This window comes from Pleurodeles waltl, unplaced genomic scaffold (genome assembly GCF_031143425.1).
Source record: "Pleurodeles waltl isolate 20211129_DDA unplaced genomic scaffold, aPleWal1.hap1.20221129 scaffold_37, whole genome shotgun sequence".
NCBI lineage: Eukaryota > Metazoa > Chordata > Amphibia > Caudata > Salamandridae > Pleurodeles > Pleurodeles waltl.
In genome coordinates this window covers 2,590,443-2,654,658 of record NW_027150076.1, presented here as the reverse complement: position 1 = coordinate 2,654,658, position 64,216 = coordinate 2,590,443, and the positions used below count along the sequence as shown (strand labels likewise).

Here is a 64,216-nt window from a genome sequence, read left to right as displayed (position 1 = left end):
GGAGCTTCTAGTGCAGAGAGGAGGCAGACTACCCCCACAGCATGCACCACCAGGAAAACAGTCGAGAAGGCGGCAGGATCAGCGTTACAGAGTTGCAGTAGTCGTCTTTGCTACTTTGTTGCAGTTTTGCAGGCTTCCAGCGCGGTCAGCAGTCGATTCCTTGGCAGAAGGTGAAGAGAGAGATGCAGAGGAACTCTGATGAGCTCTTGCATTCGTTATCTAAAGTTTCCCCAGAGACAGAGACTCTAAATAGCCAGAAAAGAGGGTTTGGCTACCTAGGAGAGAGGATAGGCTAGAAACACCTGAAGGAGCCTATCAGAAGGAGTCTCTGACGTCACCTGGTGGCACTGGCCACTCAGAGCAGTCCAGTGTGACAGCAGCACCTCTGTTTCCAAGATGGCAGAGGTCTGGAGCACACTGGAGGAGCTCTGGACACCTCCCAGGGGAGGTGCAGGTCCGGGGGAGTGGTTACTCCCCTTTCCTTTGTCCATTTTTGTGCCAGAGCAGGGCTAAGGGGTCCCTGAACCGGTATAGACTGGCTTATGCAGAAATGGGCACCAAATGTGCCCATGAAAGCATTTCCAGAGGCTGGGGGAGGCTACTCCTCCCCTGCCTTCACACCATTTTCCAAAGGGAGAGGGTGTAACACCCTCTCTCAGAGGAAGTCCTTTGTTCTGCCATCCTGGGACAAGCCTGGCTTGACCCCAGGGGGGCAGAAACCTGTCTGAGGGGTTGGCAGCAGCAGCAGCTGCAGTGAAACCCCAGGAAAGGCAGTTTGGCAGTACCAGGGTCTGTGCTACAGACCACTGGGATCATGGGATTGTGCCAACTATGCCAGGATGGCATAGAGGGGGCAATTCCATGATCATAGACATGTTACATGGCCATATTCGGAGTTACCATTGTGAAGCTACATATATGTAGTGCACGCGTGTAATGGTGTCCCCGCACTCACAAAGTCCGGGGAATTGGCCCTGAACAATGTGGGGGCACCTTGGCTAGTGCCAGGGTGCCCTCACACTAAGTAAGTTTGCACCTAACCTTTACTAGGTAAAGGTTAGACATATAGGTGACTTATAAGCTACTTAAGTGCAGTGTAAAATGGCTGTGAAATAACGTGGACGTTATTTCACTCAGGCTGCAGTGGCAGGCCTGTGTAAGAATTGTCAGAGCTCCCTATGGGTGGGAAAATAAATGCTGCAGCCCATAGGGATCTCCTGGAACCCCAATACCCTGGGTACCTCAGTACCATATACTAGGGAATTATAAGGGTGTTCCAGTAAGCCAATGTAAATTGGTAAAATTGGTCACTAGCCTGTTAGTGACAATTTGGAAGAAATGAGAGAGCATAACCACTGAGGTTCTGTTTAGCAGAGCGTCAGTGAGACAGTTAGGCATCACACAGGGAACACATACTTATAGGTCACAAACTTATGAGCACTGGGGTCCTGACTAGCAGGGTCCCAGTGACACATAACAAACATACTGAAAACATAGGGTTTTCACTATGAGCACTGGGCCCTGGCTGGCAGGATCCCAGTGAGACAGCGAAAACACCCTGACATACACTCACAAACAGGCCTAAAGTGGGGGTAACAAGGCTAGAAAGAGGCTACTTTCTCACACAGGTGCAGTACATCGGGACACAAGTACTGGTGGCACTTACCTGAGCAGCAGGTGCAGTGCACAGGGAAACAAGTACTGGTGATAGATGAACAGCATGTGCAGTACACCGGGACACAAGTACTTGTGATACTTACATGAGCAGTAGGTGCAGTGCACAGAGACACAAGTACTGGTGATACTAAGACGAGCAGCAGGTGCAGCGCACCGAAACCAAGTACTGATGATACTTGAGCGGCAGGTGCCGTAAACCGGGGCACAAGTACTGGTGCTACTTACATGAGGAGCAGGTGCAGTATACCGAGACACAAATAACGTGATACTTCCATGAGCAGCAGGTGCACTGTGCACCGGGACACAAGTACTGGTGATACTTACATGAGCATCAGGTGTAGTGCACCAGGACACAAGTACTGGCGATGCTAACACTAGCAGTAGGTACAGTGCACCAGCACACAAGTACTGGTGATACATGAGCAGCATGTGCAATGCACTGAGACACAAGTACTGGTGATACTTACATGAGCAGCAGGTGCAGTGCACCTGGACACAAGTACTGACAATGTTAACATGAGCAGCAGGTGCAGTGCATCGGGACACATGTGCTGGTGATAATTACATGAGCAGCAGGTGCAGTGCACCGGGACACAATACTGGTGATACATGAGCAGCAGGCGCAGTGCATCGGGACACATGTGCTGGTGATAATTACACAAGCAGCAGTGCACTGGGACACAAGTACTGGTGATACTTACATGAGCATCAGGTGTAGTGCACCAGGACACAAGTACTGGCGATGCTAACACTAGCAGTAGGTACAGTGCACCAGCACACAAGTACTGGTGATACATGAGCAGCAGGTGCAGTGCACCTGGACACAAGTACTGACAATGTTAACATGAGCAGCAGGTGCAGTGCACTGAGACACAAGTACTGGTGATACTTACATGAGCAGCAGGTGCAGTGCACCTGGACACAAGTACTGACAATGTTAACATGAGCAGCAGGTGCAGTGCATCGGGACACATGTGCTGGTGATAATTACATGAGCAGCAGGTGTAGTGCACCGGGACACAATACTGGTGATACATGAGCAGCAGGTGCAGTGCACTGAGACACAAGTACTGATGATACTTACATGAGCAGCAGGTGCAGTGCACTGAGACACAAGTACTGGTGATACTTACATGAGCAGCAGGTGCAGTGCACCTGGACACAAGTACTGACAATGTTAACATGAGCAGCAGGTGCAGTGCATCGGGACACAAGTACTGGTGATACTTACATGAGCAGCAGGCGCAGTACACCGGGACATAAGTACTGGTGATACTTACATGAGCAGCAGGTGCAGTGCACCGGGACACAAGTACTGATGATGTTAACATGAGCAGCAGGTGCAGTGCACCGGGACACAAGTACTGGTGATACATGAGCAGCAGGTGCAGTGTACCGGGACACAAGTACTGACAGCTACTGCGCATGCGCGGGAGAGAAGTGCCGTGTGCTACTGTGCGAGCCCGGGATAGCTCCTTCGTGCCTTACTGCACATGCCCGGGAGGAAGGTGTCCTGTCTTACCACGCATGTCAAGAAGTGTTGTGTCTTAACCGCGCACCCTCATGAGCTAAGTGCGCCGTGTCTATAGTACGCATGCCCATTAGATAAGTGTCGTCTCTTTTCTGCGTAGGCCCATGATATTTGTGTCTTTGCAGCGCATGCGCGAGAGATAAGTGTACCTGCTGGTAAGATCTTGTGTGCCAGGAGAACGCCGTCGCGGATCCGAAGGTTCTCATAGACAAAACATAAACCTCACCGGAAGTGTCTGGACACCACTGTTTGGCACATGCGCAGACTGCCCACAGGCATCCGACGTAACCAGGAACTACTTTCGCACATGCGCAGACTGCCCCTGTTACCGAGTGTAGACAGTACTCTCCCGCACATGCGCAGACTGCCCGAGTGGCCGAGGACGAAAAGGAGCCTTTGTTTGGGCCTCGTCGGAAACTGAAAAGGTAACAAGGAGCCCGGAATTCTGTTATTTCACCTGCGTTTCGTGTCAGAGACACAAATACCAGCCCCAGCCCCTTACACAGCTTCAGGCCGAGACACACTGGACTGAAGGGAGCTCTGGGGGTGATGCAGCCGGGGCCCCCCAAAAGAGGCAGAAACTCATTAAAAGAGAAAGAAGCAACAACCTACACAAAACAATCTGCACTGCCTCTCACTCACTCCCCTCCTGCTCTGTCACTCAGTCCCTACACTCCCTCTCACTCACTCCCCTCCTGCACTGTCATTCACTCCCTGCACTCACTCTCACTCACTCCCCTCCTGCACTGTCACTCACTCCCTGCACTCCCTCTCACTCACTCCCCTCCTGCACTGTCATTCACTCCCTGCACTCCCTCTCACTCACTCCCCTCCTGCACTGTCACTCACTCCCTGCACTCCCTCTCACTCACTCCCCTCCTGCACTGTCATTCACTCCCTGCACTCACTCTCACTCACTCCCCTCCCGCACTGTCACTCACTCCCCTCCTGCACTGTCACTCAATCCCTACACTCCTTCTCACTCACTCCCCTCCTGCACTGTCACTCCCTTCCTGCACTGCCTCTCACTCACTCCCCTCCGGCGCTGTCACTCACTCCCTGCACTGCCTTTCACTCACTCCCTGCACCCCCTCTCACTCACTCCCCTCCCGCACTGTCACTCACTCCCTGCACTTACTCTCACTCACTTCCCTCCTGCACCTCCACTCACTCCCTCCACTACCTCTCACTCACTCCCCTCCTGCACTGTCACTCACTCCCTGCACTCCCTCTCACTCACTCCCTTCCTGCATTGTCACTCCCTCTTACTCACTGTTTGCACTGCCTCTCGCTCCCTTCCTGTACTGTCAATCACTCACTGCACTGCCTCTCACTCACTGCACCTCCATTCAATCCTTGCACTGCCTCTCACTCACTCCCCTCCTGCACTGCCACTCACTCCCTGCACTCCCTCTCACTCACTATTCCATTGCCCCTCACCCACTCCCTGCACCTCCACTCACCCTCTGCACTGCCTCACACTCACTGTTTGCACTTCCTCTCACTCCCTCCCTCTCACTCATTATTTCCATTGCGTCTCACTCCCTTCCTGCACTGTCATTCCCTCCCTCTCACTCACTGTTTGCACTGCCTCTCACTCACTTCCTTACTGCACCGTCACTCACTCCCTGCACTGCCTCTCACTCATTGTTTGCACTGTCTCTCACTCACTCCCTGCACTGCCTTTGACTCACTCACTCCTGCACCTCCACTCACTCCCTTCACTGCCTCACACTCACTCCCCTCCTGCACTGTCCTTCACTCCCTGCACTGCCTGTCGCTCACTTCCTGCACTGTCACTGACTCCCTGCACTGCCTCTCACTCATTGTTTACACTGCCTCTCACTCACTTCCTGCACTGCCTTACTCATTGTTTGCACTGCCTCTCACTCACTCCCTTCCTGCACTGTCACTCACTCCCCACCTCTTAACCTTTTCCTGCAGTGCCACTGAAACCTCTTCCTTAGAGGAAGAATTTCTATTCTGTCCCCCATGATCTCCATGGATGCTTGTAGTGCTTTGTTTATCCCACTATGTTACTCATTTATGTACACAGTTTGATGTGCTCCCAAATTGATCTTCCCGTGTCGTTATCTTAGGTCTCCCTAGAGACAACTTGCTGTTCTTGTGAACTTTAGGTATAAGGTAAAACAGACAGTTTTGGTTAATATGTCTTCAGGAATCTGAGTTCATCATAGCTAATGTGTCCTTGATCTCTTCATTCCACTAAATCATTAGGGAAATCTTGTTTTTCCTTCAGATAATATGCCTTCGCATCTTTTTTATAGCACTCAGTATTTGAAAGTTGACTATATGATTCCTGCATATACAGCTCAGTTGGCTGTAGCACTGCATTGCCACCTTTGTCATGCACCTATGACACAATGTTTGTTATCTCTCAATTTAGTGCTGGTCTGTTTATGATTACCCACGGCACTGTTGAGATGTGGCCAATCTCTTCCTGGTTGTTTTTATTTGCAAACTGCAAAGTTCTCTAATCACTGTTTCTTAAAACACATCTATGCTATCGGGTGAAATAATGAGTACGAAGAGTGGTCCAGTGTTTTGCTTTTCACTAATAGTAACCAGTAGTTGAAGAGGCAAACGAGTCCGATAGACCATCGTTGTTGTTGGCAAAGTACCCAGAGGCAGTTAGTGCAAAAGGTGTCGCCGTATTCAATGGAGGAGTTGGTGTTTCTCGCGGGGGTACACTGTAGATAGCACCATCCTCCACGTCAGTAATCATTGTGACTCGATCAAATGTTTCTAAGTTATTTGTTGTCAGTGCAACTAATGCAAGATCATCATCCACCCTCCCCAAGATCAGAGAGGCAACAGTGTTGGTATAGATAACTTGAAGCGGAACATCTTCCCCAGTAGTGAGAGGGATTCGGGAACTACTGGACGTTCCTGTTGGTCTGCTGTGCAGAATCGGCCACATGTTGTAACTTGACATTGTCAATAGAGACAAAGCGATTTTCTTTGGCACCTGGCAACGGTGGTAAAATAACAGTTCTCGTTCCGTGTATCCCCAACACAGGGACTGGTGCTCGATAAGAAGGGCCAACTTCTTTTTTCACTGCGACCTTTTCACGCACAAGAGCCCCAACTTTGGGAATCCAGCCAGTAGGTGTTACTGGCACATCCTTAATTCCTGTGGAGGCAGCACTTTTAGAAGAGTTATCTTCACAGAACTGTTGTAATTCCTGCAAAACAGTGACACGATCATTTATGTCAAAAGGCGTTTCCGCTGCCTCCACACCAGGACTATCAAGATCCGGAACAAACATTTGTGTTCCGAACAGGCACTCATATGAAGTACGACCCCCCAGGGACCTTCTAGGCAGGTTATTCATTGCTCTCTGAACTCCATACAGGTGGGTTAGCCAACTACGATCTTACCTAAGACTCTGGCTGTTAAGGAGTGCTTTAAATCGCGGTTTAATCGCTCCACAACAGAATTTCCCTCAGGATGAAATGGAGACGAGAACTGGAGCTGGACCCCAACGAAGCCATGGTGGGCCTGAATGCCCTTGAGGCAAAAACAGGGCCCTGGTCCGAATGGAATGCTGCAACTGTATATGTACCGACAAAGACACACAAATCTTTAATAACAGTTCGAGCGTCAGCCGAGCGATGTGGCCACACCCACCCAAATCTGGAGCAAGAATCAACAGCGACTAGTATATATTTGTATGCACTATCCGGTGTAAGTGGACCGCAATGATCCAAGTACACACATTGTAATGGTCTGTTGGATATTAAGAGGGGTGTCTGCGGCGGGCGCTTAGCTGTTGAAACTTTAATTTGTTGACAGATGTCACAACAAAGGACATACTGCTTAGTCTCTTTATAGAGACCAGGCCACCAGTAACGGGCCTGTAATAGTGAAATTGTGGCGGCCACGCCAGCATGTGCAGATGCCACTCCCTCATGTGCTGCATTAATCAATTGTGGTCTTACAACTTTATTGGGGATCTCGCGTATGCCTACACTAGGTATTTTAACCTCAGCGTTGAGCATACTTCCCATGAAGTATTGATATTTATTAGGAAATCCTTTAGGATAGGGCATGCCATCAACCGTAGCTTTTATGGCAGCCAGAATCTCTGTGTCTGGTTTGGAACTCGAACGAGTCACTGCGGCCACAGTGGCAACTGCCACTGCCAACTTTGTCGCTTCATCAGCCAAAGTATTCCCAGCAACGTGTATTCCAACACGCTGGTGTCCAAGAGCATGTACAACATGGGCTTTGGGCAGCGTCTCCTTCAGGTCTGCTACCTTCCCCCACAGTAGTCTCTGTTTTATGGTGTTGCCTTTTGAATCTCTGAACCCATTCAAGCGCCAGTGATGTAGGTATTCATTAAAAGACTGGACACAATACGAATCACAAACAATCAGTGTGAACTTTGTCGGATCTGTATGTTCTAATGCCATAAATAGAGCTTTCAGCTCAGCCAATTGTGCCGTACAATCCCCTAAGGTTTGTGTATAAGTATGTTGGGGCAGAATTTCTCCCCCTCCATATGGCCACTCACTACTGCACATGCAGCAGAATATTGGTGTTTTGTTCCCACCGCCGGTTGCGCAGAGCCATCGGTTGCGCAGAGCCATCAGTGTACATGACTACTTGATATTGATCAATAGGCAACGTGTCAGAGGGAACAGGATATTCAACTTCATTATGCAGAAATTCTTGAGTTTGTAATTTTGGGTCAAAAATGTAATCTACATCAGTGGCTATCAAAGACGTAGCCCACTGTATCCATCGCAGATGCAGTGCTTTTGCGCTCGGAACGCTAGCTTTTGTAACAGCCTCCAGGCCTGGAATTGGGGAAACGACAATAGACACAGCAACAATTTATAACAATATAGTGTATTTTTATTAATTTTTTGAGTCTTTGATCATTAAAATCATCCAGAATGTTCTGGAGTTAGAGATTTTAGAATGTTTAAATACTTTTAAGTGCAACCACAAACAAGCATTGGCAAGCATAAAGTATGAAAACTTTTGGGAGGTCTGGAAAACTTAGAGTGTTCGGGCCCGGCTTGGGTGACCAAATCCGACAGGGACGAGCACCAGATGGCCAGAAAGGATACTTTGCACAGTTGGCTGCCCTCCAGGGCAATTTTTAAAGCAAGTTTCCAACTTTGAACACGACCGCCATAGGAAACAACCGAGTATTCCTGATGCTAGGTACAGCTAAGATGCTCACAAGGATGCTCAATTTGTGGTCCGGTCAGTTGGGGTGTCTCTGTGGTTCTTCAGTCCATGGGTGATGTGGGGGCAAACCTGGTCACGTTGATCAACGTCCCTCGAAGTCCTTTCTTTTGCAGTAGTTGCACAGGTGCTGCTGTACTACTGGGGCAATACACCGTAGTTGGAGGCAAAACATTTGGCGGGGGCTTGTCCCCTTGTAATCCAACAAATTTGGTCACTGATAGCTCTCCTGGGTCTAGCAGTCTTTGTTCTATCTCTGATTCCTTTGTTGGTGCGCCCGGGGACAGGTAGTAGGGAAACTTCCACAGAGGCTACCAATTTGTCAATTTCGGCCCTTCCAATTCTTGTGTCCCTGATGTCAGTTTAAGGACCAGCCACCTGATCCTTGGAGTCACTGGAGTTGGTAAAGTTTGGAAATCAAGTTTTCCAGAGGTCAAGAGCCACAGGCAGGATCCCAGCTCACTAGGTCAAAAGTGCAGCAGATGCAGTCCTTTCAGCGGTGCAGCTTCTCTTTGCACAATCGAAAGCCAGCAGGATAAGCCTTCTCCTGTCCTTTCTTCTTTTCCAGTGGTGAACTAAGGGTAAGGATGCCAGGGTTGCCCATTTTGTCTCAGAAACATGCCTTTAGAGGACCACGCGATTACTGGCCAATGGGCTATTGGGTCCCCTCCTCTCTGTTGATGCAGTTCCTGTGATGTGTGGCACCATGCTATCCCAGAAGTGCCCCTTCTTTCCCCTTCCAAAATGGCATGACCCTTCCTTGGTTTTGAGGAGCAGGTTACCCATCCTCTGGGTGTGGCTACCGGTGGGCTACATGCCCATATCAAATCTGCTTCTAACAATGGTCTCCCCCTCTTGGCCCTGTCTCCTAAATGTCTGCAGAAATAAAAGGCATACTGCTCAGGAGTGTTGTTCCCAGCAACCCTTCAAGGGTGCTTCACCTGAAGCTCAACTTTTACGCTAACACCCTTTGCACCCTTCCTGGGGAGGAGGTCACACCTCGCTCCATGGCTAATCCCTTTGTTCCCAGGTAAGGGAGTCATTCACACATCTCCCCAGGCGGCCAGTTTAAATGGCTGTTTTGAGGCCACTATACTAGCTGCAGTGCAAGGTAGCAACTTTTTAAAAGTTGCATAAAATTAATAGTGACATTAAATCTGATCTGACCATCAGATCGGATTTAATTTCACCATTTAATTTGATGCCTTACTTGACCTGGTTAGGTGGCTCCCTTCAGGAATTAGACGTGTTTAAGGGTAAACCATTTAACCCTGTGTTAGATAATGGGGCTTCTAATTTTCCCCAGCCAAATGACAATTTGGAAGTGTTGCTGGAAAGATATATAAAAACATATGCTTCATTCACAAATATGTTGCTCCCTGCCATATGACTTTGTAGCCCTGCTTTAAAAGAGTCTGACACTGCCCTTTCAAGTATTCAGTGGCACCCCGAATTGTCTCTCACGATTTGTGCACGCAGTCTGGCACAAACAGTGCTGCGGTCCTGTGTGGACACTCTGCCTTTTATGTCTTGGGTACCATATATTAGGGACTTATAAGTAAGGCAGTGCTTGCCAATTGGGGGGTAGCCAAAGAAACATACTTTTGTATAGGGTTAATCACTGGCACTGAGGTATGGTAAGCAGGCCTCAGTGAACTCTTAAAGTAAAAAAACAAGCAGCATCAGTTCCAAAAAGTGGTGGTGAACATGCAAAAGGATGCATTTCCTTACATTTAGATTTTAGTAATCTGAAAAGGGTGGCATATAGCATTACAAATAATGAATCATATGTTTACTTAAAGCTGAAACTGAGAACACAGGGGCTTGGCAAGACAGGATGGAGTATTGTGACTTAATTATCATGTGATGATGTGTTTTTCTGTTCTCTCTTCTTCCTTTCACAGGCACTTGAATATCAGAATGGGGAGAAGACCAGCTCCAGGAAAAAAAAGAAAAGTACAGTGTTCACCTGAACCCGTAAGAGTCACACTTCCATCTTCTCCTGTCCATAATGTTTCAGCTTCAAGATCCAAAAATAATGCTGAGAGGAACCATCAGCTGGAGCCGCTATCTGGGAACCTTCCCAATGTGATCCTTTTATCTATGCTAGAGAAGTTGGATGCCAAATTGGATAACTTTCAGAATACCCTAGAGGATTTACCGTCTAGGGTCGCTGGGCTTATGGAGCAAATATGGATAGCACGGGATCAATATCACCTTGACAATGGTAGTGTGTCTTTGGAGGTGGTCAGTCCGGTGACGATTGGAGAATATTCTTTCAGTAGGTCCCCTCCGGTCCCTCTTTCAGTCAGAGCAAGGGAGCAGAACCAATACCTTCAACCTACACCCCCATACGGGTGTGAACCACAGCAGAGCCAGCTCCTCAAACCCATGTCTCCGGATGGCTGTGAACCACAGCAGAACTGTACTGTCTCCAGGTGTCCTCCCGATATTCCAGTCATCCCAGGTGAGCCAAGCCTTGGTCTTCTGCCAGTGACTGATGATGAACAGGAATCACAGCAGGACCAGTACATACAACTAGTGATCCCAGATGAACGCAAACCAGAGGAACACTTGAAGAAGGAACCATTGTATGCAGACAGTTGGGACCCACAACAGAACTTCTTCATTCAGCCATCAATTCACGAAGAGCATGGGCCACAGCAAAACAACTGCAGACAGCCAGTGCTCCCAGATGAGAAGGAACCTGATGAACAAGAGCTGTTGTGGTTTGATCGCGAGGGTCCACAGCAAAACCACTGCATACATCCAGCATTTCAAGAGGACCAGAGTCTACAGCACAACGCATCCCTGCAGCAGGTGCTCTCTGCACATGAACAACATCAGAGCTGCAAGACGGAGCCAATGCACCCTGAAAACCCCGATCAGGAGTATGACCTACAACAACCGTGTACTGATGCGCATGGCCTGTCTGTACGCTCATCATTTTTGGCAGAGAATACTGCTGATAGGGGTGAAGCTATCACCACAGATCCATCAGAGAGAGGACATATGGAATCAGATGTATTGCTGTCCAAAGACATTCCAGGTATTTGTTTTGTAACAAGTGGGTACTAAACTGTGTAGTTCTGAAGGAATTTAACATAAAATTCTCCCAAGTGGATGTTTCCAGATTTTTAGTAACACCTGAAGTGGGCTGAATCTGAGTTGTGTGGAGTGGTATCTTTGGGGGGGCCGTGATTTGGGTGAACCCTCACAATTTATGAATACACCTGAAGTGGTTCTGTACCTGGTATCTCCTCTATTTCCACAATGGAGCTGTTCCATACTCTTCAGAACTAAGCGGAGAATTGGGACTCTGCATATGAAAAACAATGAGCATTCTGGTCCATGCATAATAGTCCACATTCTGGTCTCAGGAGCTCTGAGGAATTAGTGGCAGAATCTGGGATTGCACCCCAAGCACCTTCGTACTCCTCGTCCTTTAAGTGTTAGATGCAAGTGAGATGTTAATCACTGAGAGTAAAAGACAGTGTCCTTTTTTCTTGCTAGTGCATACTAAACATATTAAAGATGGCTCAGGAGGGGAGGGGAGGAAGACCGTGTGTAGAGGAGAAGGTGATGTGTAGGTCAGGCTTGGTCTGTAGTGATGGAATGGATAGGGCAAGGGCCATGGCATCTACAGTTTTTTCTTAAACATGGACTGTTTTACTGTACTTTGTAAGGACATATGTGTAGAACTGGTGGACCTGCAGGTCAGAGAGGGCCGGTTTTGTACTGTTTCATGTAGAACAACATATCAGTTCAAGGGGGTTTGAAGATTAATTAGGGTCTGTGATGCTGTAGTCTGTAGGCTTATGCACACAGTATGAGGTGGTCTGAAGGTCCAGCTTGTTTAGTTGTATTGTAGTATACAGGCATTTGCTAACATTTATTATATCTGAAATGGGCACCATTATAATGCCCCTGCTGTGCCTGCAGGTATATATCCCTTTACATTTCTGTCACTTTTTCCCACCACTAAGTCCCCAATATCAGCAATACCAGTAACTCTGCTGCGGGGTGGTTGAAGGTAATGGTGATTTTTCTGAGATATGTGGAATTACTGGGGAAATATGACATCTGCTTCCCCCGATAATTCTAGAGTAGGATGATTTCTGAAGAAATTGTTTGCTCTATGACCATGTCTGTGCGAACAATAGCTTTGCAAATTCACATGCATTTCTTAGAGTCGATTCATATTTTCGCCATCTTTAGATGGCTAATATATCTTGGCGCCTGTGTAGACTATCCAATGTACATTACGTTGAATGCACTAAATGGTGCAGTACCCTGTGTTAGGATAATCCCAAAGCATAATCCTCCACTTTGATATCTGCCACCAAAGAACCTCAGATACACTCACTGACTACTCTGTTCATCCTCTCTGCTTGCCCATTACTCTGTGGGTGATAAAGACTAGTACATTTATGGCTGATAACAGTTCCACCAAAAAACAAAAAAACTCCATCTCCCTTAAGACAAATTGTATAACTTTTTCCAGTACCAATTCACCGAAAACCCACTTTGGCACATACAAACCTCACTTCCAACCACCTTGGCATGTAGTCCACAAGCACAATGGCAAATTTCTGATGCACATGAAGCATCTGAAACAGATCCAAAAAATCAGTGCAATTATCTTGGACTGGCTGCTTGCAACCAACCCAAGTGCTGTTAATTAGATACAAATCAAAAAGGACGCTCAGTGAGGTGCAACACATACGTATCTGATGCATTATGAATTTAATATAACAATAGCACAAGCACATATATTGGCAATGATAGTTAAACAGTATATATTTATATATATATTTATACATAGAGTGTTTTTTATTCAATGATGGTTATAGTTAGAGGTAGATCATAAGCTGGCTACAATAAGTCATGATGCAGTGAATTGAAGTAATTCTGTCACTGAGACTAACAAAGGAGAATCCAGCCTTTCAACCTAGATACTGCCCCCAATGGCCAAAATAGTCTCAGAATAATATATAAGCACTAAGTACACTACTAGCACAATAGTAGTGAAACACATAGAGGGTCATTATGAGTTTGATGGATTGAACATACTCTGCAAGAAAGTTTAGAGATCTTTGTAGCCTGACCTTATTGCAGCTGAACAGTACCAGATTGTCCGCGTAAAGTAGGTGTGTCAATGAGCACCCTCCCAGGTGAGGGGGGGGGTGAACGTTTCCGGCATCCAGAGCAGGTGTTAGGTCTGCCATAAATATATTGGACAGATGAGAGCGAGTACACAGCTTTGTTTCAGGCCAAGGGTTGTAGAGATTTTCCTTGAAAGCCTTGTGCCATCGCCCATCTTTATCCATACCCATGTGTCTAAGTATAGAGCAAATATTGCGTTGAGAAGGGGGGCCTGAAGGCCCCATTGCATAAGCTTGCTCCAGAGCAAATATCTGTTCACTCGATTAAAGGCGGCTTTGAAATCGATGAAGCCAAGATCTAGTTTCCTATGCCGCCCTTTACTCTGATGTACCAGGAGGGAAGTTATTAAGATATTCGTCGTAGTACCCACTCCTTTCCTGAAGCCTGTTTGTTTGATGGGGATGATTTTATATTTTTGAGACCATGTTGTTAGTGCAGCAAGGAGCAGGTAGGCGTAGGTCTTTGCCTCAATGTTAATAAGGGCGATTAACCTGTAGTCCCCCGGATTGGCTCTATTGCCACCCTTGAAGATTGTATTGATTATAGAGCCTCGCCAGCTCTCAGGGATGCCTCCTCCTAAACTTGCTTCTAGGTATTAAGGAGGTTAGCACTTCTGAACAGAAGACTGTTTCTTACCTAAAAATGACTTGTGGAAGGCCATTTGGGCCCGGGGCTCCTTCCCAGTTGGCCTTAAGGAGTGCTCGGTAAGTCCTATCACACGACTGGGTGAGTTTGATCATCTCCCTGTTGTCCAGTGAGATGTTTTCTGTGTCGGGTGTCCATGCTGGCAGTTGCGGGGTGTTTCTCCTGGGGTTGTGCTTTGCTGTAAAGATTGTCTTAAAGTGACTTACCCAGGCCTTTTCCGGGATGTTTGAGTTGTTAATTGAGTTTCCTCTCATATTTAGATTATTGATAATACTCCAGAATTCCCTGTGATTTTTCCCTTTAGCGGCATGTGTTATTTTTAGTCAAAAGGAGCTCGTGACTTTGTCCTTGTCTTTATGTATTTGTCTTTTGTGCGCTTTCTTTGAGTTCTTCAGTTGTTCCCAGAGTAGCAGGTTGCCTAGGCATGCCTTCCGAAGTCTTGCAAGTTTCCTTTGAGCTTTTTTGAGGAGTTGAGCTTGTTTTGAGAGGTGGGCCGGAGTGACTCGACAAGTTGGCTGTGATGGGTTGTGATGGGAATAATGGTCCAGTATTTTCACGCAGAAGTCCTTCCAGGCATCCATTATGTGTTCGTGGGTTTTAAGGTTCTCCAGCATCTTCAATTTTGCGGATAAAGATAAGGCTTCTATTGTGGCAGATGACCAGTGTAGTCTCTTCAAGCTCGTTGACTCTATTGGCCCCATTTGTGGTAGGGCAGGTTCGTGAACAGACAAGGAGGACCTTAGGGTCAGGATTTGATACGAATGGTCACTGGAAATGGTATATTTTATTTGAAATTGCTGTACTAATGGGGTCAGGGGTAACGTGACTAGGGTGTAGTCTAGAATAGACCGTGAATTAGGGCCGTGGAAGGTGTGGTTCGGGGGGGGGGGGGGGGTCACCAGTGAGCTTCTCGTTTAATACCCATAATTTGAGGTATTCCAGTTGTGAGAAAGTAGCCTCTTTCTAGCCTTGTTACCCCCACTTTTGGCCTGTTTGTGAGTATATGTCAGGGTGTTTTCACTGTCTCACTGTGATCCTGCTAGCCAGGGCCCAGTGCTCATAGTGAAGACCCTATGTTGTCAGTATGTTTGATATGTGTCACTGGGACCCTGCTAGCCAGGACCACAGTGCTCATAAGTTTGTGGCCTATATGTGTTCCCTGTGTGATGCCTAACTGTCTCACTGAGGCTCTGCTAACCAGAACCTCAGTGGTTATGCTCTCTCTGCTTTACAAATTTGTCACTAACAGGCTGGTGACTAAATTTACCAATTCACATTGGCATACTGGTACACCCATATAATTCCCTAGTATATGGTACTGAGGTACCCAGGGTATTGGGGTTCCAGGAGATCCCTATGGGCTGCAGCATTTCTTTTGCCACCCATAGGGAGCTCTGACAATTCTTACACAGGCCTGCCACTGTAGCCTGCGTGAAATAATGTCCACGTTATTTCACAGCCATTTACCACTGCACTTAAGTAACTTATAAGTCACCTATATGTCTAACCTTCACCTGGTGAAGGTTGGGTGCAAAGTTACTTAGTGTGTGGGCACCCTGGCACTAGCCAAGTTGCCCCCACATCGTTCAGGGCAAATTCCCCGGACTTTGTGAGAGCGTGGACACCATTACACGCGTGCACTGTACATAGGTCACTACCTATGTACAGCGTCACAATGGTAACTCCGAACATGGCCATGTAACATGTCTAAGATCATGGAATTGTCACCCCAATGCCATTCTGGCATTGGCGGGACAATTCTATGATCCCCCAGGTCTCCAGCACAGAACCTGGGTACTGCCAAACTGCCTTTCCGTGGTCTCCACTGCAGCTGCTGCTGCTGCCAACCCCTCAGACAGGTTTCTGCCCTCCTGGGGTCCAGGCAGCCCTGGCCAAGGAAGGCAGAACAAAGGACTTCCTCTGAGAGAGGGTGTAACACCCTCTCCCTTTGGAAATAGGTGTGAGGGCTGGGGAGGAGTAGCCTCCCCCAGCCTCTGGAAATGCTTTGATGGGCACAGATGGTGCCCATCTCTGCATAAGCCAGTCTACACCGGTTCAGGGATCCCCCAGCCCTGCTCTGGCGCGAAACTGGACAAAGGAAAGGGGAGTGACCACTCCCCTGACCTGCACCTCCCAGGGGAGGTGCCCAGAGCTCCTCCAGTGTGTCCCAGACCTCTGCCATCTTGGAAACAGAGGTGTTTGTGGCACACTGGACTGCTCTGAGTGGCCAGTGCCAGCAGGTGACGTCAGAGGCTCCTTCTGATAGGCTCTTACCTCTCTTGGTAGCCAATCTTCCTTCCTAGGTAGACAAACCTCCTTTTCTGGCTATTTAGGGTCTCTGCTTTGGGGAATTCTTCAGATAACGAATGCAAGAGCTCATCAGAGTTCCCCTGCATCTCCCTCTTCACCTTCTACCAAAGGATCGACCGCTGACTGCTCAAGACGCCTGCAAAACCGCAACAAAGTAGCAAGACGATTACTAGCAACCTTGTATCGCTTCATCCTGCCGGCTTTCTCGACTGTTTCCAAGTGGTGCATGCTCTGGGGGTAGCATGCCTCCTCCCTGCACCAGGAGGTCTGAAGAAATCTCCAGTGGGTCGACGGAATCTTCCCCCTGCAACCGCAGGCACCAAAAGACAGCATCACTGGTCCTCTGGGTCCCCCTCAGCATGACGAGCGTGGTCCCTGTAACTCAGCAACTCTGGCCAAGTGACTCCCACAGTCCAGTGACCCTTCAGTCCCAGTTTGGTGGAGGTAAGTCCTTGCCTCCCCACGCTAGACTGCATTGCTAGGTACCGCGTGATTTGCAGCTGCTCCGGCTCCTGTGCACTCTTCCAGGATTTCCTTCGTGCACAGCCAAGCCTGGGTCCCCGATACTCTAACCTGCAGTGCACAACCTTCTGAGTTGTCCTCCGGCGTCGTGGGACTCCCTTTTGTGACTTTGCGTGGTCTCCGGTTCACTCTTATTCCAAGTGCCTGTTCAGGTACTTCTGTGGGTGCTGCCTGCTTCTGTGAGGGCTCCCTGACCTGCTGGGCGTCCCCTCTATCTCCTCCTCCAAGTGGCGACATCCTGGTCCCTCCTGGGCCACAGCAGCACCCAAAAACCTCTACTGCGACCCTTGCAGCTAGCAAGGCTTGTTTGCGGTCTTTCTGCGTGGGAACACCTCTGCAAGCTTCATCGCGACGTGGGACATCCGTCTTCCAACGGAGAAGTCACTAGCTCTCTTCTTTCTTGCAGAACTCCATGCTTCTTCCATCCGGTGGCAGCTTTCTTGCACCTTCAGCTGGCACTTCCTGGGCTCCTGCCCACTCTCAACACTCTTGCGACTATTGGACTTGGTCCCCTTGTCTAACAGGTACTCAGGTCCGGAAATCCACTGTTGTTGCATTGCTGGTGTTTGTTTTACCTGCAGAATCTCCCTATCACGACTTCTGTGCTCTCTGGGGGTAGTAGGTGCACTTTACACCTACATTTCAGGGTCTTGGGGTGGTCTTTTTTTCTAACCCTCGCTGTTTTCTTACAGCCCCAGCGACCCTCTACAAGCTCACATAGGTTTGGGGTCCATTCGTGGTTCGCATTCCACTTTTGGAGTATATGGTTTGTGTTGCCCCTATACCTATGTGCTCCTATTGCAATCTACTGTAATTTTACACTGCTTGCATTACTTTTCTTGCTATTACCTGCATAATTTTGGTTTGTGTACATATATCTTGTGTATATAACTTATCCTCATACTGAGGGTACTCACTGAGATACTTTTTGGCATATTGTCATAAAAATAAAGTACCTTTATTTTAAGTACTACTGTGTATTGTGTTTTCGTATGACATTGTGCATATGACACCAGTGGTATAGTAAGAGCTTTACATGTCTCCTAGTTCAGCCTAAGCTGCTTTGCCATAGCTACCATCTATCAGCCTAAACTGCTAGAAACACCTCTTCTACACTAATAAGGGATAACAGTTTCTGTCACACCTAGTGGCATTGGCCTTGCCACACTGGCTGCTTGTCCCCTTACAATGGATAAGTACAGGTAGACAGTTTAAATAAATGGTGTTGAGGCCCAGGCCTACAGGGACACAGGTGCCAGTATCACTTTGGTGACTGAAAACCTAGTGCCTCCTGAACAACACATCATTGGACAACAGTACAAGATTATTGATGTCCATAACTCCACTAAGTTTCTTCCCTTAGCTATAGTTCAGCTTAGTTGGGGGGGAGTTACTGGTCCTAAGCAGGTGGTACTGTCACCTAGCTTACCTGTAGACTGTCTCTTAGGTAATGACCTAGGGACCTCAGGTTGGGCTGAGGTAGAGTTTTATACCCATGCAGCCATGCTGGGTATCCCTGAGGAATTGCTCCCTCTAATTTCTACTGAAATGAAAAAGCAAAAGAGAGAAATAGGCCTGAAAACTCAGGATCCCTCTCCAACAACAGGTAAAAAGGGTATCAAAGTATCCCCTACCCACCCTGCATTCAGGATAGCATTCCTGTGGTTGGAGAAACCTCTCCTGGGGTGGCACCTGTACCAAGGGAACCATCAGCTGGCACAGCTGTACTCCCTGAGGTAGCAATAACTCTCTGTGGGATCACTAATATTGGTGAGAAAAAGTCCACCATTGTAGTTAACATGGAGCATCCTTCCAACCCTCCCAGAGAAACTTTAGTGCAGCAACCCTGCACTACCTCAAAAAACTTAGGACAGCACCCCTGCCCTAGTGTGGATCTCATATGACAGCATCCCTGCCCTGCTCCAAAACAGGAGAAGCAGCATCCCTGTTCTCTGTTACTGCCATATGGACAATGTTTTTGCCCAGCTATGGCTTTACTGAGACAGAATCCTTGTCTGGCATTCTCATCACTAGAAATAGGTGCAGTGGACAATTCCCACTGTTCGAAACTAAAACTTACTGATAGGAACTCTGAAAATATATCTTCACATTGTTGGTTAGCTAAAAAACTTCAAACAGGGTGGTTTATATCCCCACAGGGAAGTAACCATATAGTGGATGATAAAGGGAGTAACCAGTCTATTGCAGAGCTACTCTCCACTTATCACCACTTAGACAATAAAGACTCAACTGGCCAAGGTTAGCTTTATTGTCCTTCAATTGGGGGTGTGTGTTAGAAAGTAGCCTCTTTTTAGCCTTGTTACCCCCACTTTTGGCCCGTTTGTGATTATATGTCAGGGTGTTTTCACTGTCTCACTGGGATCCCGCTAGCCAGGGCCCAGTGCTCATAGTGAAGACCCTATGTTGTCAGTATGTGTGTTATGTGTCACTGGGACCCTGCTAGCCAGGACCCCAGTGCTCATAAGTTTGTGGCCTATATGTGTTCCCTGTGGGATGCCTAACTGTCTCACTGAGGCTCTGCTAACCAGAACCTCAGTGGTTATGCTCTCTCTGCTTTCCAAATTTGTCACTAACAGGCTAGTGACTAACTTTACCAATTCACATTGGCATACTGTGTAGGAGGCTGGACTGGCTTGTAGTGGGTACCAAGGGGTACTTACACTTTTCACCAGGCCCAGGTATTCCTTATTAGTGTAGAGGGGTGTCTAGCAGCTTAGGCTGATAGAAAAGGTAGCTTAGCAGAGCAGCTTAGGCTGAACTAGGAGACGAGTGAAGCTCCTACAGTACCACTAGTGTCATATGCACAATATCATAAGAAAGCACAATACACAGATATACTAAAAATAAAGGTACTTTATTTTTATGACAATATGCCAAAGTATCTCAGTAAGTACCCTCAGTATGAGGATAAGATATATGTACACAAACCAAAATTATGCAGGTAATAGCAAGAAAAGTAATGCAAGCAGTGTAAAATTACAGTAGATTGCAATAGGAGCACATAGGTATAGGGGCAACACAAACCATATACTCCAAAAGTGCTGCTTGTGCTTAACTGCGTTTTTTTTAAAGGACGTGAAACCCAATAGCGGAAAGACCTGTTCTGACCAGGTTTCCTGGAGTGCAATTAAATCCCTGTTGTGCCAAGCTTTTGGTGGCGAGCCTGTTTTCAACAATGATTGGGCACCTGCTATGTTCCAGGATTGCAGCCTTAGGTGCTCCTGGTCTGGACGTGCCCGTGATGGTTGTGATTCTCATGCGAGGCGGGGGGCATTAAGGACTCCCGGCAGCCACTTCCAGCTGGCTTTGGCGAGCGGAGTTTGGGTTTGACATTAAATGTGAATTTCAAGTGAGGCTGGCAATTGTTGAGACAGTCAGTGAAAAGTTTCAGTGTACCTTCTGTGCCTACCCGATCAAAAAGATGTCATCTATGTACCGTTTCCAACAGCATATATTGCTGAAGAAAGGATTACGGTCCGTACTGATCAACATACACTCCAGGTTGCCAGCATCCAAATCATGAGCTACTAGTTACCCTTGATAATGCATCTTTGTTTACCAATATTCCCTAAAAGACAGTATTGAATCCCTGAATAGGATCCTTGGCCAGTGGTACATCTTTCCCATCCACTCACACACACACCACGTTATTTGGCCGGGTGGCAACCCTTTGTCTGTCTTCACCACCACCATATTGACCACCTTCTTTCTAGTACTATTCCTGCATATTCTACCCAAAGTCCCTAACAAATTTCATTTAACACATTCTTCCCTTCTAGGAAGATACTGTTAGATGAATCTACATGAAATTTAGATTCACATCTGAAACAACAATTATCCATTTTGAAAAATGTTCTCCTTGGAGGTGGTAGTTTTGCTTCAACTTTACCGGATGTTTCCTCAGTTCCGTTGTTTAATTCTTTTTTGAATCTTATATGCTGTTTCTTCGACTGCTTTTTCTAATGATAGATCTGTACATGTATTCTATTATTATAGCTCCTTGTCACCAGTGTGTATCCAGTTTGTAGCTGAGAATGTTACCTCTGGTATAATATGCTCTACTCTTAGTATAAAAATCATAATATTGGATTTGATGTGATTTGTGTAATTGAAACTATCCATGAAGTTGACAAAGCTCTTCAAAAGGTGCTGCAGTACTAGAAATCAAGATAGCTTCATTAGCATACTGTGAAGCTGGTACTGACTGGCAGCCTACCTTAAAAAGGTCGCAATCTACCGTTCAAAGAACCTTATTCAAATTATTGATATACAAAACCAGTAAAATAGGCCTTGATATACAACCATGCTTGACTTCCCTATTCAAGGCAAATTTTGAAGTACACTCACCTGAAGACCCATAATGAACAGTAGCAGTGAGATCAGAGTGAAGCTCACTAAGAAATCCCATAGTGGACCTGTCAACACCCATGGCCAGCATAATTTTCCACAATTTGGATCTACTGATTTTATCAAAATCATACTCATCACTAACAAAGGACCAAAGAAAGGGACGTAGACTTATCCAGCTGCACATCTGTGCCGCCATCAGGGGCAGGGACATCCTAAATGGTAGCATAGCGCTTAAGCCATGACTATACAGAAATAAACTGAGAAATAAAACTCCTCGAAGAACAAGTTAAAGGAGGAAGATTAATTATTTCCCAGCATTTCAGACATTCTTTGGAATTACATGAGCTCACCAAATCTTCTCAGACTTCTTGCCTTAATATCAACTTCCTGCTCCTAATGGCAGAATGATAATCGCAACAAGATTTGACTTTAGGTTTTTTTCTCTTGGCTTCTCCTTCAAGGCTTCCATGGGCTTTTCGTGAGTTAGTGAACAAGAATCGTCAAATCATCTAGGAGTTAGAAGACTAGTCCTACTGGTCATAATGATGGATTTCACCTCAGTGCAGATGGTAGTAATAGAGGTTGAAATCTACTGGTTTTCGTAAAAGCAAGTAGAAAAATCCTTGATAGAGTTGACTGGGAATAACTTTGTCCCAGCTTATTCCCCATCCCTGATCTTTAATAGAAACTGGCTTGCACAAATTGTGATTGAAGGGTACAGAATTATTTGCCCAGGTGAAAGTAGCATTACTGGATTATGGTCGCTTCAAGAGTCCCAAAACACCTCAAAGTTCAATAAAGAAGGAGCCAATCCCAAGGAAACAAAAATAAAATAAATTACAGAAAAATAGCTTCTCCTGAAGAAGGTGGGCCCACTCAGAGAAAGACTCATGAATGAGCTAGGATCTTCAAGCAAGACCAGGTTGAAGCTGCTAAAAATAGATTTTAAAAGTTCACCATCGACAGAGAGACTAAAATGGTGCGCAACTGGGGGAGAGGAGACCACTTGCAAGCATCCTGAATGGGACCGGGCTCACACTGATGAGTGTTAAAATCACCCAGAAGCACTGTGGAAAGTAATGCTTATCCAACAAATCTCTTAGCTTGAGTGCATTGTCATCCGGGATAGGGACGGGTTTGCGTTAATAAAACTAACAAGCAAAATATTTCCATAATACCGAAATGAGAAGCAAACAGCATGCAAATTCAGGGAACTAGTATCCATTTGCTTAGCATCGGAGGTCGGGCTTAGAGAAATAAAAACTAAGAGACCCTTTTTAGCTCTACCCAAGCCAAAACCTGTCACCTGGACTACAAAACCCTTGTAACCCTCCAGTAACAAACAGTTTGTTGTACCCCAAGTTTCATGTAAGAAAAACACTTTGTGCTTCCTCAGCAAAGAGACCCACCCAGCATTATTAGCATTTTTGGATACCCCAGCCTTATTCCAACTTAGAATAACCGGTTGACCTTAAGCAAACGCTTCCAGAATCCTGTCACTGTGGTGACACTGTCGTCAGAGGGCATGCCACTGGAAAGTCATTCATTGTCATTGAGCCAACTCAAAGGGCCAAACCTATTTTGGGTAGAAACGCCTTGAGTAAGGTCTCTAACTGCAGCTCCAGCATGAGTAAGTAAGGGTATTTGATGGGGCATTTTAGGAGCAGAGGATTTAATTTTAGGTCTATAAAAATAACACAAAGGGAGTGACTGCTTAGTGGCATGGGTCATTCAAGGATGTGAGAGCTCCATCAACAAATGGCCAGCAATACTAGGATTATTAAAGTTCACAAACGATACAGTCCCGTCCATATTTTAGGGAGCCTGCCTAAACAGCTTACCTTTCGTGCCATAATAATAGATTTTATACAAATGTAGATTTTTTTTCTTAACTGCCCCTCTAACCAACAGAACCCCTAACGCAGGCGACTGAGCAGGTGGTAATGTCTCAGCACGATCGACAAAGCAAACTTTCCCTTAGCCAACCAATCATTACAAGCTGGAAAATTGGATTGTAGTGCCTTTTGCAGTTCATTAAAGTGATTTACATGCATGTCACCCGCAAATTCCGGTGACACCACAACATTGTTATGGTGTCCCGACTTTTGCAACTTTCTTTCTTTTCCGAAGAGGCTGAGGGGTGGTGATGGTAGAACAGAACCCTCTGCAGGTCGCTGGGGGGCTCAACCAAATGTACATTGCCCGCTGTGGGTGAACAGGAGACCTCGCCTGTGGAAGGAACACCCCCTGCAGGTGAAGGCCTACAGCCAGTGATGCGATTGTTATGTATGGCAGCAGATGCGGCTAGACCTTCTTCTACTGAGATTATTTTGTTAGTTATTGCGTCAACAGCAGAAGTCCAAAACTGTTAGAATACTGGAACCCCTGCACTGTTGTTTTCGGTCACAAGGTGCGGGAGGTTGTTTAGGTTTTCCCAGGACACCAGCTAGTGCTGAAAACACATAGAGACTACGGAACTGCCCAGTTCTATCTGGAGTTAATGGTGAGCAACAAAGGCAAACGGTGGAGTCGGTAATAAAAAGACAGTGAATGTTAGAGGGGTGGCTCAGCCCAGCCTCCACTGGACTCTGACAGGAGTGGACGGCCTGTCCTTGTCCCAGGCTTCGGCTGCGTGCCTCCAACGCTGCAGGACAGTGGAAAGCGCTGTTTATAGCTCAGGCTCTTCTTGTCATCTGGGGCAGCGCTTAGGATCCTGGGATAGGTAGTCCCTGATGCTGGCGTTGTTCTGTGTGATCTCATGAGTGAATGTTAGGTTCAGATCATGTTTAGTCAGTCTCTGGATGACGCTTTCAGCTATTTCCTACGTTCTTCCCACATTATTTTGTGATGTCCAGACCACCTGCTTCTCTCGTCAGCCCTTGAATAAACGTGCACAGGTGGGGAAAGCAGGTGCCATTGCTGTACCAGAGGTTTGCCTGTAATGCGTACTTTAAATATGAAAATATTGTTGTGTAGGCAAAAGTCTAAACATCAGTGTATATTCATTTTGAGATATTGTTTTATTCCAAAACAAGTGTTTGCATGCGCTTAAACCTTACGTGTGCTATTTACATATATTTCGTGAAATCACATCCTAGATAATGATCAAATTATTGTTTGTTGTAACTGTTGAGTTGCAACAGTGCAAAACACAATAAGTCAGAATTTTCTACTCCATCCTTATACAGTGCTTGGCAAGAGATTTTATCCCACATCCCCACCTTATCGGAGGACTTTATGATAATGCTGTTGTCATTGTGTAATGTGTTAAAGATATCCAGATTGTCACGAGGCAGTGAGAAGTTATATGTGGGTTTCCTTTTGAAGCCACTTAGGATACCCTGATCTATCTGTACCCCTCCGTTCTAGCATGGCTTCCCACTCTTCTGTTGCACATATATTTCCATTATCCTGCCCGATGTTGTTTTAAAGTATCAGTGTCACTTAAACACATTACTGTTTTGGGCTCCGCTAGTCTCCTGTTCATTGGCTTAGGCCTGATTTTATGCGCCTCAACGAGCTTTAGGTCTCTTAGAAACAGAAATAGGTCAATTCTACATGGACTGTAGTCAAAGTGCCTACTGGGGCAGGAATATAAGCCAAGGTTCAGGAGATACTCTATATCCATTGTCAGATTGATAATAGAGAGTTTATTCCGACCTATGGTCATGCCTCGACTTGCTCATCACCTTTATCTTCCTGTGAGGCGATTTGTCTTTTTGTCTTCCAGCTGCTCCTTCTTCCCTTCCTCTGTTTGTGCCACTTTTGTTTTGTTTTCCCTCTTTGATGACTTTCCACTGTCCACCCCAGTCTGAGTACCTGTACTCGGCTAATGAAAGTTGCAGTTAGGGTTTCTTCTTCTAGGGGAGTACCAGCAGAATCTCCTGAGTCCGAGTGACCTTCTGAGCTGGACTCCACTGCCAGAAGCTCCTGTTGTCTTTGTGTCAGTGTCATTTTTTACCTCTCTCCTTACTTCATCGTGCTGTGTTGCAAAGGTTAAGACTCTTCCCGGTCTGTACTCTTGCTTTTCCGGTTAAAAATGGCTTCTTTTTTTTGCCTTTTCCTCATGTTTTGTCAGTCTAGCTGTCATCCCTTTTATGAAGTTAATTACTGGTTCGTCATTCTCATTCCCTTAAGACCAGCTCTTATTTTCAAACACAACAAATGCGTTGGAGAACTCCAATAGACTGCAGACTTACCAGTGTAACAAAGAAAACAACATGTTAGCAGGCCTTTTCCATCTATGGACAAATAATCAGGAACAAAATCCTCATATCCATCAGGACCGTCCCAGGGCTGGTCCAGTTTAGGACAGAGTTGAGGACTCATGCACTTTAAACAAACTCTGTGCTTGTCTTTGTCCCTGTACAGTGCTCTGCAGCCTTTAGGATAGGCTTGCACCATAGAAATCATATACACATATACATAAAGAAGCTGGCCCCGCCTACACTTACGTTTGATTACATTTGACAAAACTCTAGTTAAAATGTTCGTGGAAGGGTTGAGGAGGGTTATTGCCACCTGGAGGACTGTGGCTCCCAGTTGAGATTTTAATGCATTCAGAATGTGATGGTGGTGGCGTGGTGTGTAAAATAACGACTAATTACCAAAGAGATTAATTCAAGCATTCCATCCATCACTTTATGTAAACTTTAATATGTCACACTAAGTGGGAAGAGTGTGCTCAGATGTGGGTAAGGTGTACACTGTGTCACTGGAACCAAGCTATACCCAGCCGATGAGCCCTTAACAAGGGTGAAAACAGCCTTGGATTGCCTGTGTTCGGTTCAGGGAAGACCTGGCTTGACAGTTCTGGCTGGACTGTTCCCATTGGAGCAAGGTCAAGACCGATTTGCATATAGCTTGGTTCAAACTGAGGTGGTATGGTGTGCGAAAGTAAAGAAGGACTGGGATGTGTCCCAAATAATTACCAAGGGCTGAGATCAACTCAAGCATTCAATCCATCACTTTTTGCTCACCTTGGCACTAGGTTTGACACTCGTGCAAAGACACCCAAAAGAAACCACAGACTCGTACCATATGCAGAAAAGGTGCCACATGGATTTACTAATCAACATACCTATAGTAGATAGTTGTAAAGCAGCAACATGAGGTTCTGTGCATTCACTCATAAAGTATTTCTGGGTGGGCATCTATGCAAGGAAAGAAACCCAAATGTGCCTAATTATTCTGAAACCATCAATCACACAAATACCTATTTTTCCCTCCTCCGAAAATGTAAAGATTTTTCTAAGTTGTTGCACACCATGATGCCACACCATGGTGCAAATGGAAAATATTACATGTAATGTTGTCGGGTCACATATGCGCCACCTTCTTGCTGTGTGGGTGGAAAGTATATAGGTTACTCATTTTCACTAAGCAGTTTATTTTCTATATTGCACATGTAAACAGATGTCTGTTTATGGAGAAAACATACAATAATTTAAGTTGGAGTCTGCGTGCTGAAGCATTCTGCATTTCTGCTACAGGATCACGGGTCGTCCTCCATATCGAAACTCAATGTTTGAACTAAACATGTTTTTTCAGAGCCCAGAATGTGACGGCAGGATAGTGCACCACATGTGATCTGCAGTACGACAAGCAGCAAACGATTGGTTACAGGTAGTAACATTCCCCTTCTTTCCTAGATATTAGTCCACGTTTCACGTATTATAGCAGTGTATTTGTTTCAAGAAATATTTCCTGTGTTAACTTTAAGTGTTGTTTGCACTCCACAGCACCACAGTCTCGGAGAGAAAGTCTGAATGGTAAAGAGATACAGCACGCTTCTGCTGGAAGGAAGAATTTTGCTCACAAAATGAATGAAAAGAAACACCAAAGGTCACACAAGAGTGAGAGTTCTAACAATGATGCACTTCTAGGGCCCAAAAGAAAACAGAGAGGCCTAGGAGCGTATCCGTGTGCTGAGTGTACGAAGACATTTACTGGAAAGACACATCTTTTACAGCACGAAAAAACACACACAGGACTAAGACAGTGTCCCTACCCTGAGCAGGAAACCAGGTCTGCTGACGTGGCAACTCTTATACACCATGAAATAACTCACAAAGGAGTGAGGCCCTTTCACTGCTATATCTGTGAGAAAAGCTTTACTCAGAAGGGAAATCTTAAAATACATCACAGAACACATACAGGAGAGAAGCCTTATCAGTGCAGTCTGTGTTTTATGAGGTTTGCTCATGAGAGAAGCCTTGTATACCATCACACTATACACACAAGGGTGACGCCTTATCATTGCCCTGTGTGTGGCAAGGGCTTTGACCGCAAGGAACGCCTTGCAGGGCATCAAAGAACACACCCAGGAGAGAAGCCTTATCAATGCAGTGTGTGTGCAAAGAGGTTTAATCATAAGAGAACCCTTGCACACCATCAAATCACACACAGAAGGCCTTTTCACTGCAGTGAGTGTCGCAAGAGCTTTGATTGTAAAGAACGACTTTTAGGACATCAGAGAATACACACAGGAAAACGCTATGTTGCTGCACAGGGTATGAAAAAAGGTTTAAAAAAAAGGCGGCTCCTCAGCAACATCAAGTAACACATAAAAGACAGAAGCCTTTCCAAAACACTGCCAAAACAGCATCATTTAAAAAAAGAAAGCTGATCTATTACGCTGTCTAAGAATGTATAGATGAAATTAGGCCATCTACAGCATCTAAGGATCCATCAGGGCTGGGGTTCTCACTTTCTCAGAGTAGCGACTTTGCAGTCCCTCCGATGTGAGGCAATCAAGTGTGTAGATAGTACCTTCACTGTGTTTTTAGAGTAGTCCAAGTGTTACAAGTGCAGTTTGCACCATTGATGTTTCCGAAGACAACTTATGGAGTTTAATAGAGTAATTGTTTTGGACGCACATTCGTCGCTTGGATTTTTGTATTCACTGAGCTTATTGTTTGGATTAATATAGACTGATTACTCTGGGCCCTATGCCATCAGTGAGTGCACAAGGCTTTCCTTCAAACCTTTAGGTTTAAGCAACTGTTCTAGTGTATGGAGTCATGAAGCATACTGGTGAAGGTTGTCTCCTCTCCCATTCCCCCTCTGCCACCCCACAAAAAAGATCCAGCCACATTCATCTGTGGCCTTGAAGCATGGAACTTACAGATACCCGGTATTAGGCCTTGTGTGAGGCTGCACTGGAGTCACGCAGACACCAGTGTCCAACTCAACACCCACAGCTGGGCATGTGTGGGGAGGGTGCTGTTGCTTGTAGCAAGACCTGGATCTGAAGCTGTAGTGGATCCTATTAGTTTTTATCGGGAATCAGGAGTTCAGTTTAGCCTTTAGGCTTGCAGGTCTGTGTCCCGTTACCTAGTGACTTTTAACCTACGTGGGCTGCTCTGTTTTAGCACCTTTATTTAATTATTTCTTCAAACATGGCTGCCATGTTTATAGTTAGGACGATGTTTATATTACACATTATCAGTGCTACTTCGTAAAGGTGGCCTTATCAGTGTCAGAAGAAGTTACGTAGGTATTCACATTAGGTACTTTCCTACTTATGTGCGACAGTCACCAGAATGTGCTTTTCAAGGAATTGTTTATAGAATTGCCATCCAAGTATTCCTTCTTATCTGTTGTTTGAGAACACACCTGCATCAGGGGTCCCACCACATCTGTATAAATACATTTCACACAGACAAGGCCATCAGGAGGATTCCTACCTGTGCCATCAACACTATCTATGCTACACGTTGCTTTGATGCAGACCCAGCCTTCGTGTCCTCACGGAGTCTGATCTAGAAACCTCATTCCAAGGTAACGAGGGTTGGGGGCGCTTTCCATGGACATGGCAGTGGCAGGTTAGGTTTATCATACCTAGCTCTCTTATAGGTTAGGGGTTAGGTTTTCCATGCTAGGGTACTAGGCCTATTTCACAACTATTCATACTTTATGTAATTGCAAGATGGTGGGGATTTTGTGTTCATGACTCTCATTTTTACCATTCTGTTCCTTGCGTTGAACATTATCCTAATTATTGCAGCTCATGCACTCTATAGCAGTTTGCAGTATTGTTGAAATAAAACCTATTGTAAACTTCACTGCATCTCCTTCATTGCCTGTGTATGAATGAGACTTATTGCTCATGTCAGAAAACGGTAATCTCCGTTTAACCACAACCTCCCTGAGATGTCGTCTTATTGAGTCCAAGCGTAAAGGTTGGTACAAATCACCTTTGACTGTTGTGTTTGGTGAGGTAATGCTTGTGAGCTGGGAGGGTTGGGACGACAGTTGTGACTTGTTGTAGGATAGGCGTAGTCGCCTACAAACAAAAAAGTGCTGTCAACCTTAAACCAGCAGTCTTGCCTAGAGCAAGAGTCAAACTACGACACAGCGAAGTCAAAGAAAAAGGATGTAAGAGTAACAGGAAAAAACATGTAAAATGTGGCCACTGGAATGAGTCATAAGGAAGCAGCCCCATGAGTGAAAGAAAAGAAACAAATAACGGGAGAAAGAGCACACGCTTCTTGTGTGTAGGACAGAGGCCGTAGCCTAGGACATATCACCAGTTTCCTTGTCTGGCTAGTCACTGGTGTCACTCAGTCACCTCTATAGAAAAAATGTAGTTTTAAGATGGCAAACTTGAACTGGGTGCGCACACAGAATACCATAGACATAGGGCTGATCTTGGTATGTATCTGCTTAGGTTGCAATTATCACGCAGAAACCTAGGTGGAAACAGATACAGAGTAAGGGAAGAAGCTAAGATACCAACCTCCATCCAAGAGTTAAGATACCAAGCTACAGACTGATCACTTAATATATGATGCCTCCTTCATATTGATATGTTTTCTGGATTTATCCACAGTATGCTCCGAGCTATAGGTTCTAAAGACCTTCTGGCAGCACAGATCAAGGCCACATGCTAAAATAACAATAGAGAACTAGGTGAACAGTAAACCACAAAGCCCTTTTATTTCCTTTAGGGTGCCATTCTGATTTTCTGAAATACATGAAGTAGTTGTCCACAAAACCATGCTTGGTGCCCTTGATAGCCCAACAGGAGTTCTAAGTTGCAATAAGATTCATAATTAGTAGGTAAAGCAGCGCTCTGTATGTACAAATGTTTTCTGTGTTTGGGTCTACAGGACTGAAGTGTAGACATGAGTAACACATATAGGCCCTCATTACAACCCTGGCGGTCGGTGTTAAAGCGGCGGTAATACCGCAAACAGTCCGGCGCAGAAAAAAATGGGATTACGACCATGGCGGAAACCGCCAACATAGACAGCCACTTTAACACTCCGACCGCCACGGCGGTACATACAAACAGCGCGGCGGACACCAGCAACAGACAGGGGGAAGACAGTGTACCACCCACCCTATCACAACAGGCCTATCCACCACCTTTTCCGGGGTGGAACCAACGCGAACAAAAACACAGCGGAAACAGTACACAGAAGGGAAAACACTCACCTCTCCACACCCCACGAGGACCCAGGACGCCATGGAGCCCGAATTGCAGATACTGCCGATGATGGTCTTCCTGCTCCTCTATCAGGAGCTCCAACGACAGCGGCAACGACCATGGTGATTACTGCACCTACAACACAGGGGAGGAGGGAGGGGGGAGGGAAAAGAGAGTGACACACACACGCAACACCCCACCTCCACCCTCACCCACAACACTATACACACAAATACATGCTGCAACATTACACATACACCCCCACCACCCCCTGGAAGAACGCAAGGACAAAAGGAAATTATTTGAACGAATGTAATCATGTGAAATATCATTATCAAAATTCAAAATCCAATATATACCATTATGTACACCAACTACACAAGTCCGGATAGTGCACCAATCATTGGCCGTGGACCACTGGGCCCAGAATGCATGGGCGAGGCCCACACATGATACCTGACTCCAAACGGAGAGAACACTGGTGGGGCATCAGATAGAAAATATACAGGCACCTCAGGGGGAGGGGAGGGGGAGCACCTCAGCCTGATGAATGCACAACGCCACTGCTCCACAAGGGGGCTCCATGCCCACGCTTCATCCTGCCAAGGACTGAGGTAGCTGATGCTATTGCACACAAGAACAAGGAGACCACAAAAAGGGGGACGGAAGACAGGAGAAAGACATGTTCAGTGCATGCAACACCACTGCCGTTGGCAGACACAACAGACACAGCAGCCCTCTGCACTACGCCATGCACTTATAGTTCCTAGAGTAATCACATGCCCATGGGGTACAAGGTCTAAGCCCGATTGCTGCACACCTGGAAGTCACAGGAGCCTGACTTGGTGCAGATGGCACTAACCACTAGTGGGGTTGGGGTGCCACATAGCCTGCCTCACAAGGGACCTTGCCTACCAAGATTGCCCTGGCCTAGGGGAACCTACTGCCCACCTCCCCCACCCAGACACCCTGTAATGCATGCAGAGTCAGCTGAATGAGAGTGTACTCATCCCCTTGTGGCTGCTGTGATGCCCCCAAGCGCCCATCCAACTCCGGATACGCCACCACCAGGATCCGGAACATCAGGGGGGGTCATGGTGCGACGGGCACCCCTCCCACGTTGGGAGGCCATCCCCAGCTGGGCCTCCGCCGTCTTCTTGCTCCAGCAGTGCAGGTCCTCCCATCTTTTACGGCAGTGGGTGCTCTGTCTGTGGTGGACCAACATGGTCCGGACGTCCCTGGCAATGACACGCCAAATAACCTTCTTCTGGTGGGCGCTGACCTAGAGGAATAGTACGGGGGAAATGAAATTCTTTACCCGTCCGGTGCGTCATACTCATTGGCCCCCGTACCCACCCTTGCCCTGACGCACATACACTCACCGTCCTCACATCCAGGCCTCAGCACTCCCCCATGTATCTTCCATCCACACCACTCCAAACAGACATTGCCCATGCAGCATGCTCACAGTGTACTCACCTGTTTGTCTGGAGGACCGTACAGTTGTGTGTAATGGGGAGGACCCCATCCACTAGTTTCTCCAACTCCTCCGAAGTGAAGGCAGGGGCCTTTTCCCCAGACACATGAGCCATCGTCGCTTTCAGACACAGGTCACAGCAGCACTTACAGTGTAGGTCCTCTCCTGTTAAAGGTCAGGTATCAAGTGAGTGAACAGACAGAAAATGGCGGTCATGTCCGCGGCGGCGCGTACCATCACCGCCGGCGTACACCATCATTGGCTCCTCGGACCCATAGGGTCCAATGTTAACCAATGCAGAATTGCGCCACGGTCTTCGACCGCCCACCGCAACGGTGTACAACGCCAGCGCAGTTACCTCATATCCCCTTGTCCCACCTTACAGGTCAGGCAGCCGCCATTTCAGGGGGCCACATAGCATTAATAATAACTGCATCACACCAATGTAGGCCTTGAATACACACAGTTACAGGCACATTGTGGATTAATAACTGTGTGCAAATTACATTTTGTGATACCTCAGTGTTGGCTGACTCTGCTCGCTGTTCTCCTCCATAGGGCACGTCTTCCGGGGCAGGTGATGAGATGGCGGCATCCTCCGGTGTGCAGATCGCTGGTGGACCTGTCGACAATGGAAGAGAGACACATCATAGTCACCTACAGACTTGATTGTGCAACAATCCAGGAACTGTGTGCCCAGTTGGAGCCAGACCTGATGTCAGCTATCCGCCATCCCACAGGGATACCCCCTCTAGTGCATGTCCTGTCAGTACTCTATTTCCTGGCAAGTGGTTCCTTTCAAACAACAGTGGCCATTGCATCAGGGATATCCCAGCCAATGTTCTCTAACATGTTGTCCAGAGTGTTGTCTGTCCTGCTGAAACACATGCATAGCTACATCGTGTTCCCTCAGGTGGAGGATTTGCCCACAGTGAAAGGTGACTTCTATGCCCTGGGACATACCCCCAACATCATTGGTGCCATTGATGGGACACGTGTGTCATTGGTACCCCCACGCAGGAGTGAACAGGTGTACAGAAACCAGAAGAGCTACCATTCTATGAATGTGCAGATGGTGTGTTTGGCAGACCAGTACATCTCTCATGTGAATGCCAAGTTTCCTGTCTCAGTGCATGACGCTTACATTTTGAGGAATAGCAGCATCCCTTATGTGATGAGGGAACTCCAGAGGCACCGAGTGTGGTTAATAGGTGAGGACAAGGACCCTATACAGTGTGAATAGGTGTCTGGGTATGGGGTTGTCCCTAAGGGTTAGTGTGTGTCTAACAGTTGTCCCTCCATATTTGCAGGTGACTCTGGTTACCCCAACCTGTCATGGCTACTGACCCCAGTGAGGAATCCCAGGACAAGGGCAGAGGTACGTTACAATGAGGCACATGGGTGAACTAGGAGGGTGATTGAACGAACCTTCGGCCTCCTGAAGGCAGATTCCGGTGCCTCCATATGACAGGTGGTTCTCTCTACTACTCACCAAAGAAGGTGTGCCAGATCATCGTGGCCTGCTGTATGCTGCACAACCTGACTTTGTGACACCAGGTGCCTTTTCTGCAGGAGGATGTGCCAGATGGTGGTCTTGTGGCAGCTATGGAGCCTGTGGACAGTGAAGAAGAGGAGGCAGAAGAAGAGGAAATTGACAACAGAAACAACATTATCATGCAATACTTCCAGTGAGACACAGGTAAGAAGATGTCACTGCCTCCCGTATCTCATACTATTATTGGAGCTAGTATAAGTACATACTCAGTGTATGGACCCTGACTTGTCACTTTGCCTTTCCATTTCACAGATGTGGGTCCCACTTTGTGCCCTCTGCTATATTTCCTCCAGGCCTACAGCTGTGTTACATCGGTATGTGCACAAGTAAATTGACATTGCTATATTCAATGGTTATTGCAATTACACGTTTGTGAAAGCACAGACTGACTCCAGATTGTTTTGTGATTGAAGTGTGTTTATTTCTGTGCAAATAAGTGGAGCGGGTTGTAAAATGGGCAAGGGGGATGGTGGAGGAATGTCCATGGCAGAGTCCAGTCTATTTTTTTCACAGGTGCATTGTCCAAAGGGGCATAGGAAGTGGAGCAATGGCAGTTGAAGGATGGACAGGGTGACAAAGTTGGACAGAAGGGTCTCATTTCCTGGCGGTGGTCTTGGCATTGTTCTTTGTCTTGTTCCTGGATCTCAGGGACCGTTTGTGGGGTGCTTCTCCATCTGCAGGGGGTGGGGTGCTGGTGTCGTGTTCCTGTGGCGGTGCCTCCTGTCCACTAGCGCCGGCGGAGGTGGAGGGCTGTTCATCGTCCAGGCTGGTGTCAGGGGCCCCTTGTTGTGCCACAGTGTCCCTCCTGGTGTTGACAAGGTCTTGCAGCACCCCTGCAATGGTGACTAGGGTGTTGCTAATGGACTTCAGGTCCTCCCTGATCCCCAGATAGTGTTCCTCCTGCAGCCGCTGGGTCTCCTGAAACTTGGCCAGTACCGTTGCCATCGTCTCCTGGGAATGATGGTAAGCTCCCATGATGTTGGAGAGGGCCTCGTGTAGAGTGGGTTCCCTGGGCCTGTCCTCCCCCTGTCGCACAGCAGTCCTCCCAGCTTCCCTGTTTTCCTGAGCCTCTGTCCCCTGAGCTGTGTGCCCACTGCCACTAGGTCTCTGATTTTCTTGGGTTGGTGGGTTTGCCTGGGTTCCCTGTAGTGGTGGACCCACTGCTGATTGACGTATCCTGGCGACAGAGGGATGGGCCCGCTGGGTGGGTGCTGTTGGTGTTGTTTCCTGAGGGGAGAGGCTCTTTGGTGGCTTGTGCCAGTGTCAGGGGAACCGACTGTCCCTAGGACCCTAATGGGCCGGGCTGGTCATCTTGATCCAGTTGTGCAGAGCTGCTGTAATCACTGTGGGTCTCTTCTGTGGGGGGACTGGATATGTCTGGTACCTCCTGTCCGGTGATGTTGGGTAGGGGCCCTGCAGGGGTGTAAAGGCATGATTATTGCATCTGTGTGTGCCATTGTGTGCAATGGGTGAGTGACCCTGTACTCCAGTGCTTGCATTTTTGGCTTGGTCCTTGTGTGATATTTGGTTTGGGGTCTGTGTGGGTATCTGTACTGGACATGCTTTGGTGATGGGTGTCCATGCTTTGGTGTTGCATGCAGGGCTTGGTATTGGGATGGGTGGGTTGTGATAGTGGGGCATATGTGAGGTGTTGGAGTGATGGGGTGAGGGTGAGGGTGGGAGTATGTGATGGCATGCAGGTAGGGTGGGGGGGACAAGGTAGTAAAGAGTTGACTTACCAGAGTCCAGGCCTCCTGCTACTCCTGCAAGTCCCTCAGGATGCAGTATAGCCAAGACTTGCTCCTTCCATGTTGTTAGTTGTGGGGGAGGAGGTGGGGGTCCACCGCCAGTCCTCTGTACAGCAATCTGGTGTCTGGAGACCTCGGAACGCACCTTCCCCCGTAGGTCGTTCCACCTCTTTCTGATGTCATCCCTAGTTCTTGGATGCTGTCCCACTGCGTTGACCCTGTTGACAATTCTGCGCCATAGCTCCATCTTCCTTGCAATGGAGGTGTGCTGCACCTGTGATCAGAATAGCTGTGGCTCTGCCCGGACGATTTCCTCCACCATGATCCTGAGCTCCTCAGAGAACCTGGGGTGTTTTTGATGTGCCATGATATGGTGTGGGTGATGTGTAAGGTGGTGTGTGTTGTGATGTGTGAGGGGATGTGTTGTGTGTTGTTTGAGGTGCGTGAATGTTGTGTAAGTGATGGTGTTGTGTGTCTGTGGATGCTGCTGTTGTTTATGGTGGTGTCTCTCTGGCGTGGTTTCAGAATTCTGGTAGTAAGGGTTTGTGGGTGATGTGGTTGTGTGCTCTATATTGGATTGGGTGTGGTGTGTGTATGTGTGTCAGGTGTGTGTATTTCGATTTGTCCAATGTGGTTGTGTTTTGTAAATGTGTGTGTATTTTGAGCACGGCAGTGTGAACTGCCAATGGAATACCGCGGTTGAAAGCGTGCCGCGTTGATTCGTGGGTCGTGATAGTGTGGGCGTATTCCTGTTGGCGTGACGGTGTGGGTTTTGTTATCACCAGTTTATCACTGACCTTTGGTGTGGCAGACTTGTGTGGGTGTCTGTATTATGGCGGATTCCGAGCTGTGGGTCGTAATAGCTGTAGCGGAATTCCACGGCCGCAGTGGTATGTTGGCGGTCTTCTGCACGGCGATAAGCGGCATTTACCGCCAGGGTTGTAATGAGGGCCATAGTCTCTGTAGGAAAGTACCATCTTTCCTGGCATGTTACCCCCATATTTCACTGTTATATGTTGTTTTAGTCTATGTGTCACTGGGACCCTGCCAGGCAGGGCCCCAGTGCTCATAAGTATGTGCCCTGTATGTGTTCCCTGTGTGATGCCTTACTGTCTCACAGAACCTCAGTGGTTATGCTCTCTCTGCTTTCCAAATTTGTCACTAACAGGCTAGTGACTAAATTAACCAATTCACATTGGTATACTGGTACACCCATATAATTCCCTAGTATATGGTACTGAGGTACCCAGGGTATTGGGGTTCCAGGAGATCTCTATGGGCTGCAGCATTTCTTTTGCCACCCATAGGGAGCTCTGACAATTCTTACACAGGCCTGCCAGTGCAGCCTGAGTGAAATAACGTCCACGTTATTTCACAGCCATTTACCACTGCACTTAAGTAACTTATAAGTCACCTATATGTCTAACCTTCACCTGGTGAAGGTTGGGTGCAAAGTTACTTAGTGTGTGGGCACCCTGGCAATAGCCAAGGTGCCCCCACATCGTTCAGGGCAAATTCCCCAGACTTTGTGAGTGTGGGGACACTATTACACGTGTGCACTGTACGTAGGTCACTACCTATGTACAGCGTCACAATGGTAACTCCGAACATGGCCATGTAACATGTCTAAGATCACAGAATTGTCAACCCAATGCCATTCTGGCATTGGGGGGACATTTCCATGATCCCCTGGGTCTCTAGCACAGAACCCGGGTACTGCCAAACTGCCTTTCCGGGGTCTCCACTGCAGCTGCTGCTGCTGCCAACCCCTCAGACAGGTTTCTGCCCTCCTGGGGTCCAGGCACCCCATGCCCAGGAAGACAGAACAAAGGATTTTCTCTGAGAGAGGGTGTAACACCCTCTCCCTTTGGTAATAGGTGTGAAGGCTGGGGAGGAGTACCCTCCCTCAGCCTCTGGAAATGCTTTGATGGGCACAGATGGTGCCCATCTCTGCATAAGCCAGTCTACACCGGTTTAGGGATCCCCCAGCCCTGCTCTCGCGTGAAACTGGACAAAGGAAAGGGGAGTGACCACTCCCCTGACCTGCACCTCCCAGGGAAGGTGCCCAGAGCTCCTCCAGTGTGTCCCAGACCTCTGTCATCTTGGAAACAGAGGTGTTTGTGGCACACTGGACTGCTCTGAGTGGCCAGTGCCAGCAGGTGACGTCAGAGGCTCCTTCTGATAGGCTCTTACCTCTCTTGGTAGCCAATCCTCCTTCCTAGGTAGACTATTTTTATGTTATTATTATATAATGAGTATGATATGTATAAAAAACATACTAATAGATATCAACATATTTGAGAAACTTTTGGTATGTTTATGTTCACTCTGTATCAAGTTCTCTCACTGACAAATTGACTGCAGACGTATTTCTTTTAATGTTCTGCTGTATATAGTTTGTATTCCAAGTAGGTGACTCGCAAGAAAGCAATACTAGACAAGATTCGACAATAATGTCAACAATGGATATTGAGATATCTCTAATTATTAACTATGCTAGATTGCTATTTTCACGTACTAGTGCCTTGTTTGGACAATCCTTGGTACAAAATGGCCGTCCCATATGAAGGGTGATATCTTAGTACATTTTAAGATGGTCTCTTGGGACTTCTATGTGTTAGAAATACATCGATTCTCTCTCCTAAACTATATGACTATATGGATATTATTCAAGGAACATGGGGCTAATGCTGGTCAATGGGGAACTCTCAGTGCATGCAGGGTTGATTCTTTGATTTGGAACGTTTTGGTACCCATAAAGTATAGATATGATCTTTCCAAGATGGCGCCTGTAATTGGTGTGCTATCTTGTGTGCAGACTATTTTCTTCCAAATGGCTTGATGATGTGGCTGTTTTCTGGTGTATATATCGTCGGGGTCTGGCGGGGGGACCTTGTGGCACGGGCAGGGGTATCTTTATTCATCTAGAACATCTTGGCATCTGCAACTACATCGTGGGTCCTTACAAGATGGCGCCCGCAATTGCTATGACGAGCTATGTGCGCGTTTTGTGGCACAATACATTGTACTGTTAGCACTCTAATACTCGGTCTGTCACAGTAAAATAGATATATCCAACCTGGCCCTTACGAGGGCTACGTGTTTCCTTTTCCATTTTTCTTTTTCCTTCTCTTCGGCACGTTTATCGGATGCCCATTTACAGTTCTAAGATGGCGGTCGCATTAGAAACGCCGCTATAGACCTCCATCTGACATGAAAATGATGTGTCCCTCCTTCATTTTTATTTCCCATAAAAGGATGAGCTTTGGGAACACTCAGTTATTTGATGCCGATACTGAAGGGTCAACTACTCGTTGGGACTATGTTGTACGAGATATGAAGGTAATTGAACAACTAGGGACATAGTGATATTTGTAATATACATGCCTATGTATTATAAGGCATTCTTTTAGTTCTCTCTTTTTGACACTTAAAATAATATGGAGAGAGTTTATTAGGCTCACCTTTTGACTTGGACTATATATTGATTTTTTCCCTTATTTGATTTGTTCGAGATACCTTATATTTTGGATATATGACCAATTTTTGGCATATATAGGTTACTCTGTGAATGTAAATGCCTATCCAAGATTTAATTATTCCATTGGAGATTAATAAGTACAGGTTGGTTGCACTTTCGGATTGATTAATACGTAGGAATTCGAATTTACTTATTGGATATGGGACACTTATGGTTCTTGTCTTACAGACTTGTCATGATCTCGAAAGGAATTGCGGACTTCTAGCTTAAATAGAATACAATAAACATAAAAATAAAAGGTAGATATTTTAATATATTTATTTTTCAGTGTGCGAACTTGAGTTTTTGGATACACATCGGACCTGAGGAACTCCAGATCCGCATTATAGCACAGAAAATAAGGAACTGATGTCAGTGACAGTATTATGTGGACTTTCAACATCACATCCGATGGACGACAGAGTTGCACAATGCCCTCTGCCGATGCGCAAAGGTACTTCTGGAAAGGATTTCCAGATCCAGTCTGGCGCCTGGGGAAGAATTCTAAGGTAAGGAATCTACAGCTAGATGTCTCTATCAAACTCCATAATCAGTGCTATTATTGCAGCTGGAGGCTTTTCTTTTCCCCATACCTAGGGAGCGTAATGGGCTGGTCCTACTTCTAACTGCACAATTTCTAGGGTAAGAAGGAAATATAGCGGACCCAGCTTAGCCTTCTCCGGGCTCTGACAGGTGCAGAAGGTCCCATTTTTGTCCCGGGCATGCATCTGGCTGCCTCCCAAGCTATCTCTGCTGATTGTAAGCTCCTAGGTGGCAGTATGCTGGGTGGCCCCATTTCCTCTCAGCTGGCAGGAATTCTGGCCCTTGAAATATTTGAAATCCGCCCTCACCAAGGGCAAATGAGCAGCATCCTACGCTGTGGGCTATCTGTGCTCTTTAAGAGCCCACGTGATGGTGTGTTGGGTGGCCCCACCTCCTCTCAGCCACCAGGTGCTCTGGCCCTTAAAGTCTTTGGTAACTCCCTCACCAAGGGCAAACGAGTAACATCCCCATATTCTAGCAGATTAAACTGTGAGATGTCCCGGATCCCTGTACCAATCACCTATACCCAGTGACAACAAAGATTGTCAAACAAATTCAGTCACCTTTCACCACAGAAACTTACCACGGTCCTTCAGATAATAAAGACATACATCAGTACAGGTTACTTACTTTCCCATATCTTAGCCCAGTATAGGAGGGCTTTTAAGTATAATGTAGTTGCTTACAAATTTAAAGGTAAGCTACCATAGAGCTATGGAATTAGTAGCCACCAGAGGAAGCCACAGAATTCTCTTTTATTTGTTACATATGACAACAACTCAAGCAGGTTCACTTCATTATGCTAGTGGAGTGGCTCCATAGATTGCCTTGGCTAGAATATTAGCCCTGTATGTTCTTATAGAGGGTTTGATGAACAACCTCCCATATGATGAAAAAACCTAAGATGCTCAGTTAGTTTGAGACCGAAACAGAGCCACATTTTGGATGTAATCTTTGCAAGACATTTAGACAAAAACCCAACCCTTAATAACCAAAGCTTCATCCTTCACCCACCCATTGTACTCGCAGCGTTATGAGTAACTCTTTGTACTGGGCTCCTCCAACCCACATCCATCTCAGGTACTGTTGTTATAGGTGTAACACACCCTAACACCCAGTAGACAAAGTAGCACTATATAAGAACCTTAAAAAACATAACATAACATTTGAAATTAAGCCTCTTGTAGCAGAATGATTTAAAGAACTCAACTATGTGTTAGTAGTAAAGAGTGGGATCGGCACTTGAATGTCGCCCTTGTTGGTACTTGTGACTCGCTCTCTGACAGTGCGCAGCAGGTGGTATTTGTAAGGATCATGAACAAGATGCATGTCAGGACAGAAATAGGCATTTCCAAGCTTTACAACATAAGTCAGGTATTGAGTGGCTAAAAATTAGTGAATGAACATCCCAAAACAAGAGTAAAACCAAATACCAGCATTAGTTTTTTGCAGGTTCTAGGGGATGTGAACCAGGTCCGGAACGTTACCTGTCATTGAACTCCCGTCATAGTAACAATGTAGACTCTGGATCGTCAATACCTGGTAAATATTGTGCACAGCCTTGGGTTGAGCACAGGATGAAAATATCATACAAAGAAATGAATAACAGATTCTGCATGGAAGGACAACGGATATAAAGAATAAACACATTTCCACTAAAATGAAGCTTTGCTAAAATAATAAAAGGAATCAAATGTAAATAGGTGAAAGGGCACAGACCTTCAGCCCAGGGCTAAATACCCTGCCCGTGTAAATGTTAAAATAACTTCACAACAACCTACTCACAGGCGTTCAGACTCAAGTCACTGTGGTTTGGTAACTTTCACCAGTCCCTCTGGAACACCCATCTTTGATCTTCATACATTAAATAAAAGTGACTGTGCTGCTTCATAGCACTTCTCCCTCCATCATCCCAGAAGGAGAGTGAGTACCATCTCAAGCAAAGAACCTGTTGTAAATCCTAGAAACATCCAAAGAGGGGGTCCTTCTTTGAGCCTTCACGCTATTGAAAGTGGACCCCTCTAATGTAACCTATAACAGAATGCTTGCTGACAGAAGTCACGCTACTGAGACTCGACCCCTTCTTAATACCATCCGTGTCAGGCCCCAGCCCGATCAAAATACAGACTTCAGGCGTACAGAAACAAACATCCAGGGCACTTCTAAACTCGCCTGTTCCAGAGCAGTCATGCTATTGAGACTGGAATCCTTCTGACAGCACATATTATCTTGAAAGTTTAGGGGGGCAATCTCATTTACCATCTCTTTCTATGCAATCACCAGCCAAATACCATGAATTCAAATACATTATTTATTGCATTACAAATCAACATACATTTCTTATCAACATGTAAATTCTAATAATTATTTTGTACATTTTATAATATCATGATTGGTTCTAGCTATATCATATTATCAGTCTCCTTTTCCTCATTTCCTATGTTTAACAAACATTTCAAACTTGGACTTCATTAGCCATCTGCCCACTACAATACACCAATCTATACCCTGAAACATGTAAATGGATTTTGTTTGCTTTGACCAAGGCCTGGTTATCACACAGTGTGTGGGTCAGTGACTTCCATTAATGATCCCTCACTCTTCTGAAGAGAAGCCTTCTCTAGGCCTGGTTATCACACAGTGTGTGGGTCAGTGACTTCCACTAATGATCCATCGCTCTTCTGGAAAGAAGGCTTGTTCTAGGCCTGGTTATCACACAGTGGGGGTCATTATGGCCCCAGCGGTCGGCGGTATGGTGGTGGTATTACCGCCAACAGGCTGGCGGTAATCACTGCCACATTATGGTGGTCATTATGACCCTGGCGGTATTACTACCGCAGGGCCAAAACAACGGGAGCACCGCCAACAGGCTGGCAGTGCCTCCCGGCGTATTATGACCGCGGCGGTTGCGCCGCGGTCGCACCGCCGGGGCCGCCGGTTTACCGCCACAATGGCCCCGGCGGATGTAATCCGCCAGCAGCGCTGCCCAGGGGATTACGACTCCCCGACCGCCAGCCTTTTTCTGGCGGTCTGAACCGCCAGGAAAAGGCTGGCGGTACGGGGAGTTGTGGGGCCCCTGTGGGCCCCTGCACTGCCCATGCCACCGGCATGGGCAGTGCAGGGGCCCCCTAACAGGGCCCCGGCCAGCTTTTCACTGTCTGCATAGCAGACAGTGAAAAGCGCGACGGGTGCAACTGCACACGTCGCACGGCCGCAACACCGCCGGCTCCATTAGGAGCCGGCTCCTATGTTGCAGCCGCATTCCCGCTGGGCCGGCGGGCGCAAACTTGGTTTGCGCCCACCGGCCCAGCGGGAATGTCTTAATGGGGGCCGCGGGAGTGCCTATGTCATTAGTGGATTGGCTTCAGCCAATCCGACAATGTGCCGCTCCGACCTTCATCTCCAGCCTGGCGGCTGTGACTGTACCGCCGGCGGTATCATGACCCAGCTTACCGCCATGGTTTTCGTGGTTTTTTTACGGCCACGAAAACCATGGCGGTAGGCACTAACAGTGACAGGGAAGGATAGGGGTCTCCCCCTCTCCCCCTACAGATGTCCTCCCCCCACCCAACCCTACCTCTCCTACGCCCCCCACCCTCCCTTCCATTCACGAACCCTTCACACACACACACACACACACATGCATACACACATCCATCCACGCATGCATACATCCATTCACACACACATCCGCACACACTTACATAAATACATGCAGTCACGCATTCACATACCACTACAGACACACACTCACACCACCATACATGCACACATGCATTCAACACGTAACACACACCTGCATACATAAACATACACACCCCCCCACACACACACACACACACAACACCCCCCTCCCCTGTCAGAGAGCCCACTTACCTGCTGTCAGGGGGTCCTCTGGCAGGAGATGGGGCGCCCGCCACCAGAACACCGCCAGGCCATATTAAATTCCATAATATGGCTGGCGATGCTTTTCTGGCGTAGCGGTGCTGCTAGCAGCAGCGCCACTTTACCGCCATCCGCCGCCATGGCCACAGCTGGATTTCCGCCATCCTATTGGTGGTAATCCGGCTATGGACATATTGCGGCGGACGGATGGTAGCTGCAGCAACGGTGTTTTGACAGCATTTTTTACTGCCATTGTCATAATGATGGCCAGTGTGTGGTTCAATGGCTCCCATTAATGACCCCTCGCTCTTCTGGAGAGAAGTCTTGTTTAAGATCTGGTTATCTCACAACTGCAGCTCTCTAACTTTCACTAATGATCCATCACTCACATTTGTTTCGCCACCAGTGGTCATACAAACCACATATACCTAAATATAAAAGGGGGTCATTACAACATTGGCGGTAAAAGGCGCTTACCGCCGCACCACACTCATCAACACATACACCACCCCACACATCACCTACACCACCCCATGTCACTCCAAAGACAACCCCGGTTTTCCGAGGAGGAGCTCAGGGTCATGGTGGGGATTATCCTACGGGTAGAGTCACAGCTATTTGGCTCACAGGTGCAGCACACATCCATAGCCAGGAAGATGGAGCTATGGCGCAGAATAGTCAACAGGGTCAACGCTGTGGGACAGCATCCAAGAAATCGGGAGGACATCAGGAAGAGGTGGAACGACCTACGGGGGAAGGTGCGTTCAGCAGTCTCCAGGCACAACATCGCGGTTCAGCGGACTGGCAGCGGACCCCCACCTCCTCCCCCACAACTAACAACATGGGAGGAGCAAGTCTTGACCATCATGCATCCAGAGGGCCTCGGAGGAGTCGGTGGAGGAATGGACACTGGTAAGTCAAATCTTAACTATCATATCCCCCACCCTACCTGCATGCTATCACACCCCCCCACCCTCACACCCTCCCCTATTACTCCAAATCCTCACTAATGTACTAATAACACAAACCACCCATCCCAACACCAAGCCCCGCATGCAAATACAAAGCATGGTCACCCCTCACCAAAGCATGCTCACTGCACATACCCAGAACACCCCGCCCAACCATCATCACACAAGCCCCCCCACAGGAATGCTTGCACTGGTGTACACGGTGAGCCACCCATTGCACACCATGACACACACACATGCAATAATCATGCACTTATGCCCCTGCAGGATCACGAAGGACCGTCACCACACCGGAGGGCCCAGACAACTCCACTCCACCCACAGAAGACACCCACAGTGACGATAGCAGCTCTGCCCTACTGGATCCTGATGACCAGCCCGGACCATCGTGGGCCTCGGGACAGTCGGTTCCCCTTGCACAGGCACAGCCCAACACTGACCTTCCACCCTCTGGTAACACCAGCACAGCACCCACCCAGCTGGCCCATACCTCCCTACCCAAGACTCGTCAATCAGCGGTGTGTCCACCACTACAGGGAACCCAGTATAACCCACCACCCCAACAACAACAGGGACCTGGGGCAGTGGTAGTGGGCACACGGTCCAGGGGACGGAGGCACAGGAACACGGGAACTGGGAGGGCTTCTGTGCGACAGGGGGCGGACAGGCCAAGGGAACCCACTCTCCACGAGGCCCTATCCTCCATCATGGGAGCATACCACCACTCCCAGGAGACGATGGCGACGGTCCTGGCCAAGTTTCAGAACACCCAGCGCCTGCAGGAGGAACAGTATTTGGGGTTCAGGGTGGAGCTCAGGACCATCAGCTCCGCCCTGGGCACCATCGTAGGGGTGCTGAAGGGCATACAGCAGACCTTGAGGGACACCGTGGCACTCCAAGGAGCCCCTGACACTAGCCAGGATGATGAACTGCCCACCACCTCCGCCGGCGCTAGTGGACAGGATGCCCCGTCACAGGACCACCACACCAGCACCCCACCCCCTGCAGATGGACAACCACCACGAAAGCGGTCCCTGAGATCCAGGAACAGGACAGAGCAAGATGGCAAGACCCCCGCCAGGAAATGAGACCACCCTGATTGTCCTCCCACTGTCCCACTTTGTTACCCTGTCCATACTTTAACTGCCCCAGCTCCACTTCCTTTGCCTATATGGCCAGTGCACCTGTATGACCAATGGACTGGACTCTGCCATGGACATTCCTCCAGCGTCCCCCATCACCATAGTACAACCCCGCTCCATTTTTGAGCACTTCAATAAACACCCTTGAAACACAAAAAAATCTGGAGTTAGTCTGTGATTTGGTAAAATGTATTATCAATGACAGTGTCAACATGCGTTTCTAGTTGTAAAGACAACATACCTATGTCACACATCACAAGTCCTTGAAGGATGCAAGCAGATAACACACGTTGGTAACCACACCTGTGAAACCGTAATGGAAAGGTACAACTCAGTTACCAAATAATGCTATGAAATTACACACAGGATAGAGGAAGACGTGTGACAGTGAATGTAATGGTAAAAATGAAAATGTTCTCACCTGTGTGTCACTGGAAATATTGCTGTATGACAGAGTCCCTGTTGTCGTTGTCTTCTTCCTCAGCTTCCTCCTCATCACTGTCCGCAGGCTCCACAGCTGCCACAACACCGTCATCTGGACCATCCTCCTGCAGAAAAGGCACCTGGCGTCGCAAAGCAAGATTGTGAAGCATCGAGCAGGCGATGATGATCTGGCACACCTTCTTCGGTGAGTAGAATAGGGAACCACCTGTCATATGGAGGCACCTGAACCTGGCCTTCAGGAGGCCGAAGGTGCGTTCGATCACCCTCCTAGTCCACCCATGGGCCTCATTGTAGCGTTCCTCTGCCCTGGTCCTGGGATTCCTCACTGGGGTCAGTAGCCAGGACAGGTTGGGGTAACCAGAGTCCCCTAATAGCCACACACGGTGCCTCTGGAGTTGACCCATCATATAAGGGACGCTGCTATTCCGCAGGATGTAGGCGTCATGCACTGAGTCAGGGAACATAGCATTTACCTGGGAGATGTACTGGTCTGCCAAACGTACCATCCGTACATTCATTGAATGATAACTCTTCCGGTTCCTGTACACCTGTTCACTCCTGTGGGGGGGGACCAGAGCTACATGGGTCCCATCAATAGCACCTATGATGGGGATATGTCCAAGGGCATAGAAGTCACCTTTCACTGTAGCCAAATCCTCCACCTCAGGGAAAATGATGTATCTCCTTACGTGTTTCAGCAGGGCAGCCAACACTCTGGACAACACGTTGGAAAACATAGGCTGGGACATCCATGATGCCATGGCCACTGTTGGATTCCAGTGGGATGGCGGATTGGTGACATCAGGTCTGGCTCCAACTGGGTACATAGTTCCTGGATTGTGGAATGGTCAAACCTGTAGGTGATGATTAAATGTCTCTCCTCCATTGTCAACAGGTCCACTAGCGGTCGGTACACAGGAGGATTCCGCCATCTTCTCAATTGTCCCAGCTGACGGTGCCTAGGAAGGACAACAGTGACCACAGAGTAAAGAAATTTCCAGGTATGTACCCACAGATACACAGAACACGACACCAAACACAAAACCATTCCTTTATGTGTGTTGAGTGTAGGCCTAGCTATGTGTGACGCAGAAGTAAATGAAGCCATCTGGGCCCCTGAAATGGCGGCTGTCTGACCTCTAAACTGGGACAATGGTATTGTGAGGTAACTGCTCTGGCGTTGCACACCGTCGAGGTAGGCGGTGGTAGGCCGCGGCTCAATTCTGCATTGGTTAACATTGGACCCTATGGGTCCCAGTAGCCAATGAACAAGTGAGCCGGCGTTGACGATACGCAATGCTGCGGACGTCACCGCCATTTTCTATCTATTCAATCACTCGATACCTGACCTTCGAAAGGAGAAGACCTACACTGCAAGTGATGCTGTGACCTCGGTCTGGAAGCGACGATGGCTGCTGCGTCTGGGGAAAGGGCCCCTGCCTTCACTGCTCAGGAGTCGGAGAAACTAGCAGACGGGGTCCTCCCCCAGTACACGCTACTCTACGGTCCTCCAGACCAACAGGTAAGTATACAGGGAGCACGTTGTATGGGCTAGGCCTGGGTGGAGAGGGCTGGTTGTAAGAGGGAAGGGGGCAGAGTTCAGGGAACATGAATGCATGTGAATGCATATGCCACATGGCAAGGGTAGGGAGGGGGACACTTACATCGACGGTGCAGTTGGTAATGACTTCTCTTCTTCCCTTGTGCATGTCATGTAGGTCAGCGCCCACCAGAAGAAGGACATTTGGCGTGCCATCACCAAGGAAGTCCGGACCCTGGGGGCCTACCAGAGACGGGGCACCCACTGCCGTAAAAGATGGGAGGACATTCGCCACTGCAGAAAGAAGACGGCGGAGGCTCAGCTGGGGATGGCCTCCCAACGTGGGAGGGGTGCCCGTCACACCATGACCCCCCTGATGTTCCGGATCCTGGCTGTGGCCTACCCTGAGTTGGATGGGCGCTTGAGGGCATTACAGCAGACACAAGGGGGTGAGTATACTATCATTCTGGGGACTTTGCGTGCAGTTGAGGGGTCTAGGTGTGGGAGGAGGGCTGTGGGTTTCCCTAGGCCATGGCGACTTCCATAGGCTAGGCCCCTCCGTAATGCAGGCCACCCCACCGCAGTAGAGTGCCAAGGACAGGTATACATGCCCCTGTGGCATCCATGTGTGCAGATATCCACCATAGCCATGTAGGCCAGATCCCAGGAATTGCATCTGTAGAGGCCAGGAGCACGGCGTAGTGCAGGGGGCAGCTGTGTCTGTATTGTCCGGTTGCGGTATGCCATGCACTCAACCTGTCTTTCTTCTGTCGTCGTCCCCCCTCTTTTGTGCTCTCCCTGTTCATTTGTGCATCAGCATCATCAGGCGGAGTTACAGTGGCACCGGAGCACGAGGGAGCTGCATCCCACATGGCCATGGAGGGCCACACCACGGACTCAGAATGCACCAGTGGGACGGAGGGCGAGGGGAGCTTCACGTTGGCCACCGGATCACCAACCAGCGACACGGACCCTTGTGGTGGCGGCACCATCTGTGCCCCACACTTCTACAGGTACAGCTGCCACCTCTCCACCAGCACCGCCCTCCCAGCAGCCCCTCAGCGTTCACCCCGTTACCGCTCGCCCAGGAGGGTGGGCATCACCTTTGCCCCAGGCACCTCAGGCCCTGCCCCAGTCACCCCTGCTGCCCTCAGTGAGGAGGCCATTGACCTCCTCAAGTCACTCACTGTTGGGCAGTCTACCATTATGAATGCCATCCAGGGTGTGGAAAGGGAGTTGCAACACGGTAATGCATTCCTGGAGGGCATTCATTCTGGTCAGGCTGCCCTTCAGCGAGCCCTGCAATCTCTGGCCTCAGCACAGATGGCAGCCATTGTCCCTGTGACTAGCCTCCCCCCTCCAACTTCCTCCACCCAGACCCAATCCCCTGTACCCCAGCCCATCCCAAGCACACCATCAGACCAGCATGCACACACATCAACACCCAAAAGTAGCTCAGGCAAACATAGGCACCAAACATCCCACAGGCACTCACACAAGCATCAGACACATACAGACACAGCAACATCCACTGCCTCCACTGTGTCCCCCTCCTCATCGCCTCCCTCCCAGTGTCGTCTACACTCTCACCTGCATGCACTACATCTACAGCCACTAGGACTCGCACCAGAACACCCAGCACCACACCCCGCTCACCTGCACTCACCACCCCCACTCCCATTTACACGTCCCCTGTGTCCTCTCCCAGGGTGTCTGTGACGCCCCCTCCCAAAGTACACAAACGCGGGCACCCACACACCCAACGTCCATCCACCTCACGACAGCCTCCAGTACCTGCACCCAAAACAGCTAAAGTGACACCTCCTACAACCACCTCCTCTTCCTCCACTCCCAGACCCCCTCCAGCTACCCATCCCAGTGTTCGTCAGAAACTGTCCATCTGCAAAGTTGACCTTTTTGCCCCCACCCCCACCCCTCCAATTCATCAGTCCCGTCGTAGCGCCTCAGCCAAAAAGCCTCCAGTACCAGTGGTGCGTGTTCAAGGTGTGTGGAGTGCACTGGCCACCAGGGCAGGCAGTGTGACACGGAGCCAAGGCACTGCCAGTCCACCCCCTGTAAAGGCTCTGAAGTTGGAAAGTGGCCGACGGGACCGGCTGAAGACTCCTGGAGGCAAAACAACTCACAGGGGTCCCAGGGAGATTGCAGAGTCAGCTGTGACTCCTCCAAAGGTGGGGAAGGGCCAGAAGAAGTCTGCACAGCCTGGTGTGAGCATCACGGCGGAGAAGGGCGGCATCCTTCCCGGTGGCCGGGACGCCACCGCCAGCACCGTCGTCACTGGTCAGGAGACCACTGCCATAGGCATTGCCCAGGAGGGCCCAAGTATCGTATCTGGTCAGGAGACCACCGCCAGAGTCATTGCCCAGGAGGGCACAAGTATCGTCACTGCTCAGGAGACCACCGCCAGAGGCATTGCCCAGGAGGGCACAAGTATCGTCACTGCTCAGGAGACCACCGCCAGAGGCATTGCCCAGGAGGGCACAAGTATCGTCACTGCTCAGGAGACCACTGCCAGAGTCATTGCCCAGGAGGGCACAAGTATCGTCACTGGTCAGGAGACCACCGCCAGGTATCGTCACTGGTCAGGAGACCACCGCCAGAGTCATTGCCCAGAAGGGCACAAGTATTGTCACTGGTCAGGAGACCACCGCCATAGGCATTGCCCAGGAGGGCACAAGTATCGTCACTGGTCAGGAGACCACCGCCATAGGCATTGCCCAGGAGGGCACAAGTATCGTCACTGGTCAGGAGACCACCGCCAGAGTCATTGCCCAGGAGGGCACAAGTATCGTCACTGGTCAGGAGACCACCGCCATAGGCATTGCCCAGGAGGGCACAAGTATCGTCACTGGTCAGGAGACCACCGCCAGAGTCATTGCCCAGGAGGGCACAAGTATCGTCACTGGTCAGGAGACCACCGCCATAGGCATTGCCCAGGAGGGCACAAGTATCGTCACTGGTCATGAGACCACCGCCAGAGTCATTGCCCAGGAGGGCACAAGTATCGTCACTGGTCAGGAGACCACCGCCAGATTCATTGCCCAGGAGGGCACAAGTATCGTCACTGGTCAGGAGACCACCGCCAGAGTCATTGCTCAGGAGGGCCCAAGTATCGTCACTGGTCTGGAGACCACCGCCATAGGCATTGCTGGGCAATGAGGGAGCGTCATGCCACACACCAATGCCAAGTCTAGAGCCCGCCATGGCAAAGCACCGCTGAACAGTCCAGAGACCGCCATGGCAAAGCACCGCTGAACAGTCCAGAGCCCGCCATGGCAAAGCACCGCTGAACAGTCCAGAAGCCACCATGGCAAAGCACCGCTGAACAGTCCAGAGACCGCCATGGCAAAGCACCGCTGAACAGTCCAGAGACCGCCATGGCAAAGCACAGCTGAACAGTCCAGAGACCGCCATGGCAAAGCACCGCTGAACAGTCCAGAGCTCGCCATGGCAAAGCACAGCTGAACACTCCAGAGTCCGCCATGGCAAAGCACCGCTGAACAGGGCATGCACCACTGAACAGGGCAAAGCACAGCTGAACAGTCCAGAGACCGCCATGGCAAAGCACCGCTGAACACTCCAGAGACCGCCATGGCAAGGCACCGCTGAACAGGGCAAGCACCGCTGAACACGGCATGCACTGCAGAAGAAGGAAAAGACCGCCACATCAAGCATCGTTATCCCATGTGCAGCTGGGACTGTGACGGGACAGGAACTGTCACGGGGAGACTAATCCAGTCTGGGCACCAGTCCCCCTCCAGAACCAGTGGAGAACAGCATCCACTACCTCAGTCCTTCACAGGATGAAGCACTCTGGGCACCAGTCCCCCTCCAGAACCAGTAGAGGCTGTTATGTTCTTGTGAGACTGCGGCTTTGCACTCCCCAGGATTGTTCAGTGGGCAACCCACCCACTGTAGAGACTTGTGAGACTGTGGCTTTGCACTCCCCAGGATGGAACAGTGGGCAAACCACCCACTGTAGAGACTTGTGAGACTGTGGCTTTGCACTCCCCAGGATACATCAATGGGCATGGAGCCCCGTCGTGGATGTGGCTTGGTGCTGTAATCCGGCTGAGGTGCCCCCTTTCCCTTCCCCCTGAGGTGCCTGTTGTATTTCGATCTGATGCACCGGCAGTGTTCTCTCCGTTTGTGGACAGGTATCTTGTGTGGGTCTCGCCCATGCATTTTTGTCCTAGTGGTGCACGGACATTGAGATGTGCATATCTGCACTACTTCTCGTACTGTATATACCTTTGTATGAGTTTTTATATATCTGTATATAATTGACACATGTATATTGATACATTACAATGTTCGAACTGATTTCGTTTTGTCTTTGCATTCTTCCGGGGGGGTTGCGGGTTGTTACTGTGATGTTTGTAAATGCATTGGTGTGTGTGTTGTAATATGCGAGGGTGGGGGTGGGGGTGTTGCGTGTGTGTCCCCCAGACTTTTGCCTCCCCCCTCCCCTATGTCGTAGGTGCAGTACTCACCGTTGTCTTCGCCACCGCTGGTGTTCATAGATGAGTAGGAAGAGAAGGGCTGGTAGGATTTGTAATTCCAGCTCCATGGTGTCCTCCTTCCTCGTGGGATGTGTTAAGGTGAGCGTTTTCCCATTGCAGAAACTGTTTCCGCCGTGTTTTTATCCATGGTGAATCCGCCCCGGTAAAGGTGGCGGATTGGTGGGTTGTAATACTGTGGGCGGTACATTGTCTTCCGCCTGTCTGTTGGCGGTGACCGCCGCACTGCTTGTCTGTACCGCCGTGGCGGGCAGAGTGTTAAAGTGGCTGTCTTTGTTGGCGGTTTCCGCCACGGTCATAATTCCCTTTTTTTGTCCGCCGGCCTGTTTGCGGTATTACCACACCTTTAACACTGTCCGCCAGGGTTGTAATGACCCCCAAAGTGTCTAGTTTAGAACGGGTCTGTGTTTGTACAAAAGTAAAAGGAATTTAATCTTCCTAAAGTTTTGTGTTTTGTGTTGTGTATAATGATGTGTTTGTGGAAAAACAGTCTGTTTGCCGTTTCTCACTGACTGGGTGGTGGTGATGGCGGTTGATGGGGGGGAGAACTTGCAGAACTCGGTAAGTGGATAAAATTAACCCAGTGGAATGCACTGGTTGTTATTGCCTTTGTCTAATGAATATATTTCTGTTTTTTTATGTGTATATTTTATTGCTGAACGGCTTTATGTGTGATGCTGGCCTTTGACAATGCTTTGTGGTTCCCGCAACATACAAGTCATTTCCAGATGATTTAGAATACTGCTGTCAATCATAATTGTGGTTTGAAGAGGTCTCAACTGCATCTTAATTGTGAATTCTGTGCTCACGAGGCAGAGCATTCTTTTTATATCTATGCATTCACCTCCTGAAATAGGTTTTCCTTTTTTAGCATAGACAAGCCCCGGTATCAATTGTGCCCCTTTACCTCTGAATCCAGAATTGTTCTTGCAATGCTCAGGCTCCAGAAATATAAAACAGGTGGTCACCTTTCGAGTTTAGCTCCTAAGAACTGGAATTATTCGCTTCTCAACATTCAATCTTTACCTAATTCTCAAGCCTTTAGAAATCTATTAAAACCAAACTTTTCAATAGTTGTTTCTTCTATCAGTAATTTCTCCATCATGCACCAATTTAGGCCTGGCACTATTAGGGATTTGGTTGAATGATGCTTTAATATAAAACATACAAAGATACATTTACATGAAATTAACCTAGCTTGCATTCATTTACATAGGCAGTTGTGAGCCAGCAAATCTCTCAAGGACCCAACTCGATGTTAAGACACCTCTGGGGAAGTGCAACCATGATGGGTGCATGTGATGATCGAAAACAGCATCACTTCTCCTGCGTCAGGACTTGTGAGATAAATAAAGTGCACTGCAAGCATTAACCCTGAGAGTCGCAGCTCACATTTTCCTACTTTCACTTCTTGTGCTTTTGGAAATGGTTCCTGGACGGACACGGAGTAATATGAAATCATACCAAAATATGACCCAACACTATATTCAACTATGAAAAGTCTTTAGTGTATGCTTGTTAATTTGGTTCTTCTTGCAGGGCTACTGTCTCAAAGTCGGATGTATTTTTGTGGACGACCATAACAGGTCTCCTGCTTCAGTCAGAGTGCGTTGAGTTTATGGGCTTTATCACTATCCCCAAAGTTAGCAGAAAATACCCTTATGCATCTTAGGATCGTCAATGATAATCATAAACACTCAAATAATTCGCTGCAGCGTGCCTGAATTCTGGAAATCCTTTTGATGTGGTTATTTCATGGAATAAAAAAGCATCTGAAGAAAGCCTTTTGTCGATAAGTCTTATACAGATATCTGTGGGATATAGGCTGTCAGAGGCTTCATTTGCTCTGACTGTTCAGATAAATCTTTTTAGTCCATATTCATCGAACCGCTTTGCAGCATACATGTGCAGAGGTAAAAAAGCCTGTTTTGGCGTACATTAACGACAGATAGCAAAGCTGGAAAACAAGCTTGCCCCTTTAAGTGTTGGATGCGCCCCTTCCACAACACACTGTACTGGCAGCTGCCTATCTGATCAAGTTTGTTTTTGCGGCTTGTGAGAGAAGGATTTCAGCACATCTCTGAGGCTATTTTGCCTTTCAAACCAGATATTTTCCTGTCAGGAATTCAATTTTCTAAGCTTTCATAAAGGCCTTATCCCCTACTGTTTAGTGAACTCATTTTTTTGTTTGAGATTCTGACTGGTGTTCCAACCATCATGACTTCTTTTTTCTCAAAGTGGATGGAATGTGGAAGGAAGAAGGCTGTAATTGATGCACTTAAAGCATGCGTAGTTTGCTTGCTTGCCTCTCATTCTCTCCAGGAATGTGATATCTGTAAAAATATGTCAAAGAGAACACTAAAGACAGAAAACACTGAGAGGCATATTACAAGATATGAGAGTTGAGGAAGAGAGAAAGAAAATAATAAACTAAACACATCAGGTTCACAATCTACATCACACTCTCTGTCAAAAGTCACAGAGGTCGGTCAAAAGAGAAAAGAAATAAAGGAAAACAACATCATCCTCAACGTCACCATAGACCAATGTCAAGATCATTGACAGTGACATGAAGCCCATCAGGGCCGACTTGTTCGCTGTCCAGACAGGGTCCACCTTGTCGACATTGATGGCATTCAACATCCAGACGACAACGCCGTACATCCCCGTTGATGTCAAGAGCACAAAGATCACCATAGGTTCTAAGTCACTGCCAACATCAGAGAGAATACTGTGAACATCGAAGTGTCATCACTCACCGTCGATGAGACCACTGTTAATGCTGAAAGACCACCACTCACCGTCTAGAATTGAAAATTGCCAACCTCTCGCTCTTAAGTCTAAGGTCTGGCCCATATCACCCTCAATGGTACAATCCATATATTTTTCAGCTTCTCAAGTAATAAACTCTTCACCTGTAGGAGGTACTCCATGATATGAAAGAGATAAAGGAAAGAAACATCTGTCTGTCCTGGATGCAGACACACCGTCTCTTGACCCTGAACCCTTGCTGCACAGCTCAGTCACCCCAATAATACCATTTGAGGATCCAATACAATCTCGCCACAGACCTCTGGGCTTATCACCTCAAAGAAAGATGTCAAAGGCCACTTCAATGTCACTGATACACAAGTGGAAACCACCTTCTCCACAAACACCTAGAAGTACATCTCCAAGAGCCTCCCTTGAAGAAGTTCAGGATCTCACACTAGGTCCAGATCGCCATGCACATATCTGATCTATCTTCATACACTCCTACATCACCAGGACTATCGTCTTCAAGAGAGTCGCCAATAGATGACATTATTACCTTCCATGAGGTACTGGTAGAAGAGCAGCTAAGCTTAACATACGCTCCGAGACACCTCAGTCATCGGTATCTGTAATTCTGGAAACATTACAATCTAGAGCAGCACCCACCCCTCTCTTACTATTAGTCCCAGGACTTTTAGAAATATAAGAGAACATGTTTCTCAATCAGCAACTCCACATCTACTGAAGAAATAGAAACCACCACAGAAAGAACCAGAATATCTCAAAATAGTCCTAAAGCCTGATTCAGTGATTGTCGCAGCTGTGAGACGAAAACATCCTTCAGATCCTGAATCAACTGCTGCTCCTTAGAGGGAAAGCAAGAGAATTGGTATCACTAGGAAAGAAATGTGAGGAACAGCATCAACACATTGGAAAAACACAAGTGTCACAACACTTCTTGGGAAAAACCTTAGAGAGATGATTAGGTGATTTGTAATTAGTGCTGCAACTTATAAGTATAGCCCTCTTTGGCCAACATATGGACCAAAAGATGCTTCCTATGAAGTGGAAACTCTAAAATCTGTTGGGATGAAAGAAACGTTCTGTAACCAGTACAGTCAAAAAGAACGTTGATTTTTCCAGCACAGTACAACATCAAAGACGGCCTTAGTAACAAAAGCACGGGCAGGAACAGCAATACAAATGTCGGTATCAAAATAAGAAACTGCCCCTTCCCAGAAACTCACACTCTAGAGGGAGAAACTCATCTGGCGATTGCCAAAGATCCTCTAACACCCCCTCTGATAGTTATCCACTCCTACGGGGGGTGCGCTCGCATATCACATGGAAGAGCGGAAAACAATAACAGACAAATGGGTACTGAACATTACAAAAAGGAGCTACTTCATCTGCCACAAAACCAACGCTTAATTTCTTACTCTTGCTGCTAGTGCAACAAACCCGTATCCTACGGACCAAATAAATCAGTCAAAATTGAATCTTTGCATCAAAGAAACAGAGGAGTTCACTTAAGATGTTTTCTAGTCCCCAAAAATGGCCAAACAACCCAACATCATCCAGTATTAGATCTGTGTTTTCTTAACAAATACATTCAAAAGGAAAACATTCAGAATGTTGGCACTTCACCAATTTTGTCCAAACCACAAAAGAAACCATTGTCTCTGCTCAATAGACCTTGAAGATGTGTATAGTCACATTCCCACAGCAAAGCACAACTGAAAATACCTGTTAATCAACTCAACAAATTTCATTTTTTAAACTTTTTCTAGAGGGGCTTAAAAAAGTTTTCCCTTCTATTAAAAATGCATCCCCAACTTGGGAGCTAAATCTGGTACTGTCAGAATGAATGGCTTCTACTCTTGAATAAATTCATAAAGCTACTTTACGGCATCCTTCATGGAAAACTGCTTTCTTGAGTTAACTTCAAGAAAGCTTTAATTGTTTTTCATTTGAATAGGGTGGTTTGAAGAACACTCCCTTTATTCCTGACTAAAGTTGTCTCAGAATTTTACATCAATCAGATCATCATTCTACCAACTTTCTTTCCCAACCCTATTAAACCAGCAGAGAGGGCTCTTCATTAGTTAGATATCAGAAGGGATCTTGTTTTTTTTTTTTTGTTAGATAAAACCAAGGATATCAAAAATACAAATTAATTATTTATAAACTATGGTCATATAAGACAAGAAGTGGCTACTTCTAAACAATCACTATCTAGTGGCATGCATGTAGTTATGTTACCATCACGGTTCCAACAAAAACCAACTATTGCCAGGCAAACCCAGAGCACATTATGGAAGAGAAAAAGCAGGTACTACTTCCCGAATAACTAATGGCTTCAATTGGACGTCTGCAGAGCTGCAGCATGGAAATCTATTGACACCTTCTGTAAACACTATTGATTACAATTTGATAATCAAGCAGAAGCTGGATTAGGTCAGGGAAGTCCTACAAACCTTATCAAATAAGGTTCTTTACTGTTTTTTCTGCTGGACTATAATTTACCAGCCACTTCGTCAATGAGTTAGCTTGCTATTCTATTCTAGTATTTATGACTGTTCTTCTTCGTAGGAATGTTCAATGAATCCATAACTGACCCGCCCTCCTACCCGACTGTTCTCTTAAAGGAGGGTTGTGGGTACGTCGCTATATACATATGTACTTAAGTATTTCTACTTTAAGTTTAGGCTTAAAAAGAACTAGGGTGCCTATTATGACCCTGGCAGTCTCTTGTCTGCCAAGATCGTGGTTGCACCGCCACCGAAGCGCTGTGATGCCACAGAACACCACGGCGTCCCTTTTTCAGTCCACGGGCGGTTCAACGGTCCACATGCCAGGACGCCGGAACCGCCTCAGCCGGATTTTCTGTGTTTCTTTTTCTGCGATGCGACCCAGAGTGCATATCTCACACTCTGGGTCACACCGCAGCCCCTGACTGCCTCCTGCTTTTCTGTCACTTACCTATTTTGTTCTTTTTCCTTTCTTCTGTCTTTGTTTCTTCTTTCTTCTTGACCTTCCATATTGTCTTTTTCCTTGATGTTCTTTCTCCCAGCATGCCTTTGCCTTCTTCCTTTTCCTTTTCTACTAGGTCTTTTTTCCTGTTTCATGCTATATAAGCTCTGCAGTTCCTTCCCTCCTTGCGTTGCAAACATTTCCGTTTGGTGGTGCTCCTCGCACCTGTTCCAGCTCCATTCATGTTCCTTCTTTTTTCCTGCTGAAAGCCTTATATTTATTCCCTTTTTCATTGTTTTTTTCCTCTTTTTCAGGAGTTTCTGTGTTAGAGGTTTTTTTCCCATTTTGGGGTTTTTCTTCTGAGACTCCTTCTGGAGGGTACGATCTGCCTTGGCGTTTATTCCTGTCAGCAGCACCGTGGCTACTAGAAGGGGTCGCCCCTATCTTGGCCAGTCCAGAACCAGTAAGCAACCGGGTGTTCCTCCAAGTTCCTCAGCCTACGGTGGTAAGAGACGTGCAGATCGTGAGAATCGCGGTCCGGCCACAACATTATGACCATGGTGAAAGCGCCACAGTCGGACCTCAGGCACTTCTGCTTTTAGGCCATCCGACGGCCTGGTGGTGCTGGCGGTCCCAATCAGCCAGGGCAGTGCTGCAAGCAGTGCTGCCCTGGGGATTACGAGTCCCATCTCCGCCAGCTGGCAGAGACAGGGTGCTGGGCCCCTGCACTGCCCATGCACTTGGCATGGGCAGTGCAGGGGCCCCCATGGCCAGCCCCATCTCGCTTTTCACTGTCTGCATTGCTGGTGCACCCAAAGCACTGCAACATTGCCGCCGGCTCAATTACAAGCCGGCATCAATGTTGTGTCCTGTTTCCTGCTGGGCCAGTGGGTGGAAACTCTGTTTCCGCCTGCTGGCCCAGTGGGAAACTCTTAATAGGGCCAGCAGGAGGGAGACCGCACTGGCAGTCTTCCGAAAACGGGAGTTTAGAGGGTGGCTTTCACTGCCTGCCAAACCTTTAATGAGGCCCTGAGCCTTGAAGGTAACTCCAAGTACTGTGTATAAACAGCTGTTCTGGGACTCTACAGGGAAGTATTCCAGTGGTTAGGAGTATCAATGAAGATCCTATAAAGCAGAACCAGAACTGCAGGTAGGTGACCCTTTCTTCATTGCACTATTGTTCTTAGAGTCAATTTTACAGTTAGCGTGATCAAGTGTGCTTGGATGTTTTTCTTTCTACATCTATTTCACAGAAGCTTTAATTGATTTTATTCTACATTGTGCTAAACACATAGGCCCTCATTACAACTTTGACGGGCGGCGGAGGCCGCCCGCCAAAGTTGCGCCGCAGGAATACCGCACCGCGGTCTGAAGACCGCGGGCGGCATTCCAAGTTTTCCCCTGGGCTGGCGCCGCCAGCCCAGGGGAAAACGACCTTCCCACCATGAAGCCGGCTCGTAATCGAGCCGGCGGAGTGGGAAGGTGCGACGGGTGCTACTGCACCCGTCGCGTATTTCACTGTCTGCTATGCAGACAGTGAAATACAAGCGGGGCCCTCTTACGGGGGCCCCTGCAGTGCCCATGCCATTGGCATGGGCACTGCAGGGGCCCCCAGGGGCCCCGCGACTCCCCCTCCCGCCATCCGGTTCCCGGCGGGAGAACCGCCAGGAACTGGATGGCGGGAGGGGGAGTCGGAATCCCCAAGCCGGCGCAGCAAGCTGCGCCGGCTTGGAGGATTCCTTGGGGGCAGCGGGAAACCGGCGGGAGACCGCCGGTTTCCCTTCTCTGACCGCGGCTAAGCCGCCGCGGTCAGAATGCCCCGCGGGGCACCGCCGGCCTGTCGGCGGTGCCACCGCGTCCCGCGGCCCTGGCGGTTACAAACCGCCAGGGTCGTAATGAGGGCCATACTGTCTTTCCTGTTTTTCATTGTTTCTTCCTGCCACGTGTAGAGAAATTACCAAATTGCTGGGAAAAGATACTGTTGGAAATTACCATCTTTTGCAAAACATCCCCCAGATTCTTCCTGAACCCGTTTTGTGGCTTTACGACTCTGTGCACTTTACTCCTGCTAACCAGTGATGAAGTGCTTGCCCTCTCCCTTCTCAACATGGTAAAACTGGTATACACCTAATTTGCACATTTAACCGGTTCAATGTAAATTCTTGCCATATTTTCTGCATTTCCTATAAATAATTTCTGTTTATTCAGTGATGGTGTGTGTTCGCTCAGGTAATAGGCTTGATAATCGACTAAAGCTCTTCACACATTCAGTGCAATGGTCTGGTTTTTCCCCTGTGTGCACTCGCTGATGTTGTTTTAGGCTTGGTAAAGAACTAAACCTCTTCTCACATTCACTGCACTTGAATGCTTTTACCTTTGTGTGTGTTTGCTGATGGAGTTTTAGCTGTGTTGACTGACTAAAGCTGCTTCCACATTCACTGCAATTGAATGGCTTTTCCCCTGTGTGTGTCCGCTGATGTATTTTTAGGTTTGATAACCGTACAAAGCTCTGCGCACATTCACTACACCTGTATGGTTTTTCCCCTGTATGTGTGCACTGATGTCTTTTTAAGGATGATAAAAGCCCAAAGCTCTTCAGACATTCACTGCATCTGAATGTTTTTTCCCCTGTGTGTGTTGTTTGAGGCTCTTTTAGGCGTGCTGAGTCGCTAAAGCTCTTCACACATTCACTGCAATGATACGGTTTTTCCCTTGTGTGTGTTCGGTGATGTTGTTTTAGGCCTGATAACTGACCAAAGGTCTTCACACATTCACTGCAACTGAAAGGTTTTTACCCTGTGTGGGTTCGCTGATGTCTTTGTAGGTGTGATAACTGCCTAAAGCTGTTCACACATTCACTGCACCCGAATGGCTTTTCCCCTGTGTGTGTCCGCTGATGTCTTTTTAAGGTTGATAACCGTCCATAGCTCTTCACACATTCACTACACCTGTATGGCTTTTCCCCTGTATGTGTGCACTTATGTGTTTTTAAGGATGATAACAGCCCAAAGCTCTTCAGACATTCACTGCATCTGAATGGTTTTTCCCCTGTGTGTGTTGTTTGATGCTTTTTTAGGTATGCTGAATGGCTAAAGCTCTTCACACATTCACTGCAATTATATGGTTTTTCCCGTGTGTGTTCGCTGATGTTGTTTTAGGGCTGCTAACTGACCAAAGCTCTTCACACATTCACTGCACCTGAATGGTTTTTCCCCGGTGTGTGTTCGCTGATGAGTATATAGGTTTGATAACTGACGAAAGCTCTTCACACATTCACTGCACTTAAATGTTTTTTTCCCTGTGTGTGTTTGCTGATGTCTTTGTAGTGTTGATAAGTTAATGAAACTCTTCATACATTCACTGCATTTGATTTTTTTTTCTCCTGTGTGCGTTTGCTGAGAGTGCTTTAGTTCGGATGACAAACTAAAGCGCTCACTGCATGTGTATGCTTTTTTCTTTCTTAGTTGTTGTTTTTGTGTCAGGTATATATTTTTCTACATCCCGTGGCTGTGTTTCCTGAAGGGCCAACATGGCCGATAAAGCACTTGTGTTCTTCCCACACTCCCTGTACGTGTGTGGTATTTTGCATGTTAGATTTCTGATTTAACAATACAGAGCAATGGTCACTAAATACTTATCATGTGCATTATATGTGGAAAGCTTCTTTTTTGGGTGACTGTGTCTTTAAATAGGACAATGGTTTCGCATACTTGCGGGTAAAGATCCTTTCTTCTCCTGGTTGATGGAAACGGGGGCAGTGCTCTGTTTTATTTAGCAGAAGCCTCCTTCCTTTACCCTTCAGTTGTCTGGCTCCACTCTCTTGTGCTTTTCCCTGGTTGCTGTAGTTTGGCCAGAAAGGGTTTACGATACATCTAGAGCATTGAATGGTGGTCTTTTATCATTCTAGTAAGCAGAGCACTGCTGTAGTCAAATCATACCGATCCCACGATCAAAGCTGGTGGTTGACGCCGGTTTGTACAGGAGGTGGTTTGTCAGTGTTGTTGCCTTAATTTTGTAGAGGTCACTTCTTATAGCCACTGAATTGGCCTTGACTCCTTCTTCCAGGATCTGTCAGTTTATGTTCCGGTTCCTCTGTCGCTGACTGCACTGATATTGTCCCGAATACTGGAGCTCATTATTTCTGACAGCTTTTACAGATTTACAATATTATCTTCATTATATAAAATCGTTTTCTGCATTCAAAACTTGTTTCCTGTTGGATGTAAAGAAAATGAAAACTGCTAAATGGAATCGTAATGGAATATGAATACAAAATATTTATGTATTGTAAAAGTCATCTCTTCTTTACCACTGTTGAAACGTACACCATACAAACATATTTAAATAAAAGTTCTGTTGAGCACATCACATCTTCCTTAGTGGACATTTACCAGTGTTCACAGAGTAACTTAGTAAAGAACGGGCGCTCACGGAGCACCACGTGCTACAGGTACAGCTTTAGGAAGATGCACGTGGACAAGGAGGTGATTTACCAGCGTTCACAGAGTAACGTAGTAAAGAAAGGGTGGTCACACAGCCCCACTTGCTACAGGTACAGCTTTAGGAAGATGCACATGGACAAGATTTCATTTAAACAAGAACAGATTGTGGAAACAGAGAGGGTTCAGGACATGATGCTGTCACTTAAGTTTGAGGAAGTGTAGAAGGAAGGTAACTCTTCAGGAAGTATAGTTCAAAGGTAACTCCATTCACACTCCTCTTCACAATCCTTTCCTGTTCACACTGGACCTCTTGAAGTGCCAACACCTTACTGTACCTTGCACATACACACACACACACACACACACACCATTGCACACACACACATACACACCCCTGCACACACACACACATGCACACACACACACACACACACGCACACACCCATAGCTGCATACTCACTCTGAGAGGTCACTGTTAGCCAAAGCATGGGGGGGCGACTCGTTGCCTGCACAGAGCAGAAATCAGATAACGGCCTGACAGTCAAATAGCCATGGTTGGCAATACAGGAATCACAAGCTTCATTTTTAGAAGTTCACCTGGGAGATACAAACAGGGGAGGTGCACATGAGGTACAAACAGAAGAAGTGCACAGGCAGGTGCTTATGAGGTACAAACAGAGGAGGTGCACAGGTAGGTACTTTTGAGGTACAAACAGAAGAAGTGCACAGGCAGGTGCTTATGAGGTACAAAGGAAGTGCACAGGTAGGTACTTTTGAGGTACAAACAGAAGAAGTGCACAGGTAGGTGCTTATGAGGTACAAACAGAAGAACTGCACAGGTTGGCGCTTATGAGGTACAAACAGAAGAAGTGCACAGGTAGGTGCTGATGAGGTGGGAACAGAGGAGGTGCACAGGTAGTGTGCCATGACAGAGCACCTGGTTTAGTCTTCTGTAGTGATGAATTCAATGGGTTCTGGGAACTGCAGTCTTTTGTTACTACATTTAATTTGGCTGCTGTACAGACAAACCAACAAAAGGAATACAGAATACTCACCACACATGAGAAAATCTACATTTTGAGCATTCATGCAATGTGTGTCAATGGAAGAGCGTCCTGGGACGAGAACAAAATCAGACTGCAAAAAAGAAAGTGAGAAGAGAAAAAGTCGGACGGGATTGAAAGAGGAAAAGAAACCCAGGATCTCCCAGGGTTTGGATTTAAAAAAAAGTTCAAATATAGAATTCAGTCAGGAAGCACTTTTTGAGCTCTGGTTTGAACACTTCCAGGAAAAATTGGGTCAGATATGAACCGTTAGTGGGTCCCAAATCATGTGGGTATTGCCAGCGAAGGATCTTTCGAGGATACATGTCTGTCAAATGAGAGAACTTGAGATAGAGACTCACTTCCCGGTGGTCTAATCTTGTGAGATAGGTCAAGCCTTCATGAAGAGATGGCAGTGAGTTTATTTAGAGAGCCATTGGGGGAGACAATGCGCTGATCGCCCACAATGACCAAGACATTCATGGCCTGGGAGAGGATCGTGGTTAAAGAAGTTTACCTGTGAGATTCCAAGTAACAAACCCATAGAGAGCAGACAAATGCCAAACATTCAAACCCATGAAGCATTTTCACGAGGCGGGGCACAGGAGTGGGTATGTTTACATTCGGCTCCATGCTTTCCCCAACTGATTCCAGGATACTGCATTTCCCATACATCTATTTGTGCAGCTGTAGGAGGCTGGCCTGGTTTGTAGTGGGTACCTATGGTACATACACCTTATACCAGGTCCAGTTATCCATTATTAG

General features: G+C 47.6%; 1 protein-coding gene, 1 long non-coding RNA gene and 1 pseudogene across 2 annotated transcripts; 2 read left to right on the top strand and 1 right to left on the bottom strand.

Moving 5' to 3' along the window:
• Positions 1-3,575: 3,575 nt before the first annotated feature.
• On the top strand, positions 3,576-29,509 carry LOC138276103 (zinc finger protein interacting with ribonucleoprotein K-like). The gene is made up of 3 exons (XM_069219157.1): positions 3,576-3,633; positions 10,334-11,478; positions 27,185-29,509. The coding sequence occupies exons 2-3, from the start codon at positions 10,350-10,352 to the stop codon at positions 28,003-28,005; spliced, it is 1,950 nt and encodes a 649-aa protein (XP_069075258.1). The 5' UTR covers positions 3,576-3,633; positions 10,334-10,349; the 3' UTR covers positions 28,006-29,509.
• Positions 29,510-38,919: 9,410 nt separating this feature from the next.
• On the top strand, positions 38,920-41,341 carry LOC138276110 (uncharacterized). Its single transcript, XR_011200578.1, has 3 exons — positions 38,920-38,998; positions 39,466-39,685; positions 41,172-41,341. It is a non-coding gene; the product is annotated as an uncharacterized lncRNA (long non-coding RNA).
• An 18,593-nt stretch (positions 41,342-59,934) lies between these two features.
• LOC138276108 (zinc finger protein 135-like) lies at positions 59,935-62,163 on the bottom strand (annotated as a pseudogene).
• Between the last annotated feature and the right edge of the window lie 2,053 nt (positions 62,164-64,216).

Excerpts from the sequence above, each read along its gene's own strand:
- LOC138276103 (XM_069219157.1), top strand. The coding sequence starts at position 10,350 with ATGGGGAGAAGACCAGCTCCAGGAAAAAAAAGAAAAGTACAGTGTTCA. Across the intron at positions 11,479-27,184 it reads GCTGTCCAAAGACATTCCAG|CACCACAGTCTCGGAGAGAA; the intron begins GTATTTGTTTTG and ends TGCACTCCACAG.